Source organism: Archocentrus centrarchus, chromosome 7 (genome assembly GCF_007364275.1).
Source record: "Archocentrus centrarchus isolate MPI-CPG fArcCen1 chromosome 7, fArcCen1, whole genome shotgun sequence".
In the NCBI taxonomy this organism is placed as follows: Eukaryota; Metazoa; Chordata; class Actinopteri; order Cichliformes; family Cichlidae; genus Archocentrus; species Archocentrus centrarchus.
The window spans coordinates 2,357,792-2,424,873 of NC_044352.1; the positions used below are offsets into that span (position 1 = coordinate 2,357,792).

General features: G+C 44.0%; 2 protein-coding genes across 4 annotated transcripts in view; both read left to right on the forward strand.

Annotated features, from left to right (window-relative positions):
- LOC115783779 (YLP motif-containing protein 1-like) overlaps positions 1 to 8,587 on the forward strand; it is a 22,903-nt gene extending 14,316 nt beyond the window's left edge. For both annotated transcript variants that reach the window (XM_030734773.1, XM_030734774.1), the window contains exons 2-3: positions 1 to 1,246; positions 8,570 to 8,587. The exon at positions 1 to 1,246 is cut by the window's left edge and continues 813 nt beyond it. In XM_030734773.1, coding sequence (XP_030590633.1) covers positions 534 to 1,246; positions 8,570 to 8,579 — 723 coding nt within the window. In that variant the 5' untranslated portion in view covers positions 1 to 533 and the 3' untranslated portion in view covers positions 8,580 to 8,587. The remainder of the gene's footprint in view (positions 1,247 to 8,569) is intronic.
- Positions 8,588 to 32,313: 23,726 nt separating this feature from the next.
- Positions 32,314 to 45,049, forward strand: LOC115783780 (large proline-rich protein bag6-B-like). Of its 2 annotated transcripts, none has more exons than XM_030734775.1 (3): positions 32,314 to 32,532; positions 33,181 to 33,417; positions 41,682 to 45,049. In XM_030734775.1, exons 1-3 carry the CDS (start codon positions 32,363 to 32,365, stop codon positions 41,755 to 41,757), a joined length of 483 nt encoding a protein of 160 aa, XP_030590635.1. In that variant the 5' UTR covers positions 32,314 to 32,362; the 3' UTR covers positions 41,758 to 45,049. The 2 variants fall into 2 exon arrangements, with proteins under 2 accessions (XP_030590635.1, XP_030590636.1); XM_030734776.1 differs by having other exon boundaries at positions 33,250 to 33,417.
- Positions 45,050 to 67,082: the final 22,033 nt, after the last annotated feature.

Genomic DNA, 67,082 nt, shown 5'->3' on the forward strand with positions numbered 1-67,082 from the left:
TCGATAAAACTCTCTGTTTGGAGATCGCAAGGGCAAGGTCCATCTTGATCTTCAATTCAGAACTCAAAGAAGAAAAAGTCCTCTCCCCCCCACTTACCTCTGGTGGGGGGGAGGGTGAAGGGTACTTTTATTTTTCAGTTGTAGGAATTAGGGTTTATTTCTCCCATAATACGTTTTGGCTTGCAGTGTAGGCTGTAGAGTACGGCTCTTTGGTGCTAAGGCTTCCTCTTCGTGTTCAGGTAGTTTTAACCTCTGCCCTGTGCCCTGTCACCACTCTGTGAGTTAGCCTTTGGCTCTGCACCGGCAGTAGCTGTGACTCAGGCAGCATTTCGTCCAGTGTAGAAGGTTAGCATTAAGCCTCAGTGCTGACTTGAATTGTACTACCTGGATCTAAATAACTGTGACAGCATTTAGGCTCTTTACTTTGAAATTTAGCATTAGTGAACGTTCTCCACTGGGCAATTCCACAGCTGTTTTTTAACCTGAGGTCTCCTAGCCATTAGCCTGTGTGCTAACTTCCAGACCTACTAGTCATGGATGCTAATCAGGGTCCAGGCCAGGGCAGCCCAGAAAGTCCTAACCGGGCCGTGGAGTATCTTCTTGAGCTCAACAACATCATCGAGAGCCAGCAGAAGCTTCTAGAAACCCAGAGGCGCCGAATTGAGGAGCTGGAGGTCCAGCTGGACCGGCTCAGCCAAGAGAACAAGGACCTGCGTTTGGACCGGCAGCCCGTCGCTCCTCCTCCGCCCGCTCCTCCTCCAGAGCCTCCTCTCCCTCCACCTCCGCCGCCGCCTCCTCCAGCTTCGACTTCCACTTCCACTAAGAATCACCATCACCACAACAGCCAACACCAGGGTCCAGCCCAGCCTCCCTCCTCCATCCCCCTCCACCACCAGCATCATCATCATCAGCAGCACCACCACTCCTCCACCCACCACTCCCACTCCTATAACAGCACCACTCCGACTTCAATTTCAGTTCCTCCTCCAACCTCCGGCCCGACTTCCATCTCTGTCCCGACCCAAATTCCAGCTCCAGTCTCTTCCTCAGCCCCGGCTCCTCCTCCCCCGCCTCCGATTCCACCCAGGGATCAGCCGCGGGCCCACAGCCGGCTTACCCGGATGCCCTCCACCAGCACTGGCACCAACACCAACTTTGTAGAGAAAGAGAAGGAAAGGCTGGAGCGCCTGCATAGAGCCAATGCTGCCAACAACCATCACGCCCACACCCTCCACCACCACAAATTGTAAGTTCCAGTGTATTTTTACTACAATAAGGCCAAAGGTGACACGGGAAGACGGCAAACCAAGCAGGAAGGAGCTGCTGGTAAAATGGTGAAAGCGGCTTCTAAATCTTGAGCTTCCTTTAATTTCATTAGGAAAAAAAACGATAGGATGCCACATTAGTTATGACTTATTTTGAATTTTTCTCCTCCAGCACGGCTCTTTTCATGGAACACATGTTTTCAGACCTTGCTGTGACAATTTTTGAACTTCTAGGGAACACATTGCATATAGTTTTTATAACATGGCATCCTTACACTAAATTTACTAAATTAAACTTGGCTTGAAGCCCATCACTGCGCTGCCTGCTTCGCCAAAACTCGTGTAAATCTTTGGCTTTGATCGCTACTAACTTTGCAGCTTTTCTCACTCAGGTTCGGTGCGAGCCCTCATGCTCAGTCTGATCAGGAAACATCTGTTTTGCTTGATTCCTCACTGGCACAACAATGCGAGCAAACTGAACATGGTTTACTTTAAAGGAGTCAAACAAGTAGGAGAGGTGAAGTGTTCCCTCCTCCAAACCAGAGGAGGCAGCTGATGCCTTCTTTCTGTAGTGGAACAGTGTGATTGGTGGGTGTACCGGGCTGATAAATATTCATCCTTTTATCAGCTAATAGGGCTGCAGAGTGGAAGGTCGTGGTTGGAATTTTATAAATTGCAGACAAGCAGGAGAGTGTGAGACTCCAGAGACAGATGAACTAAACAGTTACAGCATCTCGAACACTGATAATTGTTGGAGCGAAGACTCCACAGTGTTACGTAACCGATACAGAGAGAAAACACTCCATACTGTACTAATCACCATGGGAGCTTCCTCTTCTCTGCTCTTATTTTGTTTTAATTTTGTCACCCTGAATTTGTTTTCACTGGCTTGAATCGGGTTTGTTGCCTGGCAACACTGTCTTAGGTGCGTCCTATCAGGAAGAGTTGAGTGACGGCTCCTCGCTGCCGTCTGCGACTTTCGTCTCTGGCGCTGCAGCACCGGGATGCAGGCTTGTGGCTGTCCCATGCATCCGCCAGGCACTTCCTTTGTAGCCGGTAACGCTGAAGTGTTGAAGTGCTGGACATGGCGATCTCTGTTGCTATGCAACTGTGCAAAACCTGTTTGAAGGACAGCACTCTGGCTAACAGTTGAATGGTTTTCACCTCGCTCAGTGCGCCGAGCGCTCAGAGGAACATGGAGCATCGCCTTCTTCGCTCTGCAAACACAGAGCAGCTGCAGCAGAGAGGCTCCCGATAGACCTGCAGAAATGAGGCTGGGGAAACGCAGTGATGACTCATGGAGACAGATTTAATAGTACTATAGCTTTGTCTTATAAGCTCTCATATGTGCAGCCAAAAAAGTGAAGCAGATTGTACACAGAGGTAGATGGAGTGTGAGTCAGACTCTTAGATCTGGGTTCATGTGAGAAATCAAAGTGCAGGGGAAAAAAGAATCCTTCTGAGCCCTGAGTCATGGGATGTTCAGGTGCAGCTGATATCGTGAGAAAAAGCTGACCTCAAGCTTGCAAATGATGTAACAGGTGCAGAACAATGATGAAGTCTGACAGCAGTGGAGATGAGGCTCATTCGTTATGAAATCGCACAGTACAATCGGCTGCTCGCTGCCTCTTCAGCTGACTGAGTGCGATCCAACAAATCCCACACTACACTGGGGTAGATTATGGCACGGAAGGCATGACAGCATGTTGCAGAGCTGCCTACACTGGTTTCTGAGTGGATTCGTTTAGGGCATGATGCAGCAAAATGCAAAACACCCTCACACAGATTCATCCTGCAGCACCTCGGGCTGAAGCGGGGAAAAACACGAGCTGCGCTAAGAAGCAGGAAATACTGCACGACGTGACGAAGCAGTTCAAACGTCGCGGCTGACGAGAGCCTGACCGCACGCTGCAGCTTCTGTCACAGAGACACGCTCGCCGCTTCACTGTCAGGTTTCATTTACAGTCACAGCTATGAACACGTGGTCCCTGCTCTAAGATCAAAGACCTGCACGTCTACAGAAAGAGAAAGTGCAGTAAATTTGTTACATTAGTTATTAGTTAGGTTAGTTTGAGAAAAACCAAATCATAGGTAACCTCGATCACATACAGCAAAAACTGATAGATCAACATGATGTAATAAGCAGACACGCGTGGATGGATGTCAGCAAACTGTACGTTCCTCTGTTGTCTTGGTTTTTGTGCTTTTTAAACGTTATCATTTTTTTAACTGGTCTTATGTGTGTACAGTAACTAATGTGTCTTGTTAAGGTGTATCTCAATAAGACTCATTAGCTAACAGAACTGTTGTTATGCAGCGGGCACATCAGCAGTCGCCGGCTGTTGGACTGATGAAAGCTGAAGCTTGAGTAGCTGAGGTGCTGTGGTCCTTGAATGGTTTCATTAAAGATTAGAGAAGACGCGTCAGTGAACTCAGCGTCCTGTAGCGTGGTGTTGTGCGGCTGCAGTGTGCAGGACTGAGGCAGGACTCGCATGTGAAGACGGCCTGGAGTCCAGTACATACACATGCTGATGATTTATTTACATAAAACTAAGTATTAAGTAATATTAGTTGCCAAAGCTCATACAGTGAATTGTGAAGCGGTCATAACCATGATCAGCGCTGTTCCATCCCATTGATCCACGAGGCAAAGACTGATGGAGGATGGTTATGGTGATGAACAGCGATGCTGTTTGTGCAGTGTGGGTGTGGAGGAGTCAGAGGAGTCAGATCTGTAGGATTCAGATGGATGAAGAGACGAGAGAGAAGAGAAAAATCAGATGAAGTGTGGATGTATCGTTCTGTCCTCCACATGCTTTCTGCCCCCCCCCCCCCCCCCCCCCCCCCCCCCCCCCCCTGCTGTTATTAACCTGAGGAATGCACCTGGGTGCATCTGGATATTGACATGTGATTATGGGGCTGTTGCATATGAAGTCAGATTTTAATGGGAGTTCTACTTGCCTCCATTCTGCCTCCACTGTGATAGAGTCTTGTTATCCAGAGGAGGTGGGAGGAGCTGCAGACGTGAGCAGATCTCAGGTCAGAGAGCAGGAAGATGCAGGACTCTTTCAGGGAAACCCTGAGATGCTGTTTTTCAAAAGTCACTTTAAAAATACTGAAGGCTGGGATTATGGATTATGGACACACACGTGGACAGCTGTGGATACCACGAGTATCATTTATAAATCATTTGGAGTCAGCCTGAAGGTGGGTGGGTGGGGGGGTGGGGGGGGTGGGGGGTTAGGCCCTGATTGACAAAAACAGTGATGATTGTTATCATACACCGTGAAGAAGATGCTCATTAATGTCTCTCCTGAGCCCACTGAATGTAATTAACAAGAATTATGGATTTAAATATTTTTCTTGAACTTTAAATAAAATTTCAACGTGAAAATAATTGTTTTGAACAAAGAAAAAGAGGTTAGGCTGTTTGAGTCCAGTATGAATATTAGCCCTATAGATCAGGGTTTTTAATTTCATTTTATTGATTTTTTTTTTTTATATATACTGCAAAACCGACCTCGAAAGGGCAACCAGCCTTCTCCATGGGAGCCCCCCAGGAGCATTTGGTCCACGTTGCACCAACTGGTTGCAGTGTGGACCAAATGCTAACCGAAGACAACCGTTAATAATCCTTCCACAGACTGAGAAGCCGTCCTTCAGATCCTTCTGACCAAAACCTCTTTCAGTCGCGCTGGCATGAGCTGAACTGAGCAGTGAGTGAACGGTAAATAGTAAATGGTGCTTGTGTCGCTCTTTTCTGCTCTGAGCACCCAAAGCACTTTTTACTACAAGCCTCTTTAACCCATTCACACAAACACACGGTCCAGTGCTTTATTCAAACCTACAGCTTTCAGCTTTCTCACCCAAGAGGCTTCTTCACTTTAAACCGCTGACAGACAGTCTCAGGTATTTACCCCAGGAGGTGGTCCTAAGGGTCACCTGAGACGGGAGTGTCAGGTGACTGAGAGCTGGTGTCGTAAGCCACCACCTGTGTTCAGCAGTGTCGTTCACAGTGGACGTAGATGGCCTCATTTACTCCTTCATCCGTCCTCTCAATCCCAAATGTGAACGCTGGCATCCTCGAAACAGCGCCCTCTGTATTTGAAGTGCAGGTGTGCAGCTGAGTCCTGTCCTGATGAGGTGGCTCTTCTATGTTGTGCCACTCGTTTGCGGAGTGGTTGTTTGGTGTTTCATCTCAGAATTTTTTTTTTTTTTGACATTTTTGATTCTATGAGAATAAAACAAGGTTAAAGGCATTAAAATCTTCATTAAAAGAATAAAATAAAGGTCTACGGAGGCTACAACACGACAACAAGGTGTTACAGTGGTGGAAACCTGAGGTTGTGACACTGTCACACAATAAAAAAAAAAGCACCATGTTTTTGACACCATAACAAAAGGCTTTAGAGCCGGAGAGGAGCTGAGAAGGAGGCAGTGCTGAGTGAGAGGAGGCGGGGCCGTGTGGGTGTCCGCTCGCTGCCACTATCTGTGTATGGATACTGTGTAAGAAGACGTATTACAACAGGGCTGATATATGCTGAGAAAGCTATATTTGTAACAAAACTGTACCAAAGTATAAGACTCACACCCAGGCTTAAACCCAGGCTTAAACCCTGCCATTACTACATATAAAACTAACTGAGGAATTGCTGCAAACTCTGGTTTCAAAGTTTATGTTAACAGATTGAGACAGAAAAGGAGTTTGTATGATTGTCTAATGGACATAAACACAATAAATGTCTGTTTTCCACGCCGGGCTCATGAGGAACATTTCTTGCCTCGGCAGAGGTGATTATTGGGGAGGTTAGTGGGAATGGTGGAGGAAGGGCAAAGGCAGAGCCAATTAAATTATGATATGGATTGGAATCACTTTTGTTACCATTACTAAAGTCGTTATTGGCCTTGGCAGAGACTCTCCACATGTTGGCTAATGTGATAAAGTGTGAATGGCTGGTTGTGTGCCTGAAACTGTAACACAGTGAGCGGTGTATGCATTGATAGTGTGTGCATGTTAAATGAAGCACACCCACATTTGAATTATTAAAAAATACTATGCAACTATACTTTGGACAATAAATAACAGCAATAATTAGCTGCCTCTCCGAGGAGTTCGTCCCCACTGTCTGATGGTGGCCGTAGTTCTGCTCAGCGGAGGTGAGATGCTCTCTGGAGGAGCAGGAGAATGATTTCAGGGAGCGCCACAACAGCAGCTAAATACAGGACTGGGAGGGCTGGGCTAAATGAAACTTTCAAAATAAGAGCAGGGGGTTGTCCTCATAAATTGATTGTCAATCTCTCAGACAGTTAACATATTTGAAGACATCCTGACACAAGCACCATGACAGTTTCAGGCGTCTGTAGGTCTCAGTCGGTCCTCTTCAGACTCTCCTGCTCTCGCTCGCTCTGACCCTGTTTTTGTAAACAGCTGCTGACATCTCGTCCTCCGTGTGCTGATGATGATCGCAGGAGCACAAATGAGCTCGGTCAGCAGCATTACTGCACCAGGTGTGTGTGTGTGTGTGTGTGTGTGTGTGTGTGTGTGTGTGTGTGTGGGAGCTGAAAGTCTTGACTCAGTTTCTTTATCATGGGTGGATTTAAAGCACCTGACCAGCGCTGACTCTTGCCTGCTCCTCCTGAGCTAAACACATTTCCACCAACATGCTGCAGCAGTCAAACCGAGCGAGGCTGGAGTCATAAAGGAGGTCAGTTTGTAAGAGCGCGCCGCACACATACATCCTAACATTTTCATGCTTCCTCGTCAGCAGTGGAGCTAAAAAATCACGTTAAAGGAAACATGGCTGTAAAGTGTGAGTCGCCTCCTTGTGGCTTATTTAAAGTATTCTGGAAGGGTTTTTGGATCCTTTCGCCTTTATAAAGATCTATTTCTTTCAATAGCAAGCGCTCCTTCTCGGTTTCTCTCTCTCTCTCCACCCACAGATGAATCTCACCTTCAGCTGGAACATTAAATGTCTGGATCAATATGTTCGGCTCAATCGAGGCCATAGATCAGCATCTTGATCGATCATTTGTTGTGCACATGTCAGACATGAGTGTACATACATCAAATGATGTGCTGTGGTGGGGTTGTGTAATTTGGTGAGTGTGTTTGGTTAAAGCAAATCATTTTAAAACTACTTTTGGAGGTTTCACAGGCTAATTAATCAATACATTGTAAAGTATAATAAATAAAAAAAGTAGCACATAATTGGTAATGAAAGCCTAGTTAGCTTAGTTAAACCTGTCAGCCAGGTTACCGGACGGGCCCTACGTTACCCTTCTTTATTTTACTGGGAACAAGGAAAGACTCCATGATTTTATTCAATAAGACTCTGAACCAGTGATCGAGAACAGAAACTCATCAGGAAAGTGTTTGCTGGGGTCAGAGACTGAGGGAGCAGCAAGGTCATTTTCTAACAGACAGTCGCCCCCAGCTGGCCGTTAGAAAGACTGCACGTTTTTCAGTAGCTTCACTTTCCGGACCCAAAGGCATACAATCTACAGTCACATGGAAAAAAGGTTTCACAGGGCAGGAGAAACTAATCCCCCCCCATGAATCAGCAGCTTGTAGAACTCGTCTTAGCAGCAATAACTTGGTAATCGTTTTCTGTATGACGCGTTCTGCGGAGGAATTTTGGCCCTCTGTTCTTTACAGCGTTGCTTCAGTTCATTGAGGTTGTGCATTCATCCTACCACACCATAAATCAGGTTGAAGTCTGGACTCTGGGCCATTGCAGCACCTTGAATCTTTTCCTTGTCAGCCGTTCTGTTGTAGATTTGCTGCTGTGAATCATTGTCCCGGTGGACGACCCAGTTATGGCCAAGCTTTATGGCCTCACATTTGACTCTAGAATACTTTAATACACTCGGTCAGCTCAGATCATCAGCCCTCCACCACCGTGCCGACGGTTGGCGTGAGGCGTTTGTGTTTTTCCTAATGTGGTGCTGTGTGCGGACAGACGTCTCCACAGGTCGTTGTTCCAGAGGTGGTTTGTTCAGAAGCATCTCTGCAAACCTAAGCTGTGCTTGTTCAGTCTCTTTCTCTTTGCTGTGTCGTGTACTTGAACGAACTTGAACGTGAATTTCTCCGAGCACTGCGTGGTCTGACCTCGGGGGTGAATTTGCTGGGACGTCCACTCAAACTGCCAAAGCTCTGTTTTCACTGATCGTTCCTGTGGAGCAGGTTTTACAGGGCTGCGTGGAGTTGTCTGAAAACTTTTTGTATGACTGCGTTGCTGAGCTGCTCTCTTAAAACAACAACCTGTAAAGTCAAAAAAGGATTTTTGTCTTTATTTTATTTCAAGGTTCGTTTGAAAGAGTCGCTGACCATCTGCAGGAACAGCCAGATAGTCTGAGGAGTGGCTCGCAGCCCAAAATTAAATCAAACACTGACCAAAGTCACTGGCTTTACAAACCTGATCTAAACCTGGTTCATGGCATCCAGAAATACACAAGCAGCTGGAGGCTGAGATCCATCCATCACAGTGGAGCCTGTCCCTGCTCTGCCCTGCTTACACCCCGGGCAGGTCGCCAGACTATCACAGGTCTGACTGATTGTTGTGTTCTGGTAACATACTGTTTACATATATTATTGTGAGGAGGTATGAAGTGAGAGGATCACAGAGAAGGAAGCGGCATAAAAGAAAAGTACAAAATAAAGCAGAAACATTTAAAGGACACGGTTCTAAGGATTAAATATTTAACGTGTTGATTTATTGTCTCGTTCTCTTTAGTTCATAAAACGTTTCACTCATTTTGAATCCTTTGAAACCCTTCAGATCATCCTTTTATAGTTCAAAATAACTTTTAATGGCATCACATCATTTATTAAATCACTTCCAGTCGCAGTTTAAATGCAGAAACTCAAACTCCGAACACTTGTCCCCTCTGGCTCACTGTAGTCTGCACCTCACACAATCTAATTAGAGCCTGTGTGTGTGCGTGAGACAGCAGTGAGATGACATCGTTCATGGCGATTCATGGTGTCATCGTTCATCAGCTGACCTGGATACTGACACGCACACGGCGACGGTTCATAAAACGTTCACAGCATCTTGTTTCTCCGTCAGTCCATCTGTCTGTTACATTTGGAAACATGGAAATCAGACCTGGAGCTGCTGCTGCTGCTAAAGGTGGGAAGGAGGGAGGGGGGGGGGTCCAGTGCTGCATTGTCATGGCAACAGCTCAGTATCCTGAAGGGGTGAAAGTAACATTTCAAAATAAAAGGCAGAGAATGTGGGATATATCACACTGGATTCACATTAACATGATTATCCTGTTCCCACCCAGGCCCATCAGTGTAAAATGATCCAATGTGCTCTTCGGTAAATGGTTAGTTCCATAAAAGCACATTAATCAGTGTGCGAAGTCCCGTCGTAAAGACTGATTTCTGGCAGCAGATCTCACAGGACGCAGATGGCACAGGGGAGAATCTGGCAGCCAGCTGATGTAAAGATGTGACTGTTACTTTACAGCACGTCTGTCAGGCTCTGTGCTCAACACCGGGCTTAAAGGTAAGGCTGCAGATATTAATACCGAGCCAAACGAAAGCCACAAGCCAAAAAAACTGATTATGTTCTGTTCGGTCAGACGGCCGGCACACTTATTGCTACATATTTATCAGGCTCTGTGTGTGCAGAAGATTACAGAACGCATGAGGTGAGCTGAAGAAGGAGCATCACTAAAACAGACCTGTCACCTCAAGGTGCTTTATATTGTAAGATAAAGACTCTACAATAATGGAGAGAAAACCCCAACAATCAAACAACCCCCTGTGAGCAGCACATGGTGACAGTGGGAAGGAAAAACTCCCTTTAAACAGGAAGAAAGCTCAGGGAGGGGCAGTCATCCGTCATGACTGGTTGGGGGTGAGGGGAAAAAATGCACGTATGATATCAAAGAATGCTTGAAGGTAATTTTAGGTGATTTGAAGCTAAGACCAAAGCGGACCCTGTACCAGGATAATGAGCACTGCAGATTACCGTTCATCTGGCCGTGGACTAAAATGCAGTCAAGTCTACAGTTTTGAGTAATTTAGAAAATCTGGGTGTGGTTTTAGAGAACTTTGAACCTGAAAAATAGCTCAAACCGTAGTTTTTCATTGTTTTTATCGGATAGGTAGATGATTTCTATGAGTGGGCACAGCTCATCTCCACACAGGCTTTATAAACCCTTCCCACACTCCTATAAATCTTTCCCACTCTCTTACTACAGCTTGAATGATGAAGATGATGAATTATGTAGCTGTGCAGTACTGATGACGATGAAGGTGGTGCAGCATCTTCACCCTCAGCCGTAACTCCTATTTCCACTAAAGACAAAGGCGTGACTTCTCTCTTCATCATCTGAGTGATGAGCAGAGTTATGGCGTTACAGAAATACCTGTATACTGCAAACTCCCACAATATAGGGAAAATTCCACGAAACAGAATTAGTCATTTAAAAAAAAAAATCCACAATACAGTGAATCCACAATAAGTGAACCATGATATAGCGAGGGACCACTATACAATATTTTTCCTATTTGTAACACTATGTATAAAGTTCAAACAGAAAATGCTTTCCCATACTTTTGGTTGGTTGGAAGTAGTCGGGGTGGATGGCGACCGTATGAAGCACACAGCAGTGACATCATCTGCACTCCTGTGTGGGGTCAGGCGTTGGAGATGACTCATGACAGGCATGTTTGTAGGAGCATCTTCATCTTCTCTGGAGCACGAGTCAACGTGGACTCGAGGATAAACTGACTCGATTTGTATTCTTAAAGGTCACCGTGACTTCAAAACACATTTTGGTCAGATCTCAAGTATTCCAACACTAATTATAACAAAGCTGTACACAAATATGAACTAGGATGAATTTAGTAATAACATTTAATACCCAAAAGGTCAAATTACAAATGTGAACAGGAACAGTTGTAACCTGATACTTGACTGTTCACCAGAGGCAGCAGACAAAGAACGATCATTCCCTCATCTATTCAGTATCTGTCATGTACATACTGCTACAGTGGTGAATATTAAACAGGGCCATGGATGGATGGACGAAGGGATGGATGGATGGATGGATGGATGGATGAACGGATGGATGGATGGATAATGGATGGACAGATGGACGAATAGATGGATGGATGGCTGGATGGATGGGTGGGGAATCCCTATCAGCCCAAAGCTCAGGTTTCAGACTGCACTAAGGACTCAGTTTCAGACAGTTTTTCTATTCTTTGATGATGATCTATTCTTTCTACTCTTTGTATGATAAGGCTTATCCCTTATGTGGTCATCTCAGACACACAGCAAGCACAGAAGCCCCACCCATGTATCTTCTATTTGTAAGGGACAGCCAATTAGAAGAAAGCTAGCTTAAAGATTTGAGAACCTTAAAGGAAGAAGGTAACCAGCTTGTTTCAGCCAGAGGCGGAACTGAGGGGCTGCTTGGGTAATTTTATCTTCTGAATATAGGCTATATACAGTGTTCTGCTGATGTCTGATGCTTTTCGTTGGAAGACGATTCTGAAATCTCTGGTCTGGATGAGACATCGTGACATAAGAAGTAAAGCAAACCTGGTACAGCAGAGGCCCTGCAGTGTGTGCAGCTGGGTTTGAGAGTGTGTGTTTGTGTGCATTTTTTGGCCAGCAGTGCAGCATCTTCTTTGTCACTGGTAGAAAATGTCTGTTGCTGTGCGTCTCAGTCTGATGACATCGGCAGTAATCCATCCACACTGCTGCAAAACCCGAGAGGACGGTCGCACTGCATGCTGGGAAAGAAGCTGCCAGCACTCTCACTTGGTTTTGTTCAGTGTGGAAGCAGAAAAATCTCTCGAGCTGTGAGCGAGTGAGTTCACTCTTCCCCAAACCCCATCTTGTTGCCTTGGATGGCTCCAGTATGCTGACAGAGAGAGTAAGAGTGATGTGGGGTAAAAGGCGAGAATCACGTCCCAACCTGTGATCCCTTTTAGCCTTTTTCTGATCTCCAGCTTACAGAATGGAAAAACTTTCTTCCCGTTGATATTTAAGGTTTGATTTTCTACTGTCAAACCCAAGAAACAGTTTTATTGTTACGTTTAAAGACCTTTGAAATCTTCTGGCCATGACTGAAACTGTGCCTTTGTTCTTCATGAGCAGGAGGGGTTCAAATGAATTCAAATCACTGGCTTTTTAATGGACTTTAATGTGCTGCACTGACTTCATCACACTCGAGTAACAAGATTAAATAAAACCTCGAATTTTCAGTTTTTTAAAAGCTGTGACTCATGTTCCAGTAAAGATCCACTGTCTTATCAGATTATTATTAATTCTGCATGCAGTTACATTCACCCTAAAACAAGATGTTTTTAAGATGCTTCTTAAACTCGTGAGCTGTCATTAAAAATACATTCAGCCTCAGACGTCTCATGCATGATGATTGTTTCCTGATTTAAAGCCCACTCATTATCTGATCTAAGAGAGCCGTTTGCCACCATTAATGCATTCAAACTAAGTTACTGTGCTGAGAACGTAGCCGGCATCTTTCCCAGGAGAGCCGAGGCGATCTCAATCCTGCTGCTGTGAAAGAAAAAAAAAAAGAGACCTGCAGTCCTGATAATTTTTGGACTCATTAATTATTGAATTTAGCCTGTAAAGGGCTTGAAAGATTAAACATTTAGCTGACAGGAACAGATCTGGGATAAGATGCAGCAGGTGCACACAGCTAGCTGTTTGAACCGATCAGTCATTTGTTCCAGCCGTCTGAAACGAGCCGTGTGAGCATCTCTGAAACACGAAGAGCTTTTTAAAAAGCCAAAAAATAAAAAAACACATTTTAGCACCAACACGCCCAACATTTAAATTTGAGTCTCAGTTTGTGTTTCTGCACAGAAACCACTGGGTTAGGTTTAGATCTTCATTTGGAGCCCAGAGAACCCGCTCAGAACAACATCAGTGCAGATTTTACATGCAGCTGTTCACGTGGCTGGCAGAAGTCATAATAACCTCCCGTCCTCTGAAAATAATGTTGTTTTACAGCACTGCTTTCTGAATTACATTTTAGGGTCAACATTTTTTAATCGAAGGTTGCTCGTGGCGGTAAATTGACCGAGGACACGGGGGTTCAGCTCACTTTGGTTTGGGTTATGCCAAAGATGAAGACTCTTTCACGGCCATGTTAGAAGATTCTCGCTCAGTTTCGAGTCGAGCTCTATCTGATATAACTGCCTGAAAATTAGTGACAGTCAGAGAGCAATCAAATAAATGGCAAAGCCATATTCATCACACATCACGCTCTGTTGGTTCAGGCAGTCAGGCTCAGCCAAACCCACAGTAATGCTAACCTACATCAGCTGATGGCTCAGCTGATACCCACCTACACATCAGCTGGCAGCTCTCATGTGGGTCACACTTTAAGTTGCTTTAGTCTCTGCATCCACTGCACATCTGCCACAGGCCACTTTGCAGTCCACCCGAGCTCCTCCTCTGTGACCCAGTCCCCTCTGCTGGCACTGATGGCTGCTAAACAGGGTCTTACTCCTGCTCCTTCAACATCACTGTAACACCAAATCTAAATGACTGCAGATGGAAACAACAGTCTTCTTTTGACTGTACTCTCTCTGACTAAAATTCATACCCGTGGGCAAACATCAGAGGGCACTTGACCTTGCAAGGTTAAGACCTTTATAATAATACAGAGGAAGCCCCAACAATGTTACTTGAGTGAGCACACAGCAGTTATTGAACTAACCCCAAAACTATTGGCAGAAATAATGACCAACAAAACTTTAAAGTATGATTAGATTCAAATAAGGCTTGAAACATTTCTGCTGGGGAACTGGGTCACTGCAGCAGCACAGTCAAGTATTCTTACTCCTCTGTGTGAGAATAGAAGGAGTACAGTATATGTAGGGTAGTGCAAAATATAACTGCTAAGTGGATCAGCAGTTAAAAGCTTTGAGCATCACAGAGTAGCGCCCCCCCTACAGGCTGCAGCACTCTAACGTTTTTGTACTGCAGTAAAATAATTACTACAAACGCCATGATGTTTTTAATTCTCACAGCAAACGCGTGTTTTAGCTGCAGTGTCACTTTGTGCGTTGGGCTCTGATTGAAAGCACACACAGGCTCTGCGTAGCCTGCAGCACGTGCTGCATATGGGACTGCACAGTATTTGTCTATGAAATTAAAGAAAGGTAAGTGTTAGGGAACATGGTCCATGCTCCTACAGATTTATATTTACATGTGCGTTTTGTTTGTTCTTCCTGGGGGGCTGTTTCATGTCATTTGGGTGAACTGACCCTTTAAAACAAGAAGAATTGGCAGCATCGGGTGGTGAATGTGAGCTACACTATCTGCTGCCGGTTCGGCCCAGGACTGTGTGTGTGTGTGTGTGTGTGTGTGTGTGTGTGTGTGTGTGAGAGAGAGAGAGAGAGAGCTAAGACGCTGCAGCAGCACTGACTGCTGCAGGCTTGTTGAATGGAGGTGCACAGTACTTAAATATCAGCAGCCTGCCATGCACACATAAGTGTGTGTGTGTGTGTTAGCATTCAGGCCTGTTTGCTATTGTGTTATTGTCTGTGTGTGTCCTAAGTGTAAGTAAATGTGTGTGTGTAGATGTGCTGCAGGGGAAACTGGGCTAGCTGATATGAATAGAGAGGTGATGAATTACCTCTCAGAGCCGAGCCGCAGGACAACACCCTGGGGTCCAACTGTGTGTGTGTGTCTGTGTGTGTGTGCGCAGAGGTGTCTGCTGGCACAGGATGTATAGACAAAAGTTGGGCGGTAAGGTCACTGTAGAGGGAGAAAGTATACCCGAGAGCTTCACAGCTACAGCACACAGACCTACAGTAAAGCAGCCGTGTGATCCTGGATATTTGCAGCTGGGGGGGTGTCCCATGTGCAAAAAGTTGCAGAAAGTTTTCCATATTTTCTATATTTGGGATTTTTTAATGTCATTGTCAGAATGTCAGCAGATGATAAAGTTAGATGCTTCTCTTATATGGTTGTGTACATACAGAATATGAGGTAATGAAGGAAAATGCACACGAAAATGAGGTTGTGAGATTTTATTATTTTATTTTTTTGTTGTTTTGGGTTTTTTTGTTTTGATATTTTTAGTTAAGGAACACACTGCAAGTATCCAGATTAATGGAGAACTCGTGTTAGTGTAAATGAGCCTGCAGGTTTTATTCTGCCTCGAGGATGTGATTGGAGGAGGTGTCGTTGGGTTGAGTTATTGATCCCAGGAGTTCAAATATCCTTCCAGTCTAATCTTGAGAAGTGGGAGATGTGGTTCCTTCACTTAAAAGTTTTTCCAATTCACCGCTTCGTTAATGTTTCAGTCCGGAGTAGCATAAAGGTCAGAGTCTCCTCTCACAGTGCACTGAGCAATGCCACGATAATTCACCTGTGTGTGTCTGCCACTGCACAGGTGAAACTGCTGCAAAATGATTGGCTCATAGGTTTCCCATTGTGGCTGTTAATTGGCTTTTGGGGTGCAGGCGAGGAACAGCTGCCATCTCTGGAATTACAGGATTTCCCACAGATTTCTGTTCAGGATTCTTTGAGTGCCGCGTCTCCTCCTCCTGCTGATTTTAATCCAGAGTGCCTCACTTTTATTTTACCGAACTTCCTCTTTCACCTTCACATCAGCTCAGCATTTGTTTTTGCACAGAATGAGGACTGAAGAGTTTGATATAATGATGGCACAACATCTCTAAACAGTGAGGAGACTTTTAATGTAGTGCTCTCACATCCTGCCATTTTATCTGACACATTAGGCTTGGGTCAGGGATGCTCAAGTAGTGGTTCTGGTTAGTCTCCAGAAAGTGTGTGTGTGCGTGTGTGTGTGTGGACTCTTTACAGAGGTAACCTATTGGAAACAGTAAATCAACTGTGAGCAGCAGCAGTGGAGGATCTATTTAAAACACGCACACACTCACTTATACACGCAGTCCTTGTTACCGTGACAACATGTTTCTTCATTTGCAACGGTTGCCCTTAACAACACTACTGGCATGGCCTCCTTTCTGGAGCTGCTGAAGCTGAAATGCAGCATCTCTCACTCTGATGGTTTGTTCATCCATCTTTTTTTTTTTTCTAACGTGGATCCTGCAGATTAAAGGTCAAAGGTCAGGACGTGCTGACGGCTGCTGCAGCCTGTGCAGAGCCATTAAATGAGCAGGCCACAGAAACCAAAGCAACAAGTGTTTAAAGCGTCGCCCTAAAGCGAGCTGTCATCAGAGAGAAAGCAGTGAGAGCTCGTCCCTCCAGCGTCCCCTACAGGATGCAGCCCTCCCTTCACCTCAGTGAAATGAATGATTTGATTAGTGAAATAGTTATTCTTAGACTATCTTGTGTCTCATACACCTGTGGTCACCTGCTGACAGACCTGATTAGCTTTTAAATTCAATTTATTTAGGGCCAAATGAAACAGTCACCTCAAGGTGCTTTATATTGTAGTTAAAGTCAAAACGACCCCCTATGAGCAGCAATTGGTGACAGCGGGAAGGAAAAAGTCCCTTTAACAGGAAGAAACCTCCAACAGAACCAGAACCAGGGAGGGGGGGTCATCTGCTGAGGGGGGGAGAGACAGGACAGAAGATGAAGAGGAGTGTTGGAGGAGCTGCATCATTTTTTCAGTCCTGGAAAATGCTGCACAGATGAAATATGTTCGAAGGATTGATGCTGTCCAAAACACAGCTCAAAAATCTGCTTGTTGCCTCTAACGCCGTTTTCTCTCCAGATCTTAGGCATTAAACTAGCTGGAACAGTAACCCAGTTGAAATCTTACTTTCTCGTATCCTCTGTAATCAGAATATCCTGCTTATATGCTCTGAAATGTCCCGCTGGTCCCATCAGCCTGGCAGCTGCTTCCTCCTCGTCTCCCTGTACTGTTGTGACGGGTGACGAGCTCTTTGGATCACACTGTTAATTGATTAACTGATGTCAGTTAATGTCAGTTATCTCTTCCTGCTTCCTTCATGTGAGCTTGTCAGGACCTCTTTCACACCCCTGACTGTTAATTGGCCAGAGACACACACACACACACACACACTGGCTGCGTGTTGAGAGCAGAGAGATGCTTTCCATGATGCTGTGGTATTCTCCAAGTTGATGTTTAACTTTGATTTAACCTGCGTTTTACCGAGGTCAGCGACCTCTTTCATGAGAGACCTGGCTGTGACAGACTAACTCTGTTCCTGACTCAGACTGTTCCTCTTTCTACTTATTGAAGTATATCTTAGTCTTTGTACTTCAGCTGGAAACCATTATGTTTTTTGTGTGTATTTTCTGTTAAAATGTCCTCAAAATAACAATCAGTGAATGAATGAAATGAATGTTCAGCACCTGTGTTTGTCAGGAGCAGTGAAGCTGTATCCTGAACACGTAGAAGTCCGGTGCAGGACAGCAGCAGGTATTTCTACTTTGAATGAACTCACTCAGTGTGCTGTAGGTTAAACAGCTGTTTCTACAGAGAGAGACTCGAAGGACAGATCATAAAAAAACTGCAGTGGCCATCTGAGGTTAAGATGAAACATCTGACTTCATTCAATTTTAGGTTTCACCCACTAAATTGGCCAAACTGCAAATGAAACATTGAATTTGACCTTCTGGAACATCACCTATCATTCCATCCAGAACTTGAACTGCTTGAAGCTGTTCACACTGAGATTGCTTAGACCTCGTGTGGTTCTGCAAGCACGGCTCACCACTCTGTAATGTAAACTGCATGTAAGCAATCACCAGATTCTCAATTCTTTTATTCTGATTTTAAAAAGTTTAAAAGCTATGAGAGGTTTCAGAAGCGTTCTCCTAAGCAGGTTCCTCTGTTCCTGCACCTTCATGAAGTTTCAGGTCATTGTGGCTGCAGAGTGAGTGCTGGTAGAGTCGGCGTCTCTGGCACTGAACAGCCGAGCTTGTTCATGTTACGGCTTCAGTAAGGCGTGAAAAATGATAAGTACACTTACCTGCAGCTATATGACCGTAACAAGTCGGTCTGTCTGCCACCACACAGCTGACACATGTCGGTGCAGTACCACGATTGGCTCGTGTGTTTCCGGTGTTTTTTGGCTGTTTGTGCCTCAGATTTAAATACATACTGTTAAACATGGCGTCTCATGATACATGGTTTAAAAGCCTCAGTTAAATTAGATAACATGATTAAGTTTTTCAGCTCTGAATGTCTGAATATATTTTTTTTTTTTTGCATTTTTTTGGGGGGGGGGGGGGGGGGGGGTGCGTTTTTTGGCCACAGCAGCTTTTGTTAGCAGTGGAGAGAGACAGGAAATGGGGGAAGATACAGGGAAAGACACGCGGGCAAATTGGCGACAGGCCGAGACTCGAACCCGCACCGCAACGCGCGGCATACGTATGTGGTCGCCGGCTTCACCACTAAGCCACCCGGGCGCCCGAATGTCTGAATATCTTTAATCAAATTTTCAAAACAGTGTGGAAAATTGGCTTAAATGTATAAAGCGTGATTTCTCCTAAATGTTTGTGTCCAAGGCTTCATGTGTTGGTGACTGAAGGCAGAGTAACACACATGCAGTGACACGGCCGTTAGTGTGTGTGTGTGTGTGTGGTGTGTAATGACAGGCTGTTTGACACGTAGCTGTGACTCAGCGACAGGCCGCCGTTAGATGAGCTAATGAGATTAAAATGAGACTGTAATCAGATTAGAGCGGTCTGTAATCTGACAGAGCTGGGCAGGCCGACGACAGACAGGAGGCATTATGGGTAATGAAGGGATGAGTCCTCTCTCTCGTTTTGTATCTAGATTTTCACTCAGTTGATTTATAGTGTATCAGGTGTGTTTATAAAACTCTGTGACTCCACCCGTGATTTAAATATGGCCGACCTCCCCTTCAAGGTCGCCTGCGTGTGCAGCTCAGAGCAGTTTTCCACTGCTGCTGCTTTTAGACGCCCTGTACGTTTGATTCTGACCGCTTGTGCTCGTATGCATCAGATTTCATCGTGAACCTCAAAACATCAACTTCTGTTTCACACTGACCCGACTTTCATATCGAGGATCATCGGCGGTGATGAGAGCTGGATCTCTTCTGGATACGACCCAGAGAGCAAACAGCAGTTTTACACAGCAGAAAAAAATTATTAGAGGAACACTTTGAAAATGCATGGGGGGGGGTGTCATGCTACATATTTATACTGATACGGACCGGGTTATATGTTAGGAATAGAATTTGATGGAAATTAAAATTACCAACCTGCAAAGGTCTGAATTCAAAGACACCCCAAAAATCAACGTGAAAAAATTACGCAGCAACTCAAAATGGTACTCAGCAGTTTGCATACACACACACACACACACGATTGTACACATGTCTGATAATATCAGGGCATGCTCCTAATGAGACGATGGATGTGTCCTTGGGGATCTCCTCCCAGATCTGGACCAGGGCATCATTGAGCTCCTGGACAGCCTGAGGTGCAACCTGGAGGTGTTGGATGGACCAAATCATAATGTCCCAGAGGTGTTCTACTGGATTTAGATCAGGAGAGTGACCAGACCCTTTCACATCTGTCACAGGTGCTCAGGGTGAACCTGCTCTGATCTGTGTAAAGCACAGGGCACCAGTGGTGGACCTGCCAGTTCTAGTATTCTGTGGCAAACACCAGGCTCCACAGTGCCAGGCAGTGAGCACAGCGCCCTCTAGAGGACGTCGGGCCTTCAGGCCGCCCTCATGAAGTCTGTTTCTGATTGTTTGGTCAGAGACATTCACACCAGTGGCTGCTGGAGGTCATTTTGTAGCTCTGCAGTGCTCATCCTGTTCCTCCTGCACAAAGGAGCAGATCCCGTCCTGCTGATGGGTTAAGGACCTTCTACAACTCTGTCCAGCTCTCCTAGAGTTCCTGCCTGTCTCCTGGAATCTCCTCCATGGTCTTGAAACTGTGCTGGGAGACACAGCAAACCTTCTGGCAATGGCACGTATTGATGTGCCATTCTGGAGGAATTGGACTACCTGTGCAGCCTCTGTAGGGCCCAGGTATGGCCTCATGCTACCAGCAGTGACACTGACCCTAGCCAAATGTGTCTGATGTGATATTGGTGCATTGAAAACATGTTGGGTTTTTTTGTTTGTTTGTTTTTTAGTGACACAAAACAATCTTTGCATCCACCCAAACCGCTGAACAGGTTTGGCTGTCTGTGACTTTGTTCTCGTCCCAGCATGAAGTTAAAGTTGAAGGAAACCTTTTAACACAGCGAGGATCCAGCACGCACTGCAGAGGCACAAGTATGACAGGTCACATCAGGGAGCAGTGTAAAAATAGGAACGATGCAGAGGTGCACGAGAAGTCGACCTTGAATGGTGAACATGCTGAATTTAAATACTTTTGGGGGGGCAGAGTTGGATTTCATCTAAAGTGCAAAAGGAGGAAAACTGAAAGATTGTCTAAAGCTTTTACTTCATTAAAGTAGTACAATTTTAAAAATTTGGATGTTTAAAATGTACAGCCTGTTGAAACATTCATGTTCATTTTCAACACCAGCAACATGCTTCAGATCAGCTGATGTCTGAAAGAGTAAAAATATCATTTAGACCTGAAGCCAGAGGAAGATTTCCACAGAAGGACGGTGGAAAGATGAGGGAGGAGAAAAGAACTGTGAATGACTGATGTCAACAAGACGAGAGGCTGTGTGTGTGTGTGTGTGTGTGTGTGTGTGTGTGTGTGTGTGTGTGTGTGTGTGTGTGTGTGTGTGTGTGTGTGTGTGTTTCAAAGGTTTGGATCACTCTGGGCCATGGTAGAGAGAGATGCTGTCACTATGTAAACCTTCCCCTCTCTCTCTCTTCTGACCTTGTGACCTTCCACTTCCTCCTTCATTTAGTTTTAACTCTGCAATAAAAAGTAATGATGGGCAGTGATCCTAAAGATAAAGGCATTACTTGTAATAAGAAAATGTTTCCAGTTTATATTCAGTGTTATGTCCTGATCCTGCTGGTTAACTGACTGAGTGATTATGACATCATTACACAAAGTTCAGAATATAACCTGATAATTTTGGTGCTGCAGCTGTTTTGTTTTTTACTGCTTTCATCTTGTTTTTGAATGAACTTTAATGTCTACAGTCGGATCTGCAGTCACACTTAAACAGCCTCATTTACTGAACTCTGATGTGGTTTCAGTGTTGCAGTGTGAGTATTTGGCTCCATATGAGAGCAATTCATATAAAACACATTTAGACAGTATTAAAGATTATTGCATCATTACACTATCACATTACACTCTGCGCTGTAAGTATATCGTTGGTTTGTGTCTTTTTGTTGGTGTTGGTGGGATAAATAATGTTCCCGTGTTGTTCTTTAGAGGGAACTCATCAGCTGTGTCCTGATGTGACAGTGAAGCTGTGTGGAAAAGTCCAGCTGCACATCTGCTGGAGACTCCCAGTGGGATCCGTGTAAACCCCATGAGCCTGTTGTTCTCCGGGCATATTGAGTTTGGTTCATTGGCGGTTTCAAGGCGGGTGAAGTTGGATGCATAACATTACAATAGTCGTTTTCACAGTACCTTAGGCAATGTAACCATTCAATTCAATTCAATTCAATTTTATTTATATAGCGCCAAATCACAACAAACTGTCGCCTCAAGGCGCTTTGTATTGTGGGTAAAGACCCTACAATAATACAGAGAAAACCCAACAGTCAAAACGACCCCCTATGAGCAAGCACTTGACCATGTCTGTAGAAGCAGAGGTTTTGGCTGTTGTAAAAGTATTGCTTGTTTGGAAGGGTGCTCAGGAGAAAGCGTCTTCTCTAAAAAGAACATGGCAGCACAGCTTAGGTTTGCAGACATGCTTCTGAACCACAAGACAACATCCTTTGGACAAACAAGACCAAAGTGGATGTTTGTCCATAATGTACAGCAGCACGTTTGGAGGAAACCAAAGAGCAGAAACACCTGAGACCAGCTGTCAGCACGGAGGTGGAGGGCTGAGGATCTGGTCACCTTGCAGTCACTTAGTGGACCATGATCTCCTCTGTATACCAAAGTATTCAGCAGTGAGGACATTGGTCCAACAGCAAGACTGATGAAGTCATACAGAAAATGATTAATTCAAGTTGTTGTTGCTAAAGGTGGTTCTACAAGCTACTGAATCATAGATGTACTTAATATTTCACAGGATTGCATAGGTTTCCATGACAACGGTCACATGACTGTATGCTATTCCCTGTTTGAGCTGAAGGTAAAGGAGCTGGGTTAGCCTGACCGGCATGGATGTGCAGATCCGTAAAGTGGGTATAGATATCAGACTACATATAAAACCCACGGGGTTTTTAAAGTCCTGTTTTTGAAGCCTCATGTTGAGCACAATTTTGTGAGCAAGCTGTGGATCTGACCAAGAAACTGAGGAGCACTGCATGCTCATCCATTAGCAACTAGTCAGTCACAAGGTAACCACGCCCTCATTGGTCCTCTGCTTTGTTTCTCTCTAAATTGGACCATTCATTGAGATTTTTAACTAATGACAGAGTCCATATGCTCCCCAGTAAGCTGTTTATTAACGTCATGGATGAAGTGAGCACTTGGATCATTTTCACATCAACTTCTATACAGATTCATTTTGGCACCCGAGTCGCCACCTCCTGGTGACTCTGGGTGCAGCTTATGCAATCTGCGGTATAATATAAAATGTTAAGAAATACCTTCCAGATCTTAGACAGAAGCTTATTTATGCATCTGAAAACTGTGACTGTATTCGCTGTACACTGAAGACAAAATGCTCATCTTTGTTTTTAACATCGATGCCTCTGCGTCAGACATCTGAGTCTCCCCCGAGTCCTCCCTGCACGATGAACCTGGTGTCACTACATGTCAGATGTTGAGCCAGCGTCACAAACGCAGTTTCCACATCTGCCACCCTGCATGACTCAGTTTTACACCCTCCTCCTCACACGTGCTCTGTTCCATGCTTACATGAGTCCTTTGACATTTTGAAATTGCACACTCCTGGCTGTACACACTCACTCACTGAGCATGATTATTCAGATTCTGATGCTTACATAACAGCTGTTAAAGCAGCACACTGCCTTTGCTCTCTAAAGTCTATCTGCCTGCTCCTCTCTCCGTAGATGTTTCTCTGTTTCTAATGTGGTTGGTAATGATCACTTTGTACCGCTGTCAGAAGGTTACACCGTGGGCTTTTCTGTGGAGTGGCATACAGTGGAGGCTGACATTTCATCTCCCAGCAACGTGGACTCTCACTCGGACGCTTTGTCACAGTTTTGTGTCACAGCCTCGTCCCCCTCTGATTAGCAGAGAAATCAGCTGAGCAGCTGAAGCATCAGTTTTTACTGATGGCTTAAAGAAATTAAATTTACTCGACCTGTGAGCAGGTTAGTCATCATGTCTGCACAGAGAGTGCTGCTATTCTATCAGTTATATTATTATATTACATATAGTGTACATTTATAGTTATTGCCATGTGGCCTAAAATACCACAAAGTGATTTTTGGTCCACAAACCTCATTTTTTGCTGTAGTGTGTTCGTGTTCTTTGCCTTTCTGTGTGTCTGCTAAACGTTACCTCACAGATAATTAAAACCAGACTTTATTTCTCACGGTTCAAACAAATTATACCATTTAATATTTTTACACTGTTTGACATATTGAGCCAAAATCAGCTGGAACGATGAAAAGAGGAGCGGCTGTGTTTAGCTTAGCTTAGCACAAAGACTGGAAGCAGAGGGAAACTGCTAGCTCAGGTCTGTCAGAACAGACACAAACCGATCTCATGAGAGCTTTGATGCCATTTTTTATTTTTCTAAACTCGATCGCTCGAGAACTTTTGAATGATTTCTGATAAAACTTTGTAGGGGTGCAGAGGTCAGAGGTCATGTTAACAAGCCATTCGAATCTGGCTCACATCCAAAGTCAACTTCATGATTTATTGATCGAAAATTGACAAAAATCTTGATAACTTGGAAACTCTGATTCTGAGCAGTGTGCTGTGCATTTTCAACATATAGAATGATTTCAAATATCATACCACATTTGACCTCTGACCTCACGTTTACATTTCACATCTGCCTTTGTTTCAAGATGGCCCCAAAATGGGTTTTATCTTTAAAGAAAGTGTCAGGAGAGCGAGAATGAATCCATCCTTCCATCCATTTTCTTAAGCAGAGAAGCCCAGGCTTCCCTCTCCCCAGCCACCTCCTCCAGCTCATCCGGAGGAACCCCAAGGCGTTCCCAGGCCAGCTGAGAGAGATAATCCTTCCTGCATGTCCTGGGTCTACCCCAGGGCCTCCTCCCGGTAGGACATGCCTGGAACACCTCACCCAGGAGGCATCCTAATCAGATGCCCGAGCCACCTCAACTGGCTCCTCTCGAAGTGGAGGAGCAGCGGCTCTACTCTGAGCCCCTCCCGAATGGCGGTACTCCTCATCCTATCTCTAAGGGAAGCCAGCCACCCTCCAGAGGAAGCTCATTTCTGCCGGTTGTCTTCGAGATCTTATTCTTTCGGTCACTACCCAAAGCTCGTGGCCATAGGTGAGGGTAGGAACTAAGATCAACCGGTAAATTGACAGCATCGCTTTCACGCTCAGCTCCTTCATCAAGATAGAGCAGTGTAACGTCCGCATCACTGCAGACGCAGCCCTGATCCATCTGTCGATCTCCTGCTCCCTTCTCCTGTCACTCATGAACAAGACCCCGAGATACTTAAACTCCTCCACCTGGGGCAGGAACTCATCCCTGAGCTGGAGTGGGCACTCCACCCTTTTCCGGTTGAGGACCATGGTTACCAAGGCAGAATACTTCTGCCACCTGGCTACGCCTAGAAATTCTGTCCATAAAAATTATGAACAGAATTGGTGACAAAGGGCAGTCCTGACGGAGTCCAACACCCACATCTGACTTATTACCGGCTATATGGACCAAGCTCTCACTGTGGTTGTACAGAGACTGAATTGCCCGTTGTTGTGGGCCATTCAGCCTTCTCCAAGTCCATGAAGCACAAATAGTCTGGTTGGGCAAACTCCCATGCACACTCGAACACCCTCGAGAGGATAAAGAGCTGGTCGAGCATTCCACGACCAGGACAAAAACTGCATTGTTCCTCTTGAATCCGAGGTTCGACCAACTGACAGACCCTCCTTTCCAGCACCCTGGCATAGACCTTAACGGGGAGGCTGAGGAGTGTGATCCCCCGAAAGTTGGAGCACACCCTCCGGTCTCCCAGATCTCCATGTGATGTTGCAGAGGCGTGTCAACCAAGACAGCCCTACAACATCCAGAGACTTCAGGAACTCAGGGCGAATCTCGTCCGCCCCAGGGGCCCTGCCACCAAGGATTTGTTTAACTACCTCAGTGACCTCACCCCCACTGATGGGCGAGTCATCCCCAAACTCTGCTTCCACAGAATGAATCCACATAAATAAAAACAATAAAAAATAGTTCAACTCAAAATTATGTAAAGGATGTTATAATTGTATGTCTTACACAAGGCACCTTGAGGCGACTGTTGTGATTTGGCGCTATATAAATAAAATTGAATTGACTTGAACTGAAAATGTGTTTCAACGGGATAAATAACAAAAACCTCAAACCCGGGTCCCTCCGCTGACCATAGTGACCTAAACTGGCGCCTGGACTCATGTTGTCTGTCTGTCTTTCTGCACCACCAAGAGGGCTGCATATGCATTCATTTAAGGCAAAATAATCAGCAGTCATACCGTTGGTGTGAAATTGAAGAGATCAATAACTTCCATCATGACATCATTAGTTTGCAGTAATTGGAGAGATGTAGCACTTAATTTGACAATGATGTATGGATTATTGATCAGAAAATAAGTGATGACAGCAGTCTGACCTCTGTCACATTCTGCAGTACTGCTCTCGCTCTCTGTAGGTATGAGTGTCTCTTGCCCTCCGCAGTGTGGTAGCAGTATGGTAATGAATGGCTCGAGCCTGCTCTGCAGTGGCAGCAGCTCGCTCACTGCTGCCTGGAGAGAGAGAGAGAGAGGGCGTGGGGAGAGGAGAGGGGAACGTGGGGAAGGACAGAGAAGGATGAAGTGATAAACAAAAAAGTGTCATTTTATTTTTTTTCTGCTGTAAACTGTAACATCACTTCATTTTTCCTATGATACTCCAGGAGGTTTGTGCTCTAAAAGCTTTTGATAGTGTTTTTTTATGGGTTCATGATTTGTTACTACCAACAGGAAAGCCTGTACACTCAATTTCTCATTGGTCAGTCTGCACATCAATCTCCTGTCACGTATCTGAAGCTCCTGTTTACTAATAATTTGTACATACAGCTGGAAGGGATGAACAAAAACGGGGTATGAATGTGAATACACTGAAGGAAATGTTTCAAGGCTTCATTATCATTCAAGAATAATATAATATAATATTCTGAAATCTTAAAAAGAAATTACGTTTAAATGAGCTCTGGGTGTGTCGATTGCTTTTGCTTATAAAATAATCAGATTTGCAGCAGATTTGAGTAACTTCACGTCTCTGAGACGTCCACACTCAGCGCTCAGTCTCAGCCTAAATCCCCCCCCTGCCGCCCTCTCTGCTGGGTAACGGGGCAAACTGAGTTTTATTGGTATTTTCTGCAGCACAACAATACAGCCACTGATCTAAACGGTTCCACTCTAAAGCACTTCTGACGCTGTATTAGCTTCAACCAACTTTGTTTAAACTTTGACAAAATATAGTTTGAAATAAAGTTTGATAGTTTGAAAGCAAAAAACAGCAACAATAGTTTCCTGCTTTGTAATAAGGGTGTGTGTGCAGCAGACATGTCACTTCTTACCTTTATAGATAGATACTTTATTGATCCCACAAGGGGAAATTATTGTCAACAGAACACCCATCCAAGAAAAAACAACCAGACAAACATGGGAGATAAGTGTCTGCGGCCTTGCTGCCATCACAGAGATGCTGTCTTTAAAGATGCTACATTGTTGAATCACTGTGTGCTGCGTGCTGCATTCACTGTGGAAGCCTAAAAATAAAAAGATTAGGACATTAAAAAAATAATTATGCATTGATCCTTCAGAAATTAGAGATTAGTTTGCTGTACAGCTGTACAACCCCACAAACTGTGTTAAGGTCTGCCTGAAAATCAGCATCACCATTGTTTTATCCAAGAACACCCGCAGCAGGCTTCAGTGGAGAGACATGCTGACAGGTAACGTTACATAATGACACCAGGACGTTACACTAAGCAGAGTGTGCATCAGCCTGGATTTACACTGTACATCCGGCAGTGTCACAGTGTGCTTTCAGGCAGCGTGGCATACATCAGGCCTGCAGCTACGCAGTGACAGTGAGTGTGCAGCCGTGCAGCAGACCAGCAAAGTGTCACCCTGTCACAACGAGTGGGATGAAATGTGAGAAATATGGCGTCGGCTCGGTGAAGCGTGGACGCAGCAGCTTGGGCTGAGCAGCAGCGTGCTGCACTGGGCTCTGTGGAACTGTTACAGGTGTTTTTGCAGCCATTTTCACTGCACTGGGAGAGGAACGATACACAGGTGGACCTCCGTGGACCCCAGAGGTCATGTGTTAAATTACAGACAGGCTGACTTGTTTCATAGTTTTAATTTTTAACAAACAGAGGGAGTCTGCAACTCCTGGGCTGTGATGTGTCCCAACCTTGTGTTTTCTGAAGGCATGACTTCGTCAGTCCCAGATGTTGGCTATTATGCCCCACGTGCAGTACTGTGCAAACGTCTAGTCGTGTCTTTATACAGTATTTTGCTGGGAAAATGGGAGATAGGTGCAACGATTTATTGAAACATATGAACGCATTCATGGAAATACAGTATTTAAGGCAAAAACAGAGTTTGTACAATCCTAACAAACTTGAAAGTCAGTATTTGTGACCGCCTTTATTCTTCAGCACAGTCTGGACTCTCTGAGGCAGCTTCCTGTTGTTTCTTTAAGAGTCTTCAGGAACAGTTCTCCAGGCTTCTTGAAGGACATTCAAAGTTCTTCTTTGGATGGTTCTGCCTTTGGTTCTGTTCTCTGTCAGGATGATCCCACACTGCTTCAGTGATGCTGAGGTCCCGGCTCTGGGGAGGCCCATCCATGACTGATAGTGTTCCACTTGGTGTTTTTCTATCCAGGGATGCTTTTACTGCCCTGGCAGTGTGTTTGGGATCATTGTCATGCTGAAAAATGAAGCAGTTGCCAATCAGATCTTTCCAGATGGTATTACATCATGGATCCAAATCTCATGGTTCTTTTCGGGATTCATAATTCCATCAATTTTGGCAAGATCTCCACCACTGGCTGAAATGCAGCCCAAACCATGACAGAGCCTCCACCAAATTTCACAGATGGCCGCAGACAATCAGTCTTGTAATGTGGCAGACCGCAGCCTTTCCTCCCTTCCTGACAGCCGCCCTTTCACTGAGACCATTTCTGATGAGGCTTCAGTGAACAGTGGATGGATCAGGTGAAGGTCCAGGTGCATCTCTCAGGGCTGGTCAGGTCTTTGCTGGATTTGTTCCTGTTTCTTGAGGACATGACTATCAGACTCAGTTCATCAACTGTAGGGAGTCCTCCACTTGCCCAGTTTTCTGAAATTTTTTTTAAGGACCCACCCGACCCCATCCTGAGATGTGCCAAGTTTTCAGCTCTTTGGGAATCACCTTGTTGGTGCGAAAAGAATATTTTATGTCTATCAAACTATGTTATCCTTGACAGTTTGCAGCGATTCAACTAAAGAAATGGGAACAAATGTGTTTTTGTGATGGGCTGCGAGTAACAAAGAGCTTAAAGATATGGTTTAAAACTGATTCTTTGCTAAGCTTTCTGCTATGTGCCGGCACAACACTGGTTCATCCCTTCAGTGATGCATAGGTCAGTGTGGCTTAACAAATAAAAGCATTCCTGTAAAAGTGGTCAGGTACAAGAACTGGACTAACAGTGAGTGAAAAAAGCAGCCAGTAAACCCCTTCAGGAAGCCTGGAGAACTATAGCTCAAAACCATTCATCCATCCATCCATTCGCTTCCGCTCATCCTGTTCAGGGTCGCGGGGGGGCTGGAGCCTATCCCAGCTGTCATAGGGCGAGAGGCGGGGTACACCCAATCATTCACACTCACATCCACACCTGTGAATCTAGAATCACCAGTTAATCTGACTGCACTGTGAGAGGAAGCCAGAGTACCCGGAGAGAATCCACGCAGACGCATGGAGAACATGCAAAGCCATGGCCTCCTTGCTGTGAGGCAACAGTGCTAATGTGTATGTGTGTATATATACACTGCTCAAAAAAATTAAAGAAACCTTTTGAAAACACATCAGATCTCAATTGGGGTGGGGGTCATGCTGGAGATCTCCACTGATATGGACTCAGTAATGTGTTAGGAATGAAAGGATGCTGCATCGTTTGATGGAAATGAAAATGATCAGCCTACAGAGGCTGAATTAAAGACACCCCGAGAATCAAAGTGAAAAAAATGATGCGGCAGGCTGGAACTGCTCAGTAGTTTGTGTGACCTCCACATGCTTGTATGCATGTCTGACAATGAAGCGGCTCCTAATGAGATGATGGACGGTCTGTGTGTCCCTCCATGGATATGCCTCCCCATCACTGACCCACCACCAAAGCAGTCATGCTGAACGATGTTACAGGCAGCATAATGTTCTCCTCTCGGCTTGTCCAGACCCCTTCACATCTGTCACATGTGCTCAGGATGAACCTGCTCTCACCTGTGAAAAGTACAGGGCACAGGTGGTGGACCTGCCAATTCTGGTATTCTATGGCCAATCAGGCTCCACGGTGCCGGGCATTGAGCACAGCGCCCACTAGAGGACGTCGGGCCCTCAGCCCGCCCTCATGAAGTCTGTTTCTGATTGTTTGCTCAGAGACATTCACACCAGTGGCTGCTGGAGGTCATTTTGTAGCTCTGCAGAGCTCATCCTGTTCCTCCTGCACAAAGGAGCAGATCCTGGTCCTGCTGATGGGTTGAGGACCTTCTCCTGTCCAGCTCTCGTAGAGTAACTGCCTGTCTCCTGGAGTCTCCTCCATGCTCTGAGACTGTGCTGGGAGACACAGCAAACCTTCTGGCAATGGCACGTATTGATGTGCCATCCTGGAGGAGTTGGACCACCTGTGCAGCCTGTGTAGGGTCCAGGTATGACCTCATGCTACCAGCAGTGACTCTGACCCTAGCCAAATGCAGAACTAGTGAAAAACAGTCGGAAAAGATGAGGACGGAAAAATGTGAGTGTCCTCCACCTGTAAACCATTCCTGTTTGGGGGGGTCTCATTGTTGCCCCTCTAGTGCACCTGTTGGTAATGTCATGAACACCAAAGCAGCTGAAACTGATTAACGACCCCCTCTGATACTTACTGACCTCATCAATATCCTAAAAGTTTAAAGGACTCGATGCTAAACTCTGATTAAAAAGTGTTCCCTTATAAAACTTTGTAAAAAGGAACCCTTTTATAAAGTTGGGAATTTTAACACAGGAGTGTCTACGATTATGAAGTGAGTAACTTTTGGGGCCGGCCTCAAGTGGCCATTAGAGGAACTACACTTCATGCCACTCTGTTACACACTTTGGTTTTGGTTAGTTTTGTTTTTTTTGCTGTTGGGCTTAACTGACCCAACGCTCCGTGTCACTTTGTCATCATCTCCCCAGGATCCCAGAAACCAATTACTATTTTAGATTATTGATTGGCCAATTAGTCAGTTGTTAGTCATTTTAATAGCAGTTTATGCTGCTTTTAGGCAACTCCTAACATTTCTGTGGTAGTAGCTTCTTGAATTGCAAATTCTGTAATTTTTAATAATAAATGTGTAATTTATTGTTTGGTTTTTGATGGTCGGTCAGCTGAAATAGTTATTCTTGGTTTGCACAGTTTGTTCCTGTGTTAGGCAGTGTGTGAAGCATCTTTTCTATTTTTAACATGTTTGTCCTTCTTGTGTTTAATATTCACAATTGAGCTTCTAGTATTAGAGTGAGAGTGTTGTGGAAAAATTCCATTTAGGACACTAGACAGGGACGATGTTCCAAACATCTTGTCGAAGCCTTCTGTGGATGGAGGTTGTCTCAGTGTCTTTACGTGATCCTAAACTGACTCTGGATCAGACCACTTGTATGACTCCTGAGGCTCAAAGAGCTCTTTGTGACTCCAGTTGTATGTTCGGGCTGGATTTCCTGCTGCAGAAATAAGGTAGGAATGGTTAGATCACAAAAGCTGCATTCACAGGAGGAAGGAGTGGTAAGACTCTGAATGTGAACCGGGACGTGAACAGTCATATGAAAAAGGGGCATGAACCAGGAGACCCAGGAGCGCTCTTTCTCACTTATTTTTTAATCACCTAAACTGTTTTATTAGGCTCATAATTTGAGTTAAAGCAGATAAAGTTCCTCCTTTCTGTTTTATAACATCAGACACTTAAATGACTATGGGACACCTATGGAAACATTAGCTGTTTTAATCCTCTTTAAAAATCGATCACCAGTCATTTTTCTGGTGAGGCTGCTCTGCACAGTCCTCTGTGTTTGGTAGTAGTAACAAGAGTCAAGGGACAGACTGTGGTCTCTATTTCAAAAGGTTTGAGCAAATATTTAATACAGGATTTCATAATGATGGGGATACATTTTGTGTTTAATATTTCAAATATGATTCACTGTACCTTCACTGCCTCTTTTAGCTGCTCAGATTCATCCACAGTGTGTGGACATATGGCGTGTGGTCTACAAATACCTCCACACCTATTTTTCACATGGTTCAGCATCATGATTATGCATTCAGTGTGGCGCTCTGTCTGTAAAGAAGACAAACAAGAATTTTATAATATCTAAAAACACCTTGATGCAGTGAGCAGTGACAGAACTTTTGAATTCAGCCAGATCATCACAGAGTATTTGATATTTTTCCACATCTTGAGTCATAATTAAAAATCTAAGCAGCCTAAAAACTGAGAGGCTTCGTGTGTTCAGTACAGAAGGAACCAAAGTTTGAAGGTTTGACTGTAAGAAAGCAAAGCTGTCCATCATCTCTTTAACCACCTGCACGCCAGTCCTTACGGTGTCAGCGAGTGTTACTCGACATCATATCACAACCTTTAATTCTTTCACGCCAACGTCTGTCAAGGACACGCAGTTCCCAGCTTTTCCCTGTCAGCGTGTCATTGGACAGCATGGTGGCAAAGTTCAGGGAGCATTTAGAGGAGCCTTTAGGTGCAGATGTCCTTGCACCGAGCACTAAACCTGTACCTGCTACGAATGGGAACATGACGTCAATGGTTAAACTGGGACCGACCGCGATCTCGCCATTTGGCGAGAAATTAGCAGCCCCGCAGCGATCGTGGTTAGCGAGCAGGAAAACGACCGGCCTTCCTTTTCCGTTGTGGAAACACAGCGTACTATTTTTATCTGTGCATCATCCTCCCTCTCCTGACTCACTGTACACTTTACATGTACTGCTTTGGTGCTAACTGCAAGCGCTACCAGCCGAGACTGATTGTGTGCTAACCATAAGCTAGTACTTTGTATCTTCTAACTGCCAAGCTAACACTTGTGATTGAATGTTGTATGCTGGTATGATTAGTTAAGTCTTTATTACTAACTGCTGTATGCTGCCATTGATATTGTGTGCTAAGGTAATGCTAACATGTTAAGATATAAGCTAAGAATGCTAGTTGTAAGTATGTGCTAATGCTATGCTGCTGTTATTTATTGCGTGCTAAGCTAATGCTGATAGACTTAAGTGTGCTTTTTGCTTCCATATTACTAGCCTCACTAGTTTGCTAATGCTGCTATGAATAGTGTGTGCTAAGCTAATGCTGATAGTGTGCTGTAATGCTAACTGTGCTAATGGTGTTTATGTGTGTGTGTCTGTTGTTGTTGTTGTTGTTGTCTACCTTTCTCTGTTTCTCTCTTGACTTTATTTTTCTCTCTTTTTTCTCCCTCTCCCCAACTCTCTATCTTTCTACCTCTCTCTATCTCTTTCTGTCAGGTCTTATTCCTCCTCCACCACCTGTTCTACTACCACCACCTCTTGTCGTTCCTCCAACAACCCTACTAGTATCACCACTCCTTCCTCCACCTCCTCCTCCTCCTCCTCCTCTCTCTACTCCTCCAGCCTACCTCCTAACAGCCACGCCACCTACCATCAGTACTGCTGTCCCGCGCGCCTCCGCCTGCCCAAGCCTCCCTGCGCCCTGCCCCCCGCCAAGCACCACGAGCAGGCAAGGTAAGGGCCAGAGTCCCCCCTCCTCAACACCCAGCCTCCTCACCCACTCTCTCTTAACTCTGCCTCCACCCACCACATTGCCCCTGGTAGCCTCCCCTTCCTGCCCCCCAGACCTCATCCAGCAGCAGGGAGGCCTGACGTGCACTCAGAGCGAATTTTACAGTTGTTTCTGCACTTCAGTGTCACACCAGTCTGCACAGATGTTCCCTCAAATCCATCATCTTTGCCCCTTATTTTATGAGCGGAACAAGAAGCGATTCTTTTGAAAATCAAATTGCATTTTTCCGACAGAATTGCCAGTTCTTCCCCAGTTTCCGTCATTCAGATGTGTATTTGTAGCTTTTCTTATATTTATCTAATTATAGCCTGTATTCCTTTGGGTTTAAAGTGTTTGAAATTCCATCTTTGGCATTGTGATACGAAACAAATAATCCGTTACATGACACAGTGAGCGGCAGATTGGTGGATAATAGAATAATCATTAGTTGCTGCTCCAACAGCTTTATTTCTAAGAGAAAAATGCTAGATAGGATGCAAAAATCACAGCGTTCTGCACAGTTACATGAAAATCCTTTGTTTTTAATTAAGCACATTTATAGCATGGTATAATTTTTCCACCTCACAGGAGGATTAGGAGGATTTTGATGGCCAACAGCCTCCAAAGACTGCAGACATCCAGGATTCCCTGATCCCAGCTTATTGTTGTTTTCATATTTAAATGTATTTAAAATCTTTAATTATTGATTAAATTATTAGGCCACACTTTGACTCAAGGTCCACTTACTGCCTAAAGCTCCAGAATAAGTTGACCCTGAATTGTGTTGTTGTTTTCTAAAGTTGGATGTGAAGTCGCGCTGGTTGGATTCGCTCTAAATGCATTTTGTCCTCACCTGCACCCCCCCCCCCCCCCCCCCCCCCCCCCCACTCATAGTGCCGTAATCACCTGTAATAATAATCTGTGCCACCCCTGACTCACACACACAGCACAGCGCTGAAGGTGAAGCAGCCTCCTGAGTCGCTCCTGCCCTCTCATCCGCCTTCTCCCCAAAACATCAGCCATGCCTCTCTTTCTCCTCGCTCACCTTCATCACCGCCCCACCCTCCTCTTCCTCATCCTCCATCCTGCTCTGAACCATCCCATCTCGAAGCCGAGCATTAAACAGGCCAGTTTAAGAGCTAATGACTCACCAGCAGCAGAAAGGCTCTTTTATTTTAATTTTGAGTGTAGTTGTGTTTTTTTTGTTTGTTTTTTTTGCTGCATGTCATATTTTCTAAAGGACCTTAACCCAAAAAAGTACTGTTTACACATAACAATAAAATAATGACATACAGGAGGTGAGACTAAAGTCATATTATTAAAAAAAATAGAATAAACTCAGAAACAAGTCAAAAATATCAGATTGTTTATTTTACACAGCTGCTGCAGAGCATATTTCTGTCTGTCATTTTAAAATCACAGACATTTCTAATTTAATAATTTCACATATTTCTGTCTTACTTTAATTTTGAGAGATGCATTTGGTATAATCCAGACCTGTTTGGATCTTGTGTCAAGGCAAACACTGGCCTGCAGGTGGTGCTGTCAGCAGATAAATGAGGTTTAACTTCAGTATAAATACATTCAGATTGTACACACATTCAGATTGTACACACAGGTTGTGTGTACAATCTGAATGTATTTATACTGAAGTTAAACCTCATTTATCTGCTGTCAGAAACCTCATTTATCTGCTGTCAGCAGATAAATGAGGTTTAACTTCAGTATAAATACATTCAGATTGTACACACAACCTGTTCAATAAATTATGTCAGCAAACCCCATAACTGGAGAGCTTCAATGCTACAATGACAATATTATATGTTTATGCACCTGATGCACTCACATCTGCAACCATTTCCCACCTGACCTTCATTTTAATCTCAGGTTTAATCATTTCTGACTGTATCAATCAGCTCAACAAAGGCGCAAACACAGACGCACAAACACCTGCAGGAGTACTAAAAACTGTGTTTGTGGTGCCTCCTGTAACAGCAGGAGTCTCGAGCCGATAAAGACAAGAAATACTTTATCTGGATATATAAGTCATATTCATGTTAACTAATCAGTAACTAATGTTAACTAATTCATGTTAACTAATCAGTAAGATCTGCTTAATGAGCACTTTCAGTTCAGGTACTTCATGTATGTTTAGGTGCTAAAACCTTTTGTACTTCCAGCATGTGGGAGCATGACTGTAAACAAATACCTGTTTAATCACACTGCAGTACCGGTACTACAGTACCCGATGTTTAATAATGTTGTCATGCCATCAGTATTAAGGCACAAGGGCTGTGCTCACCATTAATGCATTATTATTTTTAATTTCCTCTGCCCCCCATGATTTAAAAAAAAGTCATAATACACACAGACTCACACAGAGACTCACAAAACAATAGCATTCAGTGTGCAGTGGCAGGTCAAGAAAAGTCCCACAGCAGCGCGGCGGGCGTCCTGCTAAGCGTTTGTCAGCATCGGCGCCTGATCTGAGCTCACATGTTGTTCAGCACTAACAGAAACACGCAGGAGGCCGCGGTGCCGCAATTACTCACATCTACTTTCATTAGCATTAACACACATATTGTGGTTTATTTTGCACCATGCCCCAAATACTTGCTAGAGCACCAAATGCAGATTAATCCACCGCTGAAAATAGTCCCCAAGAATCCATATTTCCTTCACCTTCGTTAATGTTTACCAAAGATTTGAGTGGCTGAATTAGTGAGTGGTATTGATAAATATTTAAATGTTCTTAATTTTTTTTTAAATACAGTCATGTGTTGCAAAACACAGTAGTAACATGTGAGTCACACACACATCTTTGTCTTTATTCACTCTAATAGTACCATAAGATTATGATGCATTTAACAAGATTTGAAACCGTCAACGGAGACATAAATGCATCAGAAACATGTTTGCTGAGGTCATACAGGAAAGCAGCAGTGAGGTCCTTTTGGTATATTTCTGTACATTCAGATTCCCAACTGCAACTGGACGAGGCGCCCCCTGCTGGCCATTACAGAGAATACAAGTTAGCTTCTGTCGTTGACTCTTCGTTCATCTTTTGCAGGCAGTCGATGGAAAAACTTAGTTGGTAAATTTGACAGATATTGATTTTTTAGAGGACACCTGTGAGAGTTAGCTACATGATCAGTCGGTAGTTTTTGTGACGGTAAGCACTCTGAGCTTTGAATCATCAAATGAGCACCGGCTCATCTCAACTATTGATAAACAAACCATTAATCACTTAACTGTAATCATCTGAGTTAATTACTACTCCCTAACCTGTGATCAAGAATGTCTAATTTATCAGCACTTCGATTAGTGTGTAGGGTAATCGTTTAATGGCCACTTCAACAGGGTTTCAGCTGAACACTGGAGCTTAGAGGAAATCAGTTGGTACATGATATCCAGGTGGAAACCTACAGTACATATGTGACTGTACATATGTACAGTCACATATGACTGAATGTTTCCAGGAACTTAAATCTGGATGGGTAAGACGAGATCTTCTGCTTCAGACCGATCTGAAGCAGATGTGATGATGCGAACGTATGTGATGTTTGGTCTCTGAAACTGTTCGGTCTGCTGATGGAAAATATGTTCCTCTGACTGAAGAAAAGTACTGAGGGGTTCTACAACTTAAAAAAGACAGATACTTACAGGAGCCGGATTATTAGACCGAATCAAGTCATGGACCCAATTAACGATCAGGAAAAGAGAAATGGCAAAATAAATAATAATAGATGATAAAAGATATAACAGAGCACATTCATGCTTCGCTCTCCTGTTGGATTAAAACAAACAGATGCAGTCACATTGCTCTGACTGAAGAAAACTTTTATTTTGGAGGGCTCCACCTCTGCCAAGTTTAAAGGGTTTGTTGCGGTGCATGATGTCCTTCTGACAAATAACCTTTTCGTGGACACAGATGGAGTTTTTTAGCTGAGCATCTGATAGGCAGAATTTACACATAATGAGATTATTTAGCATGAATGAAATTAGCCACAGGCTCTTATTATTTTATAGAAAAATGCCCAGTGTTTAAGCTTTCAGGTCAAGGTGATGCTGGATAAATCGTTTTGGGGTTTTTTGCTTTGTTTTAGCCTAAATTCATGAATCCAGCAGCCTGATATTTTAATGTTTGGCAGAGGTGAAAGCAGAATGTAACAATGTGCAACAGAAGTGCAGTGAAAACAGCTTTACTGCAGCAGGTGGGGAGTAAAATATTCCTGAGTCCATCCTGCGGATTTCTCTTTAAGAACAGGAACTGTGAAATTACAGGATACGATCTTTAATATTAGAGATGGACGTTCAGGGGGAACAAAAACACTGGTGACTGTGTTGGCTCTTCACAGCTTTTACGGGACAAGCAGCAGACCTGCTGAAAGACTTTTGGCTCCATTAAAAATGACTCAAGTGTTTTTCTTCACTTGTGTTTCCAGACGTGTTCAGATGATGAGACATTTAGAAAACGTAATTAAAGAGAAACACGCACATCCAAAAAATTAACCAGGGTGCTGGATCCAAGCGAAACTCAATAAAAAAGGGAGGAGGTCCGCATACCAAAGAGCTCCTTGGAAAATTTTAATCCATCAACGTTAAAACAGTGACGTTTCGGGCTGCAGTGCCCTTCTTCAGACTTAACAAGGTAATGCTACACACCTGTTTAAATAACCGCCTGACACCAAGCGGCTGAGTGACAGGTGCCGTTCAATGTCCAAGAAAAAGATAGGACAAAGAGAACACTAGCAATCAGGAGCTCTTTGGTGTGCGGACCTCCTCCTTTAGAAAACGTCCCTGATAGCGTTAGCTGCAGCCGCTGTGTGGGCAGTGGGTTCAGGTGAGTTAGGTAGCTAATGTTCCTCGCAGCAGTTTCATTTGAGTGAAGATGTATTTATTCCAAAAATCGATCGCTGTCATGAAGACAGGAAGTTCCTCGAGCTCACGTCAGTGAGCGATCCCCCCACACAAAGTGTTCACGTCCATAACAGATTTAATTATAACAGTAAAGTCATCATTGCTCTCTGAGTGGTGCTTAAACTCTGGAGCTTCCTCGGAGCGCCTGAGCGGGAAGGAGAGGCTAAATCGTCACGTAAGCACATTAAACTGGCTTTTCTGCGCAGTTCTCACGCTCTGAGGTTTTATTGCGGCTCTCGTGCACATTCTTCTTCTGAGTGAGAAATTAGCACCACCAGCTGTTCGTTCTGATTAATCATTTAGCAATATTTATAAGCAGGGAGATGTCTTGCATTTTCTTTTGGCAGTTTTCTCAACATTTGATCAGGATTTGTGCTACATTTGCATGGAAACGTAACCAGTCTGACACATCTGACAGTCTCACCTTAAAGATGCAGAGTGACTCTGTGAAGGGGAGGGGAGAGAGCGTGTGTGTGTGTGTGGGTGGGTTTTGGGACGATGCGTCATCAGCAGGGAGGGAGGTTGTCACAGGGTGTTATGCATACACTCAGAGCGACAGCTGAGGGATTCGCCGATGACTGACGTGCTGCTGTGACAGGGTGAAGTCATGTGACCTCTGCGTTCACCTGTAAACTGATGTTAACTCAACCACAGCGTGTTAGCGCTGAAGCTCTCCGGCACAGGCTGTTCCGTGTAGGTGTAACCACACACAGATATATGCACACTTGGTTTCACACCCAGAGACATACATTATGCATGAGCGCTGGCATTTAAAGCTTCACAACCAAACCTGTGAACACACAAATATCACTGCTACGGAAGCCCTGAGGGGCAAGTGAGGGGGGGAAAAACACAATTTCATAAATCTTATGACTCTTATTGACTGCAACTTAATTCTCGGCCTCAAAGTCGAGGACCTGCCCGCCGTATTTTGCCCGTCTTTGCTTCAAGCTATTTGAAGTTTCTACCTGAAAAAGCGTCTCCACATTTATTCACAACATCTGCAAACCTGTGAGGACAAAATGAGGCAGCTGGTTCTCTTTGAACGCTTTTCAAGTCTCTTTTTAGTCTCTTTTTTTATTATTATTATTACAGATACAGAGTGGGATTAAAAAAATATGAATTATTGAGAATTTTCTACTTTTCCACCAAAACATAAATGTAATTGAGAATGAATAAGATCCATAAACGAAGGAGTCCGTGTTGTTATTGAACCCGCACTTTTAAATCAAACCGCTCATGAATGACCCCGACAGGAAGAAATAACAGCTGAATATTTTTTTCACCCATTCTCACAGATTTTAAATGAATAAATAAAAAATCTTGGCAACTTTGCTGACCTACTTTTACTTTTTTTAGTTTTTTATTGTTTTTTTTTTTTAACTTGAAACCTGGCAGAAAGGATTATATTTCATCTGTTCTTAAGTCATAAACACAGGAGAAACACATGACTGGGATCAGATTTAGTAAATGGATCACTGCATACAGGACGACCTGCCTGCATTTTAACCTTAGACAGGAACAGTAGGGAGTAGATGGGAAAGTAGGGAAAGAGCTGGAGGAACATGCAGGATACAGAAGGGGAGGCTCCTCAACCCTTTCAGGATATGAGTTACCTGCTCATCCAGGTGAGCTACAGCAGCACCTCAATGGAAGATATTTGACTGCATCATTCCTTCAGTAAAGGTCTCAGGTGTGTAGTGAAATCCTGAATGATTTTTTTCTGAGGCAAAAAGCACGTCAGGATCATCCTGGAGTTCCACTTTCAGTCTGTCAGCTGAGAGCAGGAAACCTGCAAACGCGATGTTGTTACACTTTCTCCCTCTAAGGAAACACTGAGTTTGTCTCTCAGTCCAACACACTTCAAATCATTTAGGTCAAAATAAATCACAGAAGAAAGCAGCGCTCCTTTTTATCATGATTACCTAACATAACTTAATAACTCACTTTAAAGTCTCATGGTTGATTTAAACTCTTTGCATAATTCATTTTCACTTCTATACATGGCGTGCATCAGCCTGCCCGGCTCCACGCTGCACAAACGCACACAGACACGAGTTAGAAACTGTCCACACATCAAACAATAGCTCGCAGCAGAGGTGCGCAGCAAATGTTGCTCTGAAACTTTTCAGATTTGTTCAGAAATCTGCTCGAAACTGGCATGAAGCAGATTTGAGTTGATTTTATCTGCAGGAAACAGGCTGCAGTGAGCATGTGAGAAGGTTATTATTACACTCTTTGTTACTCTTCCCACCTCTGGTGATCTCCACCATCCTCAGATAGATGAAATACAGTCTTTTCCAGTATCACAATAACTTGTACTTTCCACTAGTGTCACATTTGCATTAATGTGTTTTATTCCTCACTGGGCGCTATCTCAGAACTACCAAAAAGGCTTCCTTATCACCTCACCACTCTGCTCACATCACCCATTCACCCCACCTTCATCCCTCCCTCAGTCCATCACTGTCCTCTCCCCTTAAGGAGAAACATGCAGACTCAGAAGTGAGTTTGGTCACCTCTGACTCTGTAAAGTTTATAATTTTACAGATTAATTGTGTCCCGAGGCGACGAGGCAATGCTGCTTCACCTCTGCGAGAAAAAGTTAAATGCAGAAGGTCAGTCCTTCGGTTAGAGCTGTGTAAACACTGACATCTGGTGGCCATCTGCAGCACTGCACGTCCAAACTTCAGCTCCCATCACAGGCGGCTCTGCTCTTATCCCCTCTTTTCTGATGATGCTCTTCTTTCTCCATCCTTCTCTCTCCTCTTCCTTACTTTACTCTCCTCTTCTCCTTCCCCTTTCTCCCTCATCTTTTTTTTAATCTCTGCTTCCTTCCTTTTCCTATTCTACCTTTTTCATCCTTTTCTCTCCTCTTTAATCCTTTTTCCTCTTCTCCCTTCTCCATTTTTTTCTCTCCTTGTGTCCTACTCATCCTTTTTTCTCTTAATCCTTCCTCCATCCTTCTTTTCCCCCTCTTCTTCCTGTTTCTCCTTCCTCTTTTTTTACTCTTTCCTTTCCTTCCTCTTCCTCATCCATCCTATTCTTTCCTTCCTCCCTCTCTTTGATCCTTTCCCTCTCCCATTTCTTCCTTTGCTTTCCTCTTTTCATTCTTCTTTCTCACCATACTTTGACCTCCTCGGTTTCCTCTGTGTCTGTTTCTTTACTCCTCTGTCCTTTATCCTTCCCTTCTCCTTTTTCCTCCTCCACCCTTTCCTTCCATCTTCACTTTCTCCTTCTTCTTCTTCTGTGCCTTCTTTCTCTCCCTCCTCTCTGTCTTTGTCTCTCTTGTCTGTTTGTCTCTCAGAGAGGAAGAAGATGATGACATCGCCCATCAGTTCTGTTGCCCCGCCTCCGAGTGCAGTAGCCCTTCCTCTAGGTAACCAGGGGCGACCACGAGACACTCCCCGCCCCACACAGCTCTCCCAGGGTAAATCGAGGGGTACATGAACCCCTGTCCTCCCTCCACCGTTGCTGTCTCTCTCTCTCTCTCTCTTTCTCTCTCATCCTTTGACCGCCAAACAGCAAGAAAACTGTGGAGTTAAAAAAAAACATGAAATTAGAAGAAAAGGAGGAAATTCGGGAATTCTTCTTTTAAAACTCTTCCTCATTAAAAGCCTGTCTGTGGAGAAAACTGGAGCTTTAAAAGAAAACGATGAAACCGGCTTTGCAACTTTGCTGCTCATCTGATTTGTTTCTCTTTTCTTTTAAATCTGGAGACACCTTTTCTTAAAGATTTACAAAACCAAACCCTGAGTCAGACACTAAGAGTTGCTCTGCAGCTTTAAAACCAACAGGATTGATCATCACCTCTGCAGTCTGACCTTCCCGGAGACGCTCACACCTGCTTCGGCTGGTTCACTCGGTGGCTCAGCTGAACGCCGGCAACGAGTCTGCAGATTTGTGCATAATTTGAACTCGCCAGATGATTTACGACCTCCGTCTGAAAGCAAACTCTTCCCCTCGGCTCCTAGTCCGGGTCACAACGGGGACGTTAACAGTTTATCCTCCCTGTCCGAGCATGAAGCTACGACCCTGCCGTTTCCTGGCAACGCTGTGTCCGGAGCCTGCTGCGAGCAGAGTTCGGCGAGGGTCGGACGGTGCTTGATGCAGCAGTAAGCTGCGGGGCCATCTACGATGGCGTCAAAACATCGGCAGCTGGTGGAGCAGCGGTCGTGTCCCGACTCCGTGTACGCAGGGCTCTGGTTGTCGCACGGCACGTTGTCACCGCGCTGAACTCTTTGGAACGAAGGACCGAAGACTCGTCTGGTCGCAGTGGGACTGATAGTTTGTTAGCAAGTTCACGAACGGTACGAGCCACTCTGGCAGGTAACCCCGCATCAATCGGAGGTCCTCTTCAGCGGACGCAGCCTGGTCCACCGGCTGCACAGCGGCTTCAGCGACCAGCCGCCTGAGTCATGAGTTTGCTCTGTTTTGTAGTCGTTAGCATCCCTACATACTGCAGCCTGGGTTCTCCTTATAACTGCTTCTTTCTTACTTCAAAACCTGCTGGCACACACATTCATCACTGGAGCAAGTGTGAGCGTGAATAAAACTGTACTGTCGTACATCAGGGAAAGTTTGTGTTCTTGTTTTGCAGTGTGACGTTAAAGGTGACAGAACTTTGGTGTATAGGTCATGTGACAGGAAATGGATTTACACGTGGCCGTGGTTAGTCATTTTTTATCAACCCAAAAATAAAGCAGCAGTCATGACAGAAACTCTTCAGTTTTAGGGAGAACCCTGGTGCCTAATGTGTACAGTGTACTTGGACAGACACACACACACACATACACACACACACACACACACACACACACACACACAGCAGCTGCAAGAGTTCTCAGAGACAATAAAATAATATCGGTGATATCTGGAGTATGTTTACATGCACATCAGTCCGCTGATCACTGACAGTGATCGGCTTTAAGGCAATATTTTCATGGTGTCACATAGTTACTTAATATGCCATTACCATAATCTAGTATGTTTGATGAAAAGGTTCTTAATTCATGAATATGACGACTGCTTCTGATCTTGTCTTACATGCAGACCAAGCTCTCCGTTAACGCTGGACAGATGCGCTCAGCATGACGTTACGAGAACTGTCTCTGCAGCATTTGTGCCCCTCGGGGGTCTCTGACAGGACATATTTGAGCCTGAAGCCACGGTTTAAAAATGTCACTTACTGCTGTCAAAGTACCAAAGTAAGAAGCATCCGCTGGGGCTGAATGTGAGACCTGCCAGTCAAAATCAAGGGACTAAAATGCTGTTTTTCTTGTTAAGAAATGATTCAGTTCAGAAAATGATAGTAAACAACTGCTAGCTTGCCATGCTAACTGCTGAGCAAAGCTCCTTATCTGTGATTGGCTGATATCTCCAAACGTCAGACATGCCCAGTGTTGAAGTGATGCAGACATGTGGCAGCATCGGGTGGCTTTTGTTGTCATTTCAACCATATGCAGTTAATAAGGTACACCGTGAATCACGGAGCTACAAACAAGGTCACAGCCAGAAAGCAGGTAGCTTTCAAGCGGCTAACGTTAGCACCGGTGAACCTAACCTGGAGCTAGCTGTCCCATCCCTGTCACATTTAATTAGCTGTCTGCGCTGAGCTGAGAAGCTTGCTCAGGTAAAACCTCCGTAAATAGACGCGTCTAAAGAGAAGAACTGTCGGGTTTCAAAGGAGTGAAGCTTGGTCTGCACGTACAGTTGCTCAGATCATGAAAAACTAAAATAATTGGATTTCATATGACAGCTTCAGGAGTCGCAGTATTGCCTTAATAACTACAGTGCACGTAAACACACTCAGTGACTTCCCCTCCGAGTGAGAGGAAGCCGATGGAGGCGGTGATGAAGGGAGCAACGGTGGAGCCCTTTGTCTTCTCGTCTTTTTTTCGTGCACTCTTTTATCCATCTTCTCTTTGTGTTTGACTCTGTAGCTTTGACTCCTTCATGCTCCTCCTTTCCTCTCCTCCCTTTTTCCTCTTCCCAAAGAAAGAAAGTAAGAAAGGCATTCTTCTGATTCGGTGCCAAGAAAATCAAAGGAAAGACGAAAAGGAGAAAAGTCTGTGTCATTGCCAAGTTTGATAGCAGGGGATATTATCCTCCTGTTGCAGTGCCAAGTTCAAAACAAAAGAGTCTTTGACACCCAAACCCTCAAGCAAGTGTAATGTTTTATGAGCAGAAAACTCTGTATGCTGTATGAGCAAACCCTCTGACGAGTTCATCCAGTCATTTTTTTTAGCTGTAAAGTCAGATCTGTATCTTTATTTCAACGTTGGCTGCCCGCAGTTTTGTCTGTAGCGCCTTTTTGCCGTGTACACGTTTGAAAAGCAATACATTTGTTTTAAAATCTGGTGTGAGAATCTCCCAGTGTACGTAAACTCATATTGAGTGGGAGGGGATTAAACTGATGTAGTAGCTGATTTATCAATAAACAAACACGCTTTGATCCAAAGTTTTATATGCAGCATGACGACATGTGACACGATGTCAGAGGTTTACAACACGAATCCACCGTTGTTACCTATACAGAAAAAATGAATTTATTAATAATTTAACAGTAGACCAGATGAAAGAAATGGATATTTTATTTTTTTGTGAAACACGTTTTTTTTTTTTCCGTCCCTGTATTGATAAACTTCTCTGCTGGAGGAAGTTCTCAGATCCTTAAAGGGGACCTATTACGCTTATATCCTTTAGTCCTTGAAGCTTTGCCTGATTAAAGAGTCAAAATAAGGCTGCTCCTTGGCCTTTATCGTCTCCCTTTAAGCCCACTTTCTTCTGATTGGCTGCCCCTCATTAACAGAAAGCTGTTGAACATGAGGTGGGCGGGGCTTCCGTGCAGCCAGATCTGTGTTCCCAAAATGACTATTTTGTCATCTCTGACATCACATAGAGCCAAGAGTAGAGACACTCCCAGAATCCGAGTGTTCAGAAGGGATTTTTCGTACATATGGTGACTTCTTTATTTCAAACTCTGTGTTTAATATGAGTGTTTCCCATTGTAACAGTACATATATGACAGAAAATAAGAAAATGCATAATAGGTCCTCTTTAACTCAAGCAAAGCACAAATACCGTAACAATACTCAGATACAGGTAAAAATGTTGGTGGCATAAACCTGAAAAGTATGAATAGGAAGAGTCATCATACCGGAGCGCCCCGTTTCTTTTTTGTTACATAATTTAGTTTTATCTGAATCTTTGATAATCTGTAATGTGAAGGTTTCTGTCTTCATGCAGTGCAGGACTGTAGCTGCGACCCGTCCACACTGAATACATCTTCATTTATCTCTGAATGCAGTGAAGTTTACAGCGAGATAAAGGAGCTCTGTATTATTCCAACTAAATGCACTCAGTTACTTTCCCTCCTGCTCGGAGGGAAATTCTTACTTCCTGTTTGTCACTCAGTATTTTCCTGCTTTTTCTTGCTGTAAAAATGAATTTGCTGTGAAAATGTTTATTTCGATGTGAAGATTGTGTCCGCGTGAGAAGGCCTTCCACAGCAGTTTATCACCTTTTGTAAGATTCATCCTGAGCAACGGGCCTTCAGTTACGGCTCGATGATTCCCATCACACTGAGTGCAAACTACCAGGAAAATTAGTGACTGATGGGAAAACTGCATTGTTTAAAGATGATGTCCTGTAGTGAATGGGTGTCCTCTCTGTGTCCTGGGAAATAATGTAAAGTTTGATAAGATGCTGTATGACTTATAATGTGCCATAGTTGATACCAGTGTACTACCTGGGGCACTCTGCACTACCATTAAATGATGCTGCAGTTAACCTAAATCAGTCCATTAGGGATTTCTTAGTGTTGTTTGTTAATTCAGCAAATATTAACCCAACAGAAATGTTTTACTGTTGTAATATAATGTTAGATTTATAGACTTATTCAGAAACTAGACCATAACATCTGTCAGGTTTCCTGTTTAGAACCATCTCATCACCATGAAGCACCTTTGTTTTAATAATATGTACCTACACATAAAGTTTGACTTGAATGATGTGGTGACAATCACTGTAGGATATCAGGAAACAGGAAATGAGTTTCACAGGTTTAGGAAGTAGGACATAATGTAGTACCGTCTCTTTCTCTGTTCTGGGGGGGGGGGTAATTTGATCGTCATTTTGTCTGCTTAGATTTTAAAAAATTGTTTTTAGCTCGTGCAGCTGAAAGACTGATGACGGCGTCCGTCCGTCTGTCCACAGTTCATAAGAATAGCTGCTCCTCACAGAGTGGTCAGATTTTAGTGGGACTGGCCCACGATGATCACCTAATGGGTCTCCACCCAAGGTGCTCGAGGTCGTACTGCTCGTACTTCTCTATTTTCAGAAGCCTCACTGCTCCTCCTTCAGTGAAACTAGATTCAGTCCTCAGTATGGAGGTTGGAGCGCCTCCTGGACTTGGATGGATTTTAATTCTCATTAGTTTGTGCAAAACAGCCAACGACAGACCAGAAAAACCTTCACACAGTAACACAGTAACCTGTAAACTGTGACCTCACTGATGCTAAGCTAGCATAGCAGGTTTGACTAAATATCAGTTCTGCTTCCTGTCATTAGCATTTAGCTGCTGCATTTTTTTAGTTGTTGGCTCTATATTATGCAATAGTTTAATATTAAATCAAATATTGTATTAAATTATTTGGGACAATATAAAACAAATGCTTGTTACCGAGCATGCATCAGTGTGCAGGCTGGCTGCTGGTTATTAGCTGTGCCGTCTGGAGGCTAATTTGTCCGTGTTAGCATCAGCGTCTTTATCTCAGCAGCATCTACAAGAAGGAGCTTTAACTCTTGTAGATGCTTTGCAGGTTCATCATCTAACTCGAGTGGTCCCGTGGTTTTCTCAGATATTTCTGTTCGTTCACTCACCGGTGCTCACACACGCACGCACACACACACACACACACACACACACACACACAGCAGGGGCCATCCAGGGATCTGTTTATACAGAGCAAAGCTGGACGTTGGCAATTAAATTGATATTGAAAGAAAACTTTGAACCACTGATAAGAATTAAGCCAGGAGATGATCTACAGCCCAGCCTGGCTGACAGGCTGGATCAATACACATCTGTATCAATAATGTCTGCATTATACCATCACTATATAAAGCCATGTGTACTGTATTAGAGACTTGATGCATGCTGAGGATATTTTTTCATATCTTAATTCTTTTGCTTGGTGCTGGTTTCACAGAGGAATCCACACTTGTTGCTCGTTTTATTTTTGCTGCCTTAGTGGGACGCAGCCTCGTCAGCGGCTCTCGTCTGTTTCCACTGCAGCTCATTATGACATGTCACCTTGCATCTGCAGACAGACAGACTGGCTCTGCTGGTCTCCGTGCTGATTATGTAACTACTTTCCTGCACACAGGATGGCAGATGAGTCATGTTGGAAAGTCAGAGGTGTGCGCACGGGGACCGGGGAGCTGCAGTTGTCTTGTTAGCGCTCATCAACGTTGCGTAATAATCTAGTTTGTCGCGGAGTTATTTAATCGTTAAATTTGTGTTTGTTACTGCTGCTGTCGCCCACTTTCAGTTTGTTTAAGCTTACATAAACAGGTTTATGAATTCTTTTATACACACTATGAGAGGAGAAATAAAGGGAATCACAGAGTGGCCTACATTCTCATCAGGACGCACACATGCACACCCATGTTGGATTGCCTTCCATCAGATCTGTCAGTGACTCATTGTTAGAGCTTTTGTTGGTCCTCTAATATACAGTTTTGATGGAATTGCAGAAATAATGGAATAATTTTATCCATAAAGCCTGTGATTTTAATTCCACAGTTAATGATTGAATGGAGATGGTTTTTTTAAAGATTTAAGTGGTCCATCAAATTGACAAATTGATTTTTATGGCGTCCCAGCCTTTTGTCATTTCCAGGGCGTCACACACTCACACGGTGTGTTTCCCTATGACCCGCTCTGTGGGAGGTGGTCAGACACATTTAAATGCACTGAGTAAACATCGTTTGTTGTGATGAGGCAGCTGAAACCCTCGTCTTTTCCTAAATTGCCTAACGGGAACGCTGTCGTACTTCTGAAGTGTGTGACATCGAAGCATCCGTTGGATGTCTCGGCAGCATTTGGCAGAGTATCAGCATTTGAGAAAGCAGCCGTTAACCAGCAGTTATAACTTCAAACCTGCTGCAGACCTGTTGTACCAGCCGCCGCTTTAACTGGGACAAAGCTGAACTCCAAATGTTAAACAAAGTCAAACATAAAATAACTTTAGATATGTCAGTAGAAAAGGCTGCATCGTTATTTTGCTTCTACTTATTATTGTTTCTCATCCTCTTTCGTACCTGATGGTGTATCATCTGTAGCCTGTAATATTATCTCATGTGAAATATGTTTCTGTCTGAGTTCAGCTTTACTCTGACGAGGAGCTTCTGGCAGGACCTTCGGGTCCCTGCAGAACAGGCGCTGTATGCTCACTGCGTATTATTACAGCTGTTAAGAGATATTAAACTCTCCGCTCTTCATGAGAAAGCATTTAATTAGAACGTACATGCATGAAAACTCAGAGGTTTCAGGGGGAGAGAAGTGCGAGGTATGAGTACAAAAATGTCTTTACGTGAGACAAATTCGCTCTGTGTACTATAAATATCTGTGCTCCACACACAAACAGTTGTCATATTAGATTAAATATAGTTGGTGTGAGAAGCTCAGTGAAGCCTCAGTCAGCAGCAGGGTGGAGTGTTTGGATCAGAAAAGGCAGGATTGCCATCGCTGTACTGAGCAGCTCTTCCTCACCTTTCCTTCTTAAAGTAAAACTTTAAACACCGTCTGCATGTTGAATCCGTGAGTTTTTCCCTCTGATTGAATGAATCATTATTGTGGAGATATTTTGTGACAAATCCCAAAGTTTGCATCGATGGAAATCAGACTTTTGAGCTCTTTTTATCGTAGTTAACGACGGATTTCGTGCACTTCCTGTTTGTTTTATCTTAATTTAAAATTTGTAGATGTGACCTGCAATTCAGTTAGCTTTAGCCTTTAGCCTTCTTCTCCATCATCAACTAATTTAGTTGCAACCTTACATATTTATTTTTCATATTCATATTTCATAGCAAACTTAATGAACTACATGTTACTTGATTAAATCTTTTAATAATAATTTTATTTGGTCAAAATCGGTTACTTAGCTTCATGTCAGCGTTCACTCGGTGTAGTCCTGACAGCTGTGCAGTTAGCCTTAGACCAACACTCATTATTAGGTACACCTGTTTACCTGTCACATGACAGTGACTCAGTGCATTTAGGTGCATCAGAATGAGGAAGAAAGATGATTTAGGTGACTGAACGTTGCTTGGTTGTTGTCTGCTGGCATTTTCATCTCTGGAGTTTATGAAGAACGGTCCAGACAAAGAAAGTGACCCAGTGAGCAGCAGTTCTTTGGGCAAAAATGTCTTGTTGATATCAGAGGTGAGAGGAGAATGGGCAGACTGCATCGAGCTGATAGGAAGGCAACAGTAAATCACATAACCACCCATTACAACCAAGCTGTGCAGAAGAGCATGTGGGCTACAGCAGCAGAAGTCCACAGCAGGTCAGCTCCAAACAGGAAACTGAGGCTACGCTTCACACTAATGTCCTGTGGTTGTCTTGTAGTTGTTTTTAAGTTGTGTTTAAATATGTGATGCTGCCTGGAAAGAGTTCCTCATCACTGTTATCCTGCACGTACTCTTTGCATCAGAATACCATTTGTATTTAAATCTGAGGTTTAGTTCCTGACACCAAGGCAGGCTCTGGCAGCGTTTCTGTAACCCTCAGAAAAAGGCGACGAACTGTGTGCAGAAATCAGCTCTAAAATTTGTTCTTCTCAGTAATATAAAGAAAAGATCTCATACCTGTTGACTGCTGCGCTTAATTACTTAATTACAGTAGAATTACAGTGCCATAATATGTGACGGATAGCATGAACATAAATGGACTTCCTTATTATTGCGGCAAGAATAGAAGAGATGTGGGAGAGAAATAAAATCAGCAATAAAACTCAATAGCCCAAGTATTTAGTGAGTCAGGAGACAGACTCTGACTGAGCTGCTCCGGAGCAAGAGTGGAAAATTAGAAAAGGAAGGAAAGCCTACACTCAAGCTTCTAGACACATTTATGAATAAACATGCATAATGCTGCTGGCACTGTCTGTTAACTTTGCTACTGTATTAGCTGGCGTATAACTTGACTTTGCCAGCAGAGACACTACAACTGAAGGCTTTTTTACCATGTAAGAGATGATCACCGGTGACAGTGGAGGGAGAGCGAGGACGGGAGGACGCGTAAATCAGCGGGATATAAAGCTGGAAAGCACCCTGTCACTCCCGCCTCACCAGTGTTTTACCACATACATTTATCACTACTTAGCTTCCTCTTCCCACTGTTGGGTAATAAGCCTTTTATCAGCTGTTGTGGGTACTTACACAAATAATCTTGGTTTAATGCTGCTGCTTTCATTTAGAGCTGTTACTGAACGTTTATCCATACCCTCTAATCAGCATCCAGAATTTACCAAGGTCGTGGTGTTCATAGTTTTCATAACTGTTCTAGATTATAGGAATGCTTACCTAGAGTCAGTTATTTTAAGAGGTCCATCAATAAAAAGTGATTTCATGACTAGTATGAAGTGATTTTGGTGATGCAGTCTCACAGTGAAGTTAGTGAATATTTTTTGTTCCCAGTAAAAATTTCTCCAAAATATGCAAAACCCCTTTTTTCAGGGTTTGGTTCCCAGCATAACCAACCAAGGAGACCAGTGAGGACATTACTTTGGTCACATTATATTTAGTATTTTGTATGATCTCATTTTTTTAGTGTTGCGTTTTTGTGGACAGTTCCTGGAGCTGCAGACGGAGCAGTGCTGTGTGTGCGGCTCAGACGGCTCGGTCATCAACCTGTTGTCTAATTTATTACAGTTGGGAAAAGGCATTCCTTCTGGGTTTTCATCATTGCTCTTATGAGTAATCAATTCGAGGTCAAACTGGTAACGTTCCAACTTCCAAAACGTCAAAGAAACAGGAATGTTTTTTTCTTTAATCAAGCTCATATTTGCTTTGTAATAAGTAATAATAATTTGTAATAATGGATTTAATGTTTTATTTACTATGACCCAAAATGACGCCAAAAACGCTGCAGGTTTACTGAGGTCAGGTCCACGGCTTTTTGCAACCACAGATTCTGCCCCCTTGTGGCCATTAAAAATAATACGGCTTAAGGCACTTCCATGTTAGCTTCACTTTTATACTACAGGATCATACTTCATATACAACAGGTTGGATTTGTCTGTTAATTCAGTGAAAGGCGAAGAAGTAAACGTGGTTGGTAGATTTTGTGATACCATTGAGTTTATCTGTCAGTTATTGTAAAAGGATGAGAAGGTGATTAAAATGTTTTTATTTTTCATGTTACAAAAGGAGATCTTTCTTTTTCAAGTTTTTATGGATCAAAGAAATAGAAGAAAAACATAAAATCCCCATTTCTTTCTTCCTAAATTTAGATTTGCTTTCAGAAACTCTCACATCAGCTTTATGGCAGGTTATGGATGCTACAGGCTGCCATGGCAACAGTCAGTGTAGCCTGCTGCCATGGTGACAAATCGGACATTTGGGTGGGAGGTCATCATTGTGAGACGACCTCGTTAGCTTCATTCAGCCTCGTTCTCGTGTTTGACGAGCGGTTAGACGAGCGGACGCGTGGGGGCTTCCCTGTCGATCGCCCTCCCTCACTCCCCGCCTCTCTCTCTCCTTGTGCTGCTGCTCCTAGCCCTTCCTCCTCCTCCTCCTCCTCCTCCTCCTCTCCTCGTCCTCACTGTTTTATTTGGTTTCCAGTCATTTTCTTCTTGATTCTCTCTTTCTGCGTGTCTCATGTTGTAAATATACAGATATTCATTCTTCAGTCTGTTGACTTTATTCTTATGTAAATTATTTAAAAAAGAGATCGACCATGGATGATATACAATATATTATAAAAGTATGAAATAAAAAAGAACTGAAAAGTGGAAACCATGCGAGTGTAAGTGATGCTGATGACGTCGAAGGAGGTGATGATTGTTTCTGTGCAATTACTAACAACTGCGATGATGTCATAGCAATGACTGTTGCAATGGTCAGTGATGATGAGGATGATAATGGTGGTGAATGATGAAGATTAAGATTAAAAACTCTTATGATTCTAAATGCTCAATGAATCTGTCTGATTCTTGTGACTGTGACGTTCAAAGAGGAAGTACACATGAAACATGAACTCATTCATAAATACAGGGGACAATTTTATTAATACAGCTCCAAACCACAACCATCGCCTCAAGGTGCTTCATACGGTAAGGTGGAGACCCTGCAGTAACACAGAGAAAATATATAAATTGCAAAGGTATTAAAAAAAAGTTCTTTTATTACTAAATACATTCATTCACAGTTTGATCATTTCAGTAGATTAATCACATCAAACTCACTCTTGTCACAAATGTCTCTGGAGCTTGAAAAAAGGCGACTGGACTTCTTTTTGTTTCTTGAAGACGTTTCACCTCTCATCCGAAAGGCTTCTTCAGTTCTCAACCAAATGGTGGAGAGACCCAGGTATTTAAACCCCTGTGGGCGTAGTCCCCTGGAGGTGGTTATGACCCTCTATTGATCATGTGCTTGAACACATGTGCCCAGGTGTGAAGGGGGCGTGGGTCATATTTAATCAGTGGTTTCAGTTGAAACCAACTTAGGACTCCGCTCCATTGTTTCCTGTGGCCTATTGAGGTCACTGGAACAAAGGTGTGAATGGGGGTTGAGACGTCTGGGAAGGGAGCTCAGGACAGCACTGTAAGCGGGGGAAAGTTGGTGACGTAATCCACCTCCTCTGTTCAATGATGGTTGTTCACAGTGGACATAGATGGCTTCTTTCACTCCTCTTTCAAACCATCTGTTTTCCTGTCCAAAATGTGGACATTGGCATCCTCAAAAGAGTGCCCTTTTTCCTTCAGATGCAGATGTACTGCTGAATCTTGTCCTGTCGAAGTGGCTCTTCTATGTTGTGCCATTCGTTTGTGAAGAGGCTGTTTGGTTTCACCAATGTAGAGGTCCGAGCACTCTTCACTGCACTGAACAGCATACACTACATCGCTGATCTTGTGTTTGGCGGGTTTGTCCTTGGGATGAACCAGTTTTTGTCTTAGGGTGTGACTTGGTTTGAAGTATACTGAGATGTCATGCTTGGAGAAAATTCTTCTGAGTTTCTCTGACAAGCCTGACACATATGGGATGACAATGTTGTTCCTCTTGTCCTTCCCATTCTCTGTAGTTTGTGTTTGGCCTTCATTCCTGTGCATCTTAGCTGATTTGATGAAGGCCCAGTTGGGGTAACCGCATGTTTTGAGGGCTTTCTTAATGTGTGTGTGTTCCTTATGCTTCCCTTCTGCCTTAGAGGGAACACTTTCCGCACGGTGTTGTAGGGTCCTGATCACCCCAAGTTTGTGTTCCAGAGGGTGGTGGGAGTCAAAGAGGAGATACTGGTCTGTGTGTGTGGGCTTCCGGTAAACTTCAATGTTGAGGCTTCCATCTTCCTCGATAAGCACCGCACAGTCCAGGAATGGTAACTTGTTATCTCTGGTGTCCTCCCTGGTAAAACGTATGTATTTATCCACTGAGTTAATGTGACGAGTGAAGGCTTCTACTTCTCGGGTTTTGATTTTGACCCAGGTGTCATCTACATATCTGTACCAGTGGCTAGGTGCCGTCCCTTTGAAAGAACCAAGAGCTTTACTTTCCACTTCCTCCATGTAAAGGTTGGCTACAATGGGAGACACTGGGGAGCCCATGGCACATCCATGCTTCTGTCTGTAGAATCCATCATTGGATTTAAAATATGTTGTGGTAAGGCAGAGATCTAAAAGTGCACAAATCTGATCTGGGGTGAAGCTGGTTCTGTTCAGTAAGGAATCGTCTTCCTGTAGTCGTCTTCTGACGGTCTCCACTGCCTCAGTTGTAGGTATGCAAGTGAAAAGTGAAACCACATCAAAGGACACCATGGTTTCATCTGGATCCAGTACAAGATTCTGGACCTTGTTAGTAAAATCTGTAGAGTTTTCAATGTGGTGGGGTGTGATGCCAACAAGCGGTGATAAGATGGTGGCGAGGTGTTTGGAAATGTTGTAGGTGACCGAGTTTATACTGCTGATAATGGGTCGAAGTGGGACTCCTTCTTTGTGGATCTTTGGGAGTCCATAAATGCATGGAGTGGCTTCTCCAGGGTACAGGCGGTAGTAAGTGGGGCGGTCAATGGCTTTTTCCTTTTTAAGTTGTTGCAGGCAGCAAACAACTTTTTTCTTGTAGTTGCTTGTGGGATCACGTCTCAAGACCTCATAAGTATTGTTGTCACTGAGGAGTGTAGTAATTTTGTTGTGGTAATCCGATGAATTCAGCACAACCGTGCACCTCCCCTTGTCGGCTGGCAGTATGGTGATGTTTTGATCCTTGCTTAGGGCTGTGATGGCCTTCTTCTCCTGAATGGTGAGGTTGGATGGAGGAAGTCTTGCACTGGCGAGAGTGGCTGAAACTTTCATCCTGATCTGTTCTGCTACAGGATGAGAAAGTTTGTTATTTCTTATAGCGGTTTCTGTTGCTGTGATGAGGTCTACTATAGGAAGCTGTTGTGGGGCTATGGCAAAGTTGAGTCCTTTGGCTAGCACATTTTCTTCTGGTTTGGTGAGGACCCTGTCTGATAGGTTCTTCACCCACTTTCCTTGGTTTCCATTGCTTATCGTGTCGTCCTGTTTGTTAACAGATGAATGGTATGCCTTGGTTTGCAGAGTTTGAAATTTACGTAGTTGTCTTTCCTTGCCTTTGATGTGTTGTGCGAGCTGGGCTTTGTCCACAAATGTAGAAACTTCTTCTGCGATGGTGTGAGGTAAGAGTGATGAGAGTTTCTGCTGAGTCTGGTGGATTTTGTTCTGGAGTGCATCTATGGTGAAATGGACCTGTCTTATCCTTTCACTTAAAAGGTGGTTCTGTGCTCTCCATAGAATTTGGTCAGCTCTATGTCCTTTTACTGTGGACCCAAGGTGCAAACTCTTGGGAACCAGTCTGGACTGTCTGCATCTCAAGTTGAAACGAAGGTGGTTCCTGTAGTCCGCTAGCTTTCTTGAGTCCCTTTCATACTCCCGCACCAATTGAAGGGTGTTCCTCCCAAAGTGCAAGGCAATATGTCTGTGTAGATTCTCAGTTATCCAGGTCATAGTAGTCTCTGGAGCTTGAAAAAAGGCGACTGGACTTCTTTTTGTTTCTTGAAGACGTTTCACCTCTCATCCGAAAGGCTTCTTCAGTTCTCAACCAAATGGTGGAGAGACCCAGGTATTTAAACCCCTGTGGGCGTAGTCCCCTGGAGGTGGTTATGACCCTCTATTGATCATGTGCTTGAACACATGTGCCCAGGTGTGAAGGGGGCGTGGGTCATATTTAATCAGTGGTTTCAGTTGAAACCAACTTAGGACTCCGCTCCATTGTTTCCTGTGGCCTATTGAGGTCACTGGAACAAAGGTGTGAATGGGGGTTGAGACGTCTGGGAAGGGAGCTCAGGACAGCACTGTAAGCGGGGGAAAGTTGGTGACGTAATCCACCTCCTCTGTTCAATGATGGTTGTTCACAGTGGACATAGATGGCTTCTTTCACTCCTCTTTCAAACCATCTGTTTTCCCTGTCCAAAATGTGGACATTGGCATCCTCAAAAGAGTGCCCTTTTTCCTTCAGATGCAGATGTACTGCTGAATCTTGTCCTGTCGAAGTGGCTCTTCTATGTTGTGCCATTCGTTTGTGAAGAGGCTGTTTGGTTTCACCAATGTAGAGGTCCGAGCACTCTTCACTGCACTGAACAGCATACACTACATCGCTGATCTTGTGTTTGGCGGGTTTGTCCTTGGGATGAACCAGTTTTTGTCTTAGGGTGTGACTTGGTTTGAAGTATACTGAGATGTCATGCTTGGAGAAAATTCTTCTGAGTTTCTCTGACAAGCCTGACACATATGGGATGACAATGTTGTTCCTCTTGTCCTTCCCATTCTCTGTAGTTTGTGTTTGGCCTTCATTCCTGTGCATCTTAGCTGATTTGATGAAGGCCCAGTTGGGGTAACCGCATGTTTTGAGGGCTTTCTTAATGTGTGTGTGTTCCTTATGCTTCCCTTCTGCCTTAGAGGGAACACTTTCCGCACGGTGTTGTAGGGTCCTGATCACCCCAAGTTTGTGTTCCAGAGGGTGGTGGGAGTCAAAGAGGAGATACTGGTCTGTGTGTGTGGGCTTCCGGTAAACTTCAATGTTGAGGCTTCCATCTTCCTCGATAAGCACCGCACAGTCCAGGAATGGTAACTTGTTATCTCTGGTGTCCTCCCTGGTAAAACGTATGTATTTATCCACTGAGTTAATGTGACGAGTGAAGGCTTCTACTTCTCGGGTTTTGATTTTGACCCAGGTGTCATCTACATATCTGTACCAGTGGCTAGGTGCCGTCCCTTTGAAAGAACCAAGAGCTTTACTTTCCACTTCCTCCATGTAAAGGTTGGCTACAATGGGAGACACTGGGGAGCCCATGGCACATCCATGCTTCTGTCTGTAGAATCCATCATTGTATTTAAAATATGTTGTGGTAAGGCAGAGATCTAAAAGTGCACAAATCTGATCTGGGGTGAAGCTGGTTCTGTTCAGTAAGGAATCGTCTTCCTGTAGTCGTCTTCTGACGGTCTCCACTGCCTCAGTTGTAGGTATGCAAGTGAAAAGTGAAACCACATCAAAGGACACCATGGTTTCATCTGGATCCAGTACAAGATTCTGGACCTTGTTAGTAAAATCTGTAGAGTTTTCAATGTGGTGGGGTGTGATGCCAACAAGCGGTGATAAGATGGTGGCGAGGTGTTTGGAAATGTTGTAGGTGACCGAGTTTATACTGCTGATAATGGGTCGAAGTGGGACTCCTTCTTTGTGGATCTTTGGGAGGCCATAAATGCATGGAGTGGCTTCTCCAGGGTACAGGCGGTAGTAAGTGGGGCGGTCAATGGCTTTTTCCTTTTCAAGTTGTTGCAGGCAGCAAACAACTTTTTTCTTGTAGTTGCTTGTGGGATCACGTCTCAAGACCTCATAAGTATTGTTGTCACTGAGGAGTGTAGTAATTTTGTTGTGGTAATCCGATGAATTCAGCACAACCGTGCACCTCCCCTTGTCGGCTGGCAGTATGGTGATGTTTTGATCCTTGCTTAGGGCTGTGATGGCCTTCTTCTCCTGAATGGTGAGGTTGGATGGAGGAAGTCTTGCACTGGCGAGAGTGGCTGAAACTTTCATCCTGATCTGTTCTGCTACAGGATGAGAAAGTTTGTTATTTCTTATAGCGGTTTCTGTTGCTGTGATGAGGTCTACTATAGGAAGCTGTTGTGGGGCTATGGCAAAGTTGAGTCCTTTGGCTAGCACATTTTCTTCTGGTTTGGTGAGGACCCTGTCTGATAGGTTCTTCACCCACTTTCCTTGGTTTCCATTGCTTATCGTGTCGTCCTGTTTGTTAACAGATGAATGGTATGCCTTGGTTTGCAGAGTTTGAAATTTACGTAGTTGTCTTTCCTTGCCTTTGATGTGTTGTGCGAGCTGGGCTTTGTCCACAAATGTAGAAACTTCTTCTGCGATGGTGTGAGGTAAGAGTGATGAGAGTTTCTGCTGAGTCTGGTGGATTTTGTTCTGGAGTGCATCTATGGTGAAATGGACCTGTCTTATCCTTTCACTTAAAAGGTGGTTCTGTGCTCTCCATAGAATTTGGTCAGCTCTATGTCCTTTTACTGTGGACCCAAGGTGCAAACTCTTGGGAACCAGTCTGGACTGTCTGCATCTCAAGTTGAAACGAAGGTGGTTCCTGTAGTCCGCTAGCTTTCTTGAGTCCCTTTCATACTCCCGCACCAATTGAAGGGTGTTCCTCCCAAAGTGCAAGGCAATATGTCAAGATCAGCGATGTAGTGTATGCTGTTCAGTGCAGTGAAGAGTGCTCGGACCTCTACATTGGTGAAACCAAACAGCCTCTTCACAAACGAATGGCACAACATAGAAGAGCCACTTCGACAGGACAAGATTCAGCAGTACATCTGCATCTGAAGGAAAAAGGGCACTCTTTTGAGGATGCCAATGTCCACATTTTGGACAGGGAAAACAGATGGTTTGAAAGAGGAGTGAAAGAAGCCATCTATGTCCACTGTGAACAACCATCATTGAACAGAGGAGGTGGATTACGTCACCAACTTTCCCCCGCTTACAGTGCTGTCCTGAGCTCCCTTCCCAGACGTCTCAACCCCCATTCACACCTTTGTTCCAGTGACCTCAATAGGCCACAGGAAACAATGGAGCGGAGTCCTAAGTTGGTTTCAACTGAAACCACTGATTAAATATGACCCACGCCCCCTTCACACCTGGGCACATGTGTTCAAGCACATGATCAATAGAGGGTCATAACCACCTCCAGGGGACTACGCCCACAGGGGTTTAAATACCTGGGTCTCTCCACCATTTGGTTGAGAACTGAAGAAGCCTTTCGGATGAGAGGTGAAACGTCTTCAAGAAACAAAAAAGAAGTCCAGTCGCCTTTTTTCAAGCTCCAGAGACTACTATGACCTGGATAACTGAGAATCTACACAGACATCTTGTCACAAATGTTTTCAATTCAATCCAATTTTATTTATATAGCACCAAATCACAACAAACAGTCGCCTCAAGGCGCTTTGTATTGTGGGTAAAGACCCTACAATAATACAGAGAAAACCCAACAGTCAAAACGACCCCCTATGAGCAGCACTTGGTGACAGTGGGAAGGAAAAACTCCCTTTTAACAGGAAGAAACCTCCAGCAGAACCAGGCTTAGGGAGGGGGGTCATCTGCTGAGAGGGGAGAGACAGAGATTATTAATAATTAATGATTAAATGCAGAGTGGAGTATAAACAAAGTAAATAAGGTGAATGAGAAGAAACAGTGCATTATGTGAACCCCCCCAGCAGCCTAGGCCTATAGCAGCATAACTAAGGGAGGGTTCAGGGTCACCTGATCCAGCCCTAACTATAAGCTTGATCATAAAGGAAAGTTTTAAGCCTAATCTTAAAAATAGAGAGGGTGTCTGTCTCCTGAATCCAAGCTGGAAGCTGGTTCCACAGAAGAGGGGCCTGAAAGCTGAAGGCTCTGCCTCCCATTCTACTCTTAAGTATCCGAGGAACCACAAGTAAGCCAGCAGTCTGAGAGAGAAGTGCTCTGTTGGGGTGATATGGGACTATGAGGTCTTTGAGATAAGATGGGGCCTGATTATTCAAGACCTTTTTTGCACATCATTTTCAAATGTCGAGTTCTCAGTTTTAGATGTAAATGACTCCAAAAGGGGGGGGCGCTCAGGGCTGCTGCGCCTCCACATTGATAGGAGCCAGCTGGGGTGGTTCAGGCATCGTCTCCTGGACATCTCCTAGGTGAGCTGTTTCAGGTATGTCCTACCAGGAGGAGCTAGAACAGGTGGCCGGGGGGGTCTCTGATTAGACTTCTACCCATCAGAGGATGGGTGGATAATGCTACTTAATTACAAGTGAGAGTTTCCATTAACAGATATAAACTTGGGAGAAAGCAGGAGCATGACTCGGGTTCAGCTGTCGATAAGGCTGTCTGAGCAGGTGTCCTTCTTTGGAAGTAATTCTCAGACGTTACCTGCGGTCGGCCTTAGAACTCTTTACGTGGTTATGTAGGGCTGAAAGTCAAGAAGCACTGTTTTCAGCTCAAGATACATTAACCACTTTTCCTGATTCCTTGAATGTTGACACTCAAAATTGGTGCTGAACACCTGAGAGTGGAATATATTTTATTATATAGGTAAGACAACAGCAAAAAGTACATTTATAATGGAGGAAAAAAGTAACTCTAGATGAAAAAGTCTTGCAAGGAGACTAGCTCAATATAGCAGCTGTAACTTTACAGGTTCATTTGGTAAGCTGCCTCACAAATTCAAAAGATTATTTCCATTTGTAGTCAACAGCAGATAGAACATTGATTAAGGCAGAAACAGCATGAGCTGGGGTGGCGGTGGCTTGCAGAGTGGCTTGCAGATACACAGTAACTGTGGGCAGGCTCCAGAAGTTTACAAAGCCCTTCTCTTGTGTGTGGAAGGGTATCCGGATTAGTTGCTGTTATGTAGAGTGACTGTATGGTGGTCTGTGGCAGATAAGTATCAAGTATACATCAGGATGACTTCTTCATAGGATAAATTCAGAGTTGGGGGGGGGTGGGTAATGGATTTTTCAAGACTTACATTACAAAATATCAACACAACCAGAACTACAATAAAAATGTCCAAAACATGTTGGTAGCATGTAAAAAAGCATTACAGCATCATCATTATGTCACAGTGAGAGGAGTGCTCTGAGTGCCAGTCCAGGGTCAAAGGGAGGCGGCCTGAGCCTGCAGGTGAGCACTAACTGGATTAAAGTCTTAGTGAATAAGGAAAGGAGGCGGTGCAGCGTGGGTCTGCAGAGAGAAGCAGAGCAAACTCGTTCACACTTCAGGAGGACACACTTCAGCACTTTTTTCTCTCAATCTCTGGATCAAATTGGATTGTCCACAGCCTGACTCACACCTGTTCCTGTCGAGCTTTTAAAACCTGATGAGGGGGAGAAGCAGGAAGTGCCGAATTCAGGAAGTACCATGAAGGGAAGAGGGTCACCTTCAGACCACAGCAGCTCCTAAACTTACAAATTACTGCTTGACCTCTTCATGTGACTAAAATGGAAATCTTTTGGGACTGTTCCTGCTTCCTGACTGGCACTGCTGACTCACCAACGCACTCTCAGTGCTAATAATCAGTGACTCAGGAGTGAGTGACAGTGCAGGACTGGAGGTGAAAGTGAATTTAAAAGTGGATAAATGAGTTATACTTGTCTGTGTTTTGGGCACACGCTCCTGCTGGCCTCACTTCTCTTTCAGTCTCTTTAAAGATAACGAGTTTTATTAAATAGTTTAACCTGCTAACGATGCATCTAATCTGTAGCCAGCAGCTAATAATGATGGACAGGCGAGTGGGAAATGGGTAATAAATAGAGGGATTTGGTGCTTTTTGTATGTGTGCTTTTGCCTTTCAGGGAGCTCGACTCAGTTTCAACAGACAAACAAGGTTCCTGTGAAATATCTGCTAGCAGAGAAGCTAATCTGTAGCCACAAGCTGCAGTTTCCCACAAGGATTAAATCTTCCTGCTTGTTAGCTTACAGTGAGGCCTGTGCAGTGACTGCAGAGCTGTCTGCACAGACTGTCTGCATCTGTTTCCTTGTCCAGGAATCAGTCAGCTACATGCCAGCTGTGGCATTTACATTGCAGGTCAACAGTCCTTCCTGCCTTCGCGTTGAGCTTCATGCTTTTGTCAGCTGTCGCCTCTCTGAACCCGGCTGACTGAGTCGATACATGAGCACAAAGTGATCAGCGCACGTCCTCTGAGCAGCACTGAGTGTGGCTCTGCTGGAGGTCCCTGTGAATGCTGACTTTGCATCATGTTGCAGTACATAAAGCTTTAGTCACAATAATTAATATTATTTACTGAGCAGCTCATAAATTGCTGTAGTAAATATGATTTCCAATAATCCCAGTTAAGTTCCTTTATTAATCTTTATTGCCATTCTCATAATTTAATTGTAAAAACTGGCTACTGTAATCATCAAGTTGCCTGTTTTATCTCACCATCGTCGATGAAAGCAGTGAGAGACGGACTGACTGAAATGATTAAGCGATTATCGGGAGCTTGTTCAGTTTATTAGTGGTAAACAATCACTAAAAACCCAAAATCTTCCCTTATGATACTGATCTAAATTAATACACCACACTTCAAAAACAGAGTCTGACTGATGGAGTCCTAACGAACCCCAGCTGACTGTAATTATGATTTAAAAGGAAACATGTAGAAACATAAAGAGGAGTCTTCAAATCCCTCATTTGTTACATGTAAGCAAGTAAAACCTGATTAAGCCTTGAAAATTAAGCAGACTCCATTTGTTGCTGCATCAGTGACTCAGTATAGTTTTAGAGTCATGATGAGATAAGTTTTTCTAGAAACATATCCAAAATTTATTTTATATTTAATAAATAATTTTGTGACCCCCCCCCCCCCCCCCCCCCCCCCCCGGAGAAGTCCCGACCCCCACATCGAGGACCTCAGAGTTCTTTAGGAAATCAGTTAAAATAGAAAATAAATGGTGTCCTCTGATTTGAGCTTTCATACATTCGTACAGCTGCAGACTGAACAGATTAACGATCACTATCTCAACGAGAAGACTCAATTATTTCTTTACCTGAAGATATTTTCTGATGGTAGTTCATCTCCTTTAGTGAAATTACAGTTCATTTCTTCAGGCAGGGAGGAAATCCTCCCATCTCTAAATATTTTAACCTCTTTAAAGATTACAGGGTAAAATTCAAAAACTCAACTAATGTGCTTCATGAGGGTGCGCTTTAATGGATTCAAATAGAAACTTGCTTATCCAGAAAACTATCTGGTTCTGACTTCAGCAGTAAATTGTGTTTTTGTTGACGAAATAAAGCAGCCGGATCGTTTTCGGAGCACTGGGAGAACTTTTTCCAAAGAGAAGTTTGGAATGCTTGTTTGGAGCGTTCAGGAGATGCTCCTCAGCTTTACTTTCTGAGTCACTGCCTTCATTAGCGTCGCGCTGAGTGTCTGCAGATCTGACTGACTGACTCTCGCAGCGTGCTGTATGTAGATAAGACGCCGTTCATCAACAGAAAGATGTGACACTCACTGACTTCTTAACAGAGAAACAGATTTGCTGGAAAAACACCTGCCCCCCCCCGCGCCTCCCTCTCCAAGGGCACGCAGCAGGGAAACAAATCCGTGCACACCTCCAATCAGCACCTCCAGGGAAACCATGGAAACCAGGGGATTTAAAGAGGGAGAGCACCCATTGGTTTTTATGAACCAGCTCATTTACCCTGTGCAGCCTCCTGAGGGTCTGTTCCTTGCAGCATCTTTAGAAAGTGGTACTGTTTGTTTTAAAAGAAAATAATCCACAGTCCCCATATTACAGAAAACTGGTTTCATCACAGTAATGGATTCTGCTTTGCTGTAAATATATGCCTTTTATTTTTACTCCAAAGACGTCGCATTTGGCTTTGTTCATTCAGTACGAGTCGAGTCTTTCCTCAGAGTGTCAGCTGCTGATAATTGTTGATGAGGCGTGATGAGACGAACTGGCATGTCGGAGTGAAACTGGCTGATTGAGAGCAAACTCGCGGTGGGAAAGATGAAAGTTCTTGAACATGGAGTAAGAGGTGTCAGGCAGGTGTGTGTGGCACTGAAACCTGACATGAAGATGACAGGGTAGTGATTTCATCAAATGGACTTTGGGGAAACAGAAGGCAGGTGAATAAGCAGCTCGCTGGGATGTTCAGCGTGCCAGCTGTCTGTGACCTTTGCCCTCTGTTCTGCCTGCGCTCCTCTGGGACTTGGACACCTCTCCACAGGTAGGAGGACCATCTGGCTGACCTTTGAACCCTGAGTTCATTATTTGTGATCTGAGACCCTGCTGTGACCTTGCTAATTTTCCCTGCCCCCACCGTTTCAGCCTCTTCCTCCCCACTGCTGTTTTTTTCCATTTCCAACCTCAGATTCAGATATCTTCTTTAATTCAATTCAGTTCAGTTTTATTTATGCAGCACCAAATCACAACAGTCGCCTCAAGGCGCTTTGTATTGTGGGTAAAGACCCTACAATAATACAGAGAAAACCCAACAGTCAAAACGACCCCCTATGAGCAGCACTTGGTGACAGTGGGAAGGAAAAACTCCCTTTTAACAGGAAGAAACCTCCATCAGAACCAGGCTCAGGGAGGGGGGGGCATCTGCTGAGGGGGGCTGAGGGGAGAGAAAAAAAGACATGTTGTGGAAGAGAGACAGAGATTAATAATAACTAATGATTAAATGCAGAGTGGAGTATAAACAGAGTGAAAAGAGGTGAATGAAAAAGAAACACTCAGTGCATCATGGGAACCCCCCAGCAGCCTAGGCCTATAGCAGCATAACTAAGGGAGGGTTCAGGGTCACCTGATCCAGCCCTAACAGCTCATGCTGGAAGATTTCTCACAGTGTTACTGGAGGCCAAAGTAAGGCCATCCAGAGTAAGTATCTGGTTTGACATGTTTCTAAGATTTGTGGGGCCGAGTACAAGAACTTCAGTTTGATCTGAATTTAAAAGCAGGAAATTAGAGGTCATCCAGGCCTTAATGTCTTTAAGACATTCCTGCAGTTTAACTAATTGATGTGTGTCATCTGGCTTCATTGATAGATAAAACTGAGTATCATCTGCATAACAATGAAAATGTATGCAATGCTTGAATGAATGAATGAATGAAGTTTATTGCCATGTGGGTGAACAAGTTCACACATTGGAAATTGCAGTTACAGAACACCATCCAAGAATACACAAAACACAACACACATGGGGGGATATGTGTCCTCGGGTCATGCAGCCGACTTGCAGCGCTACCTTTGGCAGGAGGAGAAAACAACACATCATGGGGAAGTTAGGTTAAAAAAAAGTCATCTGGTACAGTGCTCAAAAAGAGCACTATACCAGGGTCCAAAAAAACCACCTTAGCAAAGCATTTGCTTTGCTAACTCTGAAAGATCAACTGGAGCAAAAGAGTCTAAACAAATACCAGCAGTGCTGAAAGCAGCCGAACATGAAGAATAATCTTTGAGATGGTTATGAATAATTTTTTCTCAAATGTCTAAAATTTTATTTGTAAAGAAATCCATGAAGTCACTACTAGTTAACGTGAAAGGAATACTCGGCTCTACAGAGCTCTGACTCTTTGTCAGCCTGGCTACAGTGCTGAAAAGAAACCTGGGGTTGTTCTTATTTTCTTCAATTAATGATGAATAGTAAGATGTCCTAGCTTTACGGAGGGCTTTTTTATAGAGCAACAAACTCTTTTTCCAGGCTAAATGAGCATCTTCTAATTTAGTGAGACGCCATTCCCTCTCCAGCTTTCGGGTTATCTGCTTTAAGCTGTGCGTTTGTGAATTATACCACGGAGTCAGGCACTTCTGATTTGAAGCTTTCCTTTTCAGAGGAGCCACAGTATCCAAAGTTATACGCAGTGAGGATGTAAAACTATTGACGAGATAATCAACCTCACTGGGAGCAGAGTTTAGGTAGCTGCTCTGCACTGTGTTGGCACATGGCACTGAAGAGCATAACAATGAAGGAATTAGATCCTTAAACTTAGTTACAGCACTTTCAGAAAGACTTCTACTGTAATTAAACTTATTCCCCACTGCTGTGTAATCCATTAAAGTAAATGTAAATGTTACTAAGAAATGATCAGACAGGAGGGGGCTTTCAGGGAATACTGTTAAGTCTTCAGTTTCTATGCCATATGTTAGGACAAGATCCAGAGTATGATTAAAGTGGTGGGTGGGCTCCTTTACATTTTGAGAGAAGCCAATTGAATCTAACAATAGATTAAATGCAGTGTTGAGGCTGTCATTCTCAGCATCTACATGGATGTTGAAATCACCCACTATAATTATTTTATCTGAACTGAGCACTAAATCAGATAAAAAGTCTGAGAAATCAGACAGAAACTCTGAGTAAGGACCAGGTGGACGATAGATAATAACAAATAAAACATGTTTTTGATTTTCCCAATTAGGATGGACAAGACTAAGAGTCAGGCTTTCAAAAGAATGAAAACTTTGTCTGGGTCTCTGATTAATTAATAAGCTGGAATTGAAGATTGCAGCTAATCCTCCTCCTCGACCTGTACTTCGAGCATTCTGACAGTTACTGTGACTCGGGGGTGTTGATTCATTTAAACTAACATATTCATCCTGCTGTAACCAGGTTTCTGTAAGGCAGAATAAATCAATACGTTGATCAATTATTAAATCATTTACTAATAGGGACTTGGAAGAGAGAGACCTAATGTTTAACAATCCACATTTAATTGTTTTATTCTTTGGTGCAGTTGATGAAGCTGTATTATTTATTGTTTTTGAATTTTTATGCTTAAATAGTTTTTTGCTGATTTTAGCTTTGGTTTTTGGTGGTCTGGGAGCAGGCACCGACTCTATGGGGATGGGGTTTTGGGGGGATGGCAGGAGGAGAGAAGCTGCAGAGAGGCGTGTAAGACTGCAACTCTGCCTCCCAACTCTGCTGGGAGGCAGAGCCTTCAGCTTTCAGGCGCCTCTTCTGTGGAACCAGCTTCCAGCTTGGATTCAGGAGACAGACACCCTCTCTATTTTTAAGATTAGGCTTAAAACTTTCCTTTATGATCAAGCTTATAGTTAGGGCTGGATCAGGTGACCCTGAACCCCCCCTTTAGTTATGCTGCTATAGGCCTAGGCTGCTGGGGGGGTCACATAATGCACTGTTTCTTCTTCATTCACCTCTTTTCACTCTGTTTATACTCCACTCTGCATTTAATCATTAGTTATTATTAATCTCTGTCTCTCCCCCCTCAGCAGATGACCCCCCCTCCCTGAGCCTGGTTCTGCTGGAGGTTTCTTCCTGTTAAAGGGAGTTTTTCCTTCCCACTGTCACCAAGTGCTGCTCATAGGGGGTCGTTTTGACTGTTGGGTTTTCTCTGTATTATTGTAGGGTCTTTACCCACAATACAAAGCGCCTTGAGGTGAGTGTTTGTTGTGATTTGGTGC

Bases quoted from the DNA above. Each gene is read 5' to 3' on its own strand.
- LOC115783780 (XM_030734775.1), top strand. From the start codon at position 32,363: ATGGTGGCAAAGTTCAGGGAGCATTTAGAGGAGCCTTTAGGTGCAGAT. The intron at 32,533-33,180 runs GTTAGCGAGCAG...TCTTTCTGTCAG, and splicing joins GCAGCCCCGCAGCGATCGTG to GTCTTATTCCTCCTCCACCA. The intron at 33,418-41,681 runs GTAAGGGCCAGA...TTTGTCTCTCAG, and splicing joins AAGCACCACGAGCAGGCAAG to AGAGGAAGAAGATGATGACA.